This window comes from Sprattus sprattus (genome assembly GCF_963457725.1).
Source record: "Sprattus sprattus genome assembly, chromosome: 18".
Lineage (NCBI taxonomy): Eukaryota > Metazoa > Chordata > Actinopteri > Clupeiformes > Clupeidae > Sprattus > Sprattus sprattus.
In genome coordinates, this window is record NC_137916.1 from 10,171,065 (window position 1) to 10,238,935 (window position 67,871).

At 41.1% G+C, this 67,871-nt stretch overlaps 10 protein-coding genes across 16 annotated transcripts in view; 3 read left to right on the plus strand and 7 right to left on the minus strand.

Annotated features, from left to right (window-relative positions):
* The window catches only part of uqcrc2a (ubiquinol-cytochrome c reductase core protein 2a), an 8,008-nt gene extending 4,649 nt beyond the window's left edge, over window positions 1–3,359 (minus strand). Inside the window, exons 1-6 of the mRNA XM_080856684.1 lie at window positions 3,223–3,359; window positions 1,771–1,875; window positions 1,444–1,593; window positions 1,304–1,368; window positions 1,139–1,195; window positions 1–43 (exon numbers count right to left, since the gene is read on the minus strand). The exon at window positions 1–43 is cut by the window's left edge and continues 82 nt beyond it. Coding sequence (XP_080712810.1) covers window positions 1–43; window positions 1,139–1,195; window positions 1,304–1,368; window positions 1,444–1,593; window positions 1,771–1,875; window positions 3,223–3,255 — 453 coding nt within the window. The 5' untranslated portion in view covers window positions 3,256–3,359. The remainder of the gene's footprint in view (window positions 44–1,138; window positions 1,196–1,303; window positions 1,369–1,443; window positions 1,594–1,770; window positions 1,876–3,222) is intronic.
* A 1,771-nt stretch (window positions 3,360–5,130) lies between these two features.
* Window positions 5,131–6,634, plus strand: LOC308379511 (NHP2-like protein 1). Its single transcript, XM_080856685.1, has 3 exons — window positions 5,131–5,305; window positions 5,686–5,806; window positions 5,912–6,634. Exons 1-3 carry the CDS (start codon window positions 5,303–5,305, stop codon window positions 6,172–6,174), a joined length of 387 nt encoding a protein of 128 aa, XP_080712811.1. The 5' UTR covers window positions 5,131–5,302; the 3' UTR covers window positions 6,175–6,634.
* Window positions 6,635–6,782: 148 nt separating this feature from the next.
* On the minus strand, window positions 6,783–18,685 carry LOC308378791 (kelch-like protein 24; the record flags this gene model as incomplete). 2 transcript variants are annotated; one of them, XM_080855789.1, is made up of 11 exons in its annotated part: window positions 6,783–7,595; window positions 7,933–8,098; window positions 8,287–8,433; window positions 8,629–8,805; window positions 9,445–9,573; window positions 11,476–11,622; window positions 14,204–14,390; window positions 15,023–15,166; window positions 15,278–15,604; window positions 17,806–18,096; window positions 18,587–18,685. In XM_080855789.1, 10 exons carry the CDS (start codon window positions 18,073–18,075, stop codon window positions 7,421–7,423), a joined length of 1,869 nt encoding a protein of 622 aa, XP_080711915.1. In that variant the 3' UTR covers window positions 6,783–7,420. The 2 variants fall into 2 exon arrangements, with proteins under 2 accessions (XP_080711915.1, XP_080711914.1); XM_080855788.1 differs by lacking the exon at window positions 18,587–18,685 and having other exon boundaries at window positions 17,806–18,126.
* A 2,510-nt stretch (window positions 18,686–21,195) lies between these two features.
* anks4b (ankyrin repeat and sterile alpha motif domain containing 4B) lies at window positions 21,196–23,862 on the minus strand (the record flags this gene model as incomplete). The annotated part of the gene is made up of 2 exons (XM_080856061.1): window positions 21,196–22,318; window positions 23,702–23,862. The coding sequence occupies 2 exons, from the start codon at window positions 23,860–23,862 to the stop codon at window positions 21,196–21,198; spliced, it is 1,284 nt and encodes a 427-aa protein (XP_080712187.1).
* A 3,898-nt stretch (window positions 23,863–27,760) lies between these two features.
* slc25a17l (solute carrier family 25 member 17-like) lies at window positions 27,761–34,751 on the plus strand. The gene is made up of 9 exons (XM_080855874.1): window positions 27,761–27,965; window positions 28,189–28,249; window positions 28,476–28,542; window positions 28,801–28,949; window positions 29,150–29,266; window positions 29,445–29,590; window positions 31,717–31,812; window positions 31,919–32,001; window positions 32,217–34,751. The coding sequence occupies exons 1-9, from the start codon at window positions 27,891–27,893 to the stop codon at window positions 32,362–32,364; spliced, it is 942 nt and encodes a 313-aa protein (XP_080712000.1). The 5' UTR covers window positions 27,761–27,890; the 3' UTR covers window positions 32,365–34,751.
* Window positions 34,752–34,823: 72 nt separating this feature from the next.
* Window positions 34,824–37,949, minus strand: dxo (decapping exoribonuclease). The gene is made up of 6 exons (XM_080855873.1): window positions 37,153–37,949; window positions 36,780–37,006; window positions 36,477–36,696; window positions 36,214–36,349; window positions 35,966–36,060; window positions 34,824–35,879 (listed from the first exon to the last, which is right to left on the minus strand). Exons 1-6 carry the CDS (start codon window positions 37,593–37,595, stop codon window positions 35,735–35,737), a joined length of 1,266 nt encoding a protein of 421 aa, XP_080711999.1. The 5' UTR covers window positions 37,596–37,949; the 3' UTR covers window positions 34,824–35,734.
* Window positions 37,950–38,555: 606 nt separating this feature from the next.
* Window positions 38,556–40,575, plus strand: LOC308379014 (inactive serine/threonine-protein kinase 19-like). The gene is made up of 7 exons (XM_080856055.1): window positions 38,556–38,668; window positions 38,915–39,019; window positions 39,157–39,302; window positions 39,492–39,727; window positions 39,822–39,919; window positions 40,154–40,301; window positions 40,379–40,575. Exons 2-7 carry the CDS (start codon window positions 38,917–38,919, stop codon window positions 40,422–40,424), a joined length of 777 nt encoding a protein of 258 aa, XP_080712181.1. The 5' UTR covers window positions 38,556–38,668; window positions 38,915–38,916; the 3' UTR covers window positions 40,425–40,575.
* Window positions 40,576–40,604: 29 nt separating this feature from the next.
* Window positions 40,605–44,632, minus strand: LOC308379368 (ras-related C3 botulinum toxin substrate 1-like). Its single transcript, XM_080856482.1, has 6 exons — window positions 44,278–44,632; window positions 43,279–43,350; window positions 42,915–43,032; window positions 42,570–42,632; window positions 42,299–42,458; window positions 40,605–41,932 (listed from the first exon to the last, which is right to left on the minus strand). The coding sequence occupies exons 1-6, from the start codon at window positions 44,310–44,312 to the stop codon at window positions 41,802–41,804; spliced, it is 579 nt and encodes a 192-aa protein (XP_080712608.1). The 5' UTR covers window positions 44,313–44,632; the 3' UTR covers window positions 40,605–41,801.
* Window positions 44,633–45,265: 633 nt separating this feature from the next.
* Window positions 45,266–56,948, minus strand: LOC308378898 (ral guanine nucleotide dissociation stimulator-like 1). Of its 2 annotated transcripts, none has more exons than XM_080855915.1 (17): window positions 56,548–56,948; window positions 53,914–54,203; window positions 53,470–53,514; window positions 53,170–53,339; window positions 52,829–52,974; window positions 52,441–52,686; window positions 52,205–52,308; window positions 51,846–51,930; window positions 50,605–50,676; window positions 50,111–50,197; window positions 49,735–49,767; window positions 49,429–49,550; window positions 49,142–49,237; window positions 48,855–48,972; window positions 46,697–46,990; window positions 46,075–46,189; window positions 45,266–45,866 (listed from the first exon to the last, which is right to left on the minus strand). In XM_080855915.1, the coding sequence occupies exons 1-17, from the start codon at window positions 56,569–56,571 to the stop codon at window positions 45,718–45,720; spliced, it is 2,196 nt and encodes a 731-aa protein (XP_080712041.1). In that variant the 5' UTR covers window positions 56,572–56,948; the 3' UTR covers window positions 45,266–45,717. The 2 variants fall into 2 exon arrangements, with proteins under 2 accessions (XP_080712041.1, XP_080712040.1); XM_080855914.1 differs by having other exon boundaries at window positions 53,170–53,342.
* A 4,718-nt stretch (window positions 56,949–61,666) lies between these two features.
* The window catches only part of LOC308378924 (choline transporter-like protein 2), an 18,846-nt gene continuing 12,641 nt past the window's right edge, over window positions 61,667–67,871 (minus strand). For 2 of the 5 annotated variants that reach the window (XM_080855950.1, XM_080855947.1), the window contains exons 12-22: window positions 67,859–67,871; window positions 67,574–67,666; window positions 67,062–67,146; window positions 66,508–66,770; window positions 66,260–66,354; window positions 65,947–66,050; window positions 65,667–65,740; window positions 65,487–65,557; window positions 65,232–65,320; window positions 64,762–64,846; window positions 61,667–63,504 (exon numbers count right to left, since the gene is read on the minus strand). The exon at window positions 67,859–67,871 is cut by the window's right edge and continues 87 nt beyond it. In XM_080855950.1, coding sequence (XP_080712076.1) covers window positions 63,350–63,504; window positions 64,762–64,846; window positions 65,232–65,320; window positions 65,487–65,557; window positions 65,667–65,740; window positions 65,947–66,050; window positions 66,260–66,354; window positions 66,508–66,770; window positions 67,062–67,146; window positions 67,574–67,666; window positions 67,859–67,871 — 1,127 coding nt within the window. In that variant the 3' untranslated portion in view covers window positions 61,667–63,349. The remainder of the gene's footprint in view (window positions 63,505–64,761; window positions 64,847–65,231; window positions 65,321–65,486; window positions 65,558–65,666; window positions 65,741–65,946; window positions 66,051–66,259; window positions 66,355–66,507; window positions 66,771–67,061; window positions 67,147–67,573; window positions 67,667–67,858) is intronic. The other 3 variants (XM_080855948.1, XM_080855949.1, XM_080855951.1) reach the window with 3 other exon arrangements.

Below are 67,871 nucleotides of genomic sequence, written 5' to 3' on the forward strand. Positions count from 1 at the left end.
AGGGCCAGCAATCACGTGGAACAGGAACTCCGAGACTGTGTCACTGCCAGAAATATCAGGTCAACAGATGAGAACAAATCCAAACATTTCTTGCTGTAACATTAATGCAGGCTCAGGAATATTTTGCAAACTTTTACTGTGTTGGTACATTTTCACCTTGTGACCACTAGGGATGCAAGGGTACAGTGGGCCCATGGTTCGCTATGCATCACGGTTTTGGGCAACGGTTTCAGTATCTTTATATTCAAGATTTTTTTTCAAAACTATTTAAACTATTTATTTTGGCCCAAGAGAAATGGAAGAAAAATGGCAGCATGACTGATTAGGGTTTGGTTCCTGGTTTCTGTCTACTACAGTGAGGTAGCCTTCACTTGGTCTGAAGGTCCAACCATAAGTGGAGAGCTAGATAGGGTGTCTGAGTCAATTCATTTTTGTTTTCTCTCTGTGATGTTCCATAGAGCTTGACTACTTAAATATGTGCAGGAGGGGACATTGTAATATGTCTAATTTTTCCATCAGGTGAAATAATTAGTCAGTAGCCACCGAATAAGGATGCAAATCTCTGGCTTTAAGTTCTCCACTGCTTTCGTTACTACCGCCGCAAAGGTTTTCTCTACTTATCCTTGTCATTGTATTGAATGCTGAAATCCAAGATTTTCCCACACAGTGGATTTGAAAGATGCGGTACCTCTTCAAATTAGCTTCTCTGTCTAGCTAGTGTTCGCCATTATCCCCTCTTCTCCAGCTCCTATTTTCATACAGAGTGTTGAGATGTTCTGTTGACCTGGAGGTACAATGTTCGTGTAAGTAAGTTCTGAAAATGATAGGACACTGGCAGGCGTACCGTAATACCATGGTTCACATTTGTGTATTGAACCGTGGGGGGCATACCGAACGGTTCAACAATATACTGTGTACCATTGCATTTCTAGTGTCCACGCGGATTAAAGTGGATTCTTCTCACAACATGAATAAAAACTAGTGAAACATAACAAAGATTACCCATTTGCAATCAAAATATCCATCCAGGACTAACTTTAAATACTTCCACAAAAGCCTAAAAAGTGCTGTAAACCAGTTTAGAGTTTCTTTCCCTTTCCTCACACCCAGAAAATGAAAATAATTGAACGAGACTCACAGGTTATCTCTCAGGCATTCTGCAGAGTAAACCATGTGCTCCCTTGATGACGTCACACTGCAACATAAAAAAATAGATTTAGTTTAAGAACTGACGTATAACTCAATAGTCAGCACAAGCCCAGTGGCAAAAGGTCATATGAGGACAGTGACGGAGCACACTAACCAGAGAGAGCCTCCCACAGCCTCTACACCCCGACATATCCTGAATGCAGATGCCCCTTTTGTAGTCTGCACAACAAGAACAACAGTCAATCCATGCTTTTTGAGAAAATGAAAGATGGTGTATATGTCTGCAGATCTTACCAGGTTTGCAGCTAATCGCAGCACATGCGTAAGCCCAACGTTGTCTGGTGTCTCATAGCGGCTGCCAGCTTTTACAAACACCCCGATCTTGGAAACGGGAGAATAGTTTTCTAAGGAGGCAATGAGCAGGCCACTGGGAAGTTTGGACACCTGAGGAAAGGATGCCAAGAAGACAGTATAAAGATGCTATGGAACAGTGCTGGGCACAATCTGATATTGTTCCATGACAAATCACATTCAGTTTGAAATCCAGCGTAACTACCACTCTAGTGCTAGGAATGATTCAGCCTTGCAATGGAAAAGGATTTCTGGTGACCAGAAGCCTACCTGGATATCCTGTGGCTGGAAGACTGGCTTGGAAGGAGCATTGCGGGGGTTCACAGACAAAGGTTCAGTCAGCGAGCTCCTTCTGGCAGCTACATAACATCGTCTCTGTGAGGATGGGAAAACAATAAGCTAACCACAGAGATCGTGAGGGAATACTTTCAGTGCAAAGGAGGTCTCTTAGAGACAGGGATTGTCTAACTTAGCTCTTAAGGTTTAGGCACAGGGGCAACACTAAGTGGAACAGGACACCAGACACAGTGTGGCTATCTATAGCTTCAGCAGTGTGAATTAGGAAGACCTAACATGACCCATTACTGTACCTTGTAATTGGCTGTCAAGAGAGAGGAAATGGCAGGGAGGAAAGAGAGTGGCACACATACATAAGGACAGACGTTTGCGGCTTTACAACACAGCTAAGAAGGGCATGTTTTATTTGATTTTTTTTTTTATCACAGTACATTTCTTTCAACATATTATGGTTAACACCAACTGTTTCAACGACAGTTACCACAAATACCTATCGATATGTAACAGATTCCCCTTTGCTTAGAAAAAGTTGGTGACTTACTAATTTCATCTGACAAAAATAACTTTCTCTAGGCTAACAAAAATCGGACACACTTTCCACTTAAAGCAGCTACTGTCCCACATTGGCTTCATAGCTACACCGACGGCAGATGTACATGTAAATCGCATGACACAACATAGAGCATCCCTTCGTGGTGTTATAGGGATAACAGATTTACCAAGCAGCTGGATGGTAACAAACTGCGATTTATGTAAAGGTGCGATTACGAGTTACAGGTTTTAAAAAAAGACGGCAAAACTATTCAGTTTAACCAGTCCAATGTTTTTTTTTTTTAACTTACACTGCGACAATTCACCGAACTACTGTTAATGCTGCCAACTACAGTAGCCAGGAGAGCATTTATCTGTTCTGCTTCCAATAGCTATCGTGAGGTTGTAGCTCTCATGACATACAGCAATAATTTAAAAGGCTGAGAGGCTGCCAAATGTATCTGTAAAACGAAAGAACGTATTATATCAAAACAATGACCTTCACTAGCACTATCACGTTAGCTAGCTATGGTAACGTTGTTGCTAACACGTTTGCTAATGTCAACATTTCGGGAATTAGGGACCTAGCAAGACTCAGTCACACAAAATTGAAACTCATACAGCACTGAAACTAGTAACTTCAGTCATACACATTATAGCCAAATCTAGGATGACTGTCTGAAGTACAGGCCGGTAGCTAGATAGCTATCCTACCTGCGTTAACAACTGCCTGGCTAAGGTTTGCTATCGACTTTCAATTCACTCTTGTTAGCTAGCTGAGTAGCCATACCTGATTAGCTTTTTTATTTCTTATTGAACCAAAAGCTTTCCGGAACAACCAGAAAGAACAGACATGTTCACCTACAAAACATTGGTAATATGAGCTAAACTTACGGAGAGATGATTTAGAGGTCGGATTCCTTTCATGATTGTTTCTCTCCTTCAATCGATGGGAAAAGGCAGTTATGGCTGACCTGGCGTCCTACCCAGACTTCGCGGCAGGCATAACCAATCCGACTGGCCGAGCCAAAGATGGTCACAAGTCACCTCAAAATAAAGTGTTCTTAGAAAAGTGGCTCTAAATGACAGTGCAGTAGGTAAGTGCTTCACAATCTAACCTATTATGTCTATTTCATTGGTTAATATATTTAGAGTAATATATTAAGAAGATACCAGATCATATGGCAGTGAGCCTGAGAGGGCCCCATTTTTTTTGTATGAACTAGACTACCCTACCCTTTCTAATGCCTGTCTCACACTAACTAAGCACCTAACTAAAACATAATACACAGCTTCAAAAATATTTTGCCTACTAACAGCCAAAGCATGCTAAACCAACACATTGCTTCAGATCCAGTCAATCCACTACTGCACTAACTATAGGCTCCTTCACAGTGAAGGGGCCTATAGTAGTAGTGCTCACATACTCATTTAGACTACTATTAGACCCTTTACCTGCACATTTTGAAGATGTAAGAATCAAAAACTTGTGTGTGTCTAAAATGCCATTGCCATTTTCTGGGTGGGGATCATTCCAGTGTAAAAAAAAAAAAATCTCTTAAACACTTTACTGTACCTTTATAAATGATGTCTCTGTCAAGAGAATATCCATTGTTAAAAAACATTATTCGATGACATCATCCTAAAAGCAGATGTGTGTGTAAAGTAAAGATGAATGGATTAAAGGCACCTAGTGCAACTTTCAAGGCTTGAGACTCCAAAAATAAACATTCAATTTCTAGTCTTTTTTACACGTAGTAAGTTTCAATAACTCCATACCATTACATATCGACATTCAAGGAGCAAAGATGAGACGTCGTTGTGTGGTGAGAACTGATAGAAAATCGTAAACAACAACAATCGCCGGTGGGGAGAGGCCATTTTTCCATTGACTGGAATCCTGCTTTATTTATTGGTGGCACCAATAAATAAAGAAAATGGCAGTGATTGTTGTGGTTTACAATTTTCTATCAGTTCTCACGACACAACGACGTCTCATCTTTGCTCCTTGAATGTCGATATGTAATGGTTTGGAGTTATTGAAACTTACTACAGGTAAAAAGGACTAGAAATTGAATGTTTATTTTTAAGCTTCGAAAATTGCACTGGGTGCCTTTAAGAGAAGCTAACTCACCTTAGCTTACTTATTAAGGTGAATTTGAGGAGTCTCCAAAAAAAACCTTCAAGGATTATTTTTCTCATCCAAATACAAAACAAGTCTAAAACGGATCTTGATTATGATTATTTATTTGTTGTATCAAGAGCTAACTTGGATGTTGTTGCACAAACTATGTGTAATGTACAGGCAGTTTAAAGGCTTAGTGTGTAGTTTCTTTCCTCTTTTGTGCTGTAGACCTACTGATGTACATATTTTCTAGTCTAGTGTATCGACACACAATTTGCAGGGACATTTTAAACAACAGTTGTCTTGTTAGATACTTAGCTACAGAGCCATACCTGCAAAATGTAGGCTCAGGAATTGATGAATGACTTCTTCCTTCCCGCGAATGTAAACATGGCCCATATTGAATTCAACCATGTTAATAAAATGTTATCATAAGTTATTATGCTAGGTAGAATGACAGTAATCCTCAAAGACACTCATAATGAAGATACGGAAGATACGGTAACCAGTACATTTCAACCAAGTTTTGTTTATTTGAATCAGTGTCTGGCAACACAGACAACACTGTGAATTGATGACAGTAAAAACAGGACTTTTAATTTGAATTTTCAATGAATCGTCGCGGGATTATGACATGAGTGTTTAGAACACGCCTCTAGACCAATTTCACGATTCTGAAACGTAGCCGGGAACTGTACTGCATGATACCTGTGTGCGCCGAACAGCAGTCAGTGGAGTTATCCCGTTATATCTAGAATATTTTCTACTAATTAAGATCAATTTGTGTCCTCCGTGAAGCACACGCCGAGAGGATCACATAAAGTTAACTTTACCTTCGAATCCGTGAACATGGTGAGCCACGCATAATTTTCTAAGTTAGCCAGCTAACGTTAACTAGCTGAGTCATGTATGTTTGTGGATTTTGTTAAATTTTTGTCAAGTAAGACAAGCTTATATTCATAGCTTAGGCATAAACGGTTATTGATGTAGAGTTAAAGTTGTGTTATGCTGACCTAGCGTTCGCAGTGAAGTAGTCAGGTAGCCCTAGCATGCTAACCTATAGCTACAACACTTTTACTGCAACCCACGTGCTACCAGCATTGCTTAATCATGTTTATGTACCTTCATTGTTTTGACAAGATTGTTGTTAAAAATATTTTTTTCTTCACAAGCTCATGTAGCACTGTTCATTATTATCTGGTCGACGTTTTGACACTTTCATTGCATTATAGACTGAACCAGAGGTGAATCCAAAAGCCTATCCGCTTGCTGACGCAACGTTTAGCAAAACTATACTGGATCTTGTACAGCAAGCGTCCAATTACAAGCAGCTACGAAAGGGGGCTAACGAAGGTACCATTTTTTTCGGTTAATAATGTTTTTACGACTTAGACACAACGTAGGTTTGTTTGACACACTAACTGCATCCTCTGAATTAATCTTCTGCACTCCCCACAGCCACCAAAACCTTGAACCGAGGCATTTCGGAGTTTATTGTGATGGCTGCAGATGCTGAACCACTGGAGATAATCCTTCACCTGCCACTTTTGTGCGAGGACAAGAACGTCCCGTACGTGTTTGTGCGCTCTAAACAGGCTCTGGGACGTGCCTGCGGAGTCTCCCGACCAGTCATCGCCACATCAGTTACAATTAAGGAGGGCTCACAGCTGAAACCCCAGATTCAGTCCGTGCAAATGGCCATTGAGAGACTGCTGGTCTGATTCTATTGTCAATGTTTTGTTTCGAGTGCTAATTTAGGATCCCTCGAAGGACCTACAGAGTGAAATCAAGAGATCAATGTGTCTCCAGTGCGTGGCAGAGAGACTTTTTTTGTACTTTAAGTTGCAAAATGGTTATTTGAATATACTCTTAGTGGTGTTTGTCTACAATAGTTATGATTTTTAAATTTAGTTTCCTTTGAGTGTCTAATTTTGTATGCTTATAAAGCTTGGTTTGTTCCGAGAGGTCGACTCTCATTACACTCTCTCAAGTACAGTGTGTGTGTGTGAGAGAGTACAGCATTGGTGAGTGCAGTTCCATTTAGATTTCAATTATTAAATTGTAATTAAAATAAGCTTTCTCTGCTGCACTTTCTGAAACCTTGATCATGCCCATGCCGCTTTGTTTAGCCTGTGAACTAATTTCTTTGTAAGAGTTTAAAAGTAAACCTTCTGTTCATGACCGTACTTTCAGTGTGATTCTTACCACGTCTCTGGTTATGTGTAATCACAAAGTATTTTGTGTTAAACTAAACAGCATGCTCATGATGTCTTGTATGTTGTTCAGTATTGAATTTATTAGCACACATATTCCAGGTAGATTTCTTGAGGTTTGAACATTAAACAAAACTGATTCATATACACACACCCTTAACTCAAGGGTAATAACCTGACTGTCTTAAAGCACTAATATTCCAGTGATTTTAAGAACCCATTGGCATGGCATCTCCTTTATGCTGATGAATAGCAGGCGTGACCATAAAGAAAAGTTTACCATATATACTAACTGAAGCAACTCATAAATACAAAATTATCACGATAGAAAATACTGTACAAAAACACTACACAAAAGACTACAGAAAAAAAGTCACAATAATACAGAAATGGACGCTACAAATCCAAGCCCCAAGGGCCCATGTTCATATCACGTTGTACTCCAGAGCAGAATGGGATGACTACAACCACAGAAAACAGAATATGCACACATGGGTTGTGTGTGTTCCTCCGACTCACCCTTTGATAATGGAATGGCTCCACCTGAAAAGGCATGTGTGCATGGACTCTTCCAGAAGGGTTCATTTGAGTGTTTCAGCGACCGCCCGTGTATAACAACAGGGAGTGGGTGCCTCTTACTGCGACACACATCGATGGCTGTCACTCCGGTGGAACAGCATGTCGTCATCTTGCTCTTCTCAGCAAGCGAAGTGCTGCCAGAATTTGCCCCTGCATGACCACAAACCCGAGGCCTTCAGTCCACGTCCGGGAACTCCGTCTCAGCAGCAGTCCCAGGACAGCTGCCACCTCGGGTGTCCTTCCTCAGTTGCATGGACACACAGCTTAGCCAGCTACGACTGGTGGGCATCTCCCCTACAATTTCCCAGCAGTCTGTTTCCTCAGAATACCGCTCGATTGTGTCATGGTACCTGCCAGGCAGACAGAGGAGCTCTGATGTCAGCAATGTGCAGCTCAGTTCAGAAGTAAGATGATGCAACAAACGGCTGTTTCTATCAATTGCTGATTCGTGTATCAATATACTTCATTTAAAAATCACGTTGTATTTTTAATCCACACTTAACATTTTATCTTAAATAATGGTGTCATTGGCTACATTTCCAGGCAGCTTATTGTACATGCAAGCATGTTTGTTGAACTGAGAGCAGCTTTGGATTCAAAAATTTGCCCAAAGACCAAACAGGAACCTTGATAAGGTCCAATACTCTGCTGTATAAGAACTCTGGAGTGAGGAATGTGTGGCCATACCTATCCCACCCCTCCTCTCCCCCCAGAACGTAAATCTTCCCGTCAACCACGGCCACACCGGGCCGGTACCGCCGCTCCTTCATGGGAGCACACATGGTCCACTGGTTGGTCTTGGGATCATAACACTCCACCTTGTCTGTGTTCTCAGTGGAAGCATGCCAGCCCCCTGTGTGCAAAGAACAGTACAAGGAGATGAATATGGATTCTACTGCTCTGAGTCTGGTGCCATGTAAACCTACTGGAATTTATGGTATTACTCCAATTTCATCCCAAAAAAAATCCCACAGTGAATGACAAAGTTAGTAAAAGATTTGATTGAAACGTATTAAACAGTTACACAGTTGTCCAATTTACCGATAACAAAGACCTTGCCCTTCAGAGTGCAGGCAGCAGACCCAGAGCGAGCGATTTGCATGGGGGCTACCTCTGTCCACCCGCACGTTTTTGGGTTGTACGCCTGTGCTAGATCTGTGCCATCTCCATCCTCAAGAACAGCTCCACCTGGTTGAAGGAACCCATACAAAATGTTAGGTGCATGGTAATGGTTTGTTTTCAAGGATTTTTGGATAAACAAAATTGTAGGGAGTTGAGATCAGCTACAAAGTCTAAACCTCCTGAAGTATTTATCAGATCAGGCAGTATCTCAGCAAATGAGTCGGGAGTTGCTCAGAGCACATTAGCAAGCAAGGCAATGACCTGTGACATAGAGGAGACCATCTAGTGCTACCACAGCAGGGCTGGTGACCGCCATCTTGACTGACTCCATGAACTGCCAGCTGTTGGTGTGGGGATTGTAGCACTCCACTGTGTCCAGGCGAGAGCGGCCCTCCCAGCCCCCCACAGCAAACACATATCCATCCAACATGACTAGGCCTGTGGGGGAAAGAACGGGACAACGGGTTCAGGAAAAATCAAATCATCACCAGAGCGATACTGTTTCATTCCATATGATATCTGATGTAGATACTCCTATACGATTCCATATGATATCTGATGTAGATACTCCTATACGATTCCATATGATATCTGATGTAGATACTCCTAAACGATTCCATATGATATCTGATGTAGATACTCCTATACGATTCCATATGATATCTGATGTAGATACTCCTAAACGATTCCATATGATATCTGATGTAGATACTCCTATACGATTCCATATGATATCTGATGTAGATACTCCTATACCAACGTATGTATGGCAATAGCTGTATAGTGCCTATATATGAACACTTAATGAAAAACTGATTGATCTTGATGAAGATTAAAACTTAGAGAGACTTCAAAGAGCAAGATTTCCTTCTACGTTACAGATTCACCTGAAGAAGCCAAACTTATTTGTACTATTTTTATGCACCATTTTGTTCACTTTCTGAGGCAACAAAATGTTTCCGAAAGGGTACCCTCGCCTGGAGAACTGATTATTCTGAGCACTGAGCAATTTTTTCAACCAAAGACCAACCATATAAAACGGAGACAAATGAAAGTGTTCCCATCTAATATTCTCACCCAGCTCGGAGCGTGCTACATTCATTGGGGCCATCTCCTGCCAGGAGTCAAAGCAGGGGTCATAGCGCCACATCTCCCGGCTGGCTGAGCCATCTGGGAACTCCCCACCGGCCAGATATAACATGGAACCTGTGGACAAGAGGGCAAGCAAAGACCCACAGACAAAGTCTATAAGTCATCTCCATATAACAGCATACCATAAATATACAGTGCCACTTGAAAGTATGTGAACCCCTTGAGCACTTAAGCGTTTTCTGTTGTTTTACCATGATTTTTCATTTTTTTATCACCAATTTTCCATAGATGAAATGTCAGGTTTATATTTATCATTTGCATGTACTTGTTTAGAGGAAATTGTTTGAGAAGCTGAAAAACTACATGAAACATGGAATTAGTCCATTTCAAAAGTAAGTGAACCCCCAGCTGAATTGATAAAGTCAAGCAGGTCACAGATTCAGTGAAACTTATTTGGGTGAATAATTAGTCAATTGAGCAAACCGATCATCTGAGACATCCTTAGGGAAAGGTTTGGGCAACACAGATTAAAAGAGAGAGGAAACCAACCAAACTACTGTAGTGCCAAGGTGTACCCACACAGATCAACAATGCCGAGAGGAAACGAGATATCCGAGAACATCAGGAAGAAGGTACTGACAGCCCATCAGTCTTGGGAAAGCTATAAGACCATCTCCAAAAGATTCCAGCTCCATCCATCCATCCAAGACAAATAATTTTGAAATGGAGGGCATTCAACATGACCGCATCTCTGCCTAGAAGTGGACGCCCATCAAGACCATCACCAAGAAGCACCAGAAGAAGAATAAATCAGGTAAAAGTCAACCCACACATCACCTCTAAAGAGTTTCGGACCTCTCTGGCAGCATCTGGGGTAAATGTACATGGGTCTACAATCAGACGAAAATTGTTGGTTTTGATCGTGACAAAATTATTCTATCTCGGACTCATCTGTTTAAAGAAGGGACTTCCAGAAGGCCTTTGGTTTATCCAAGTGCTCTCGGGCAAAGTTGAAACGGGCAGTTTTGTTCTTTCTTGAGAGCAGAGGCTTCCTTCTAGCAACCCGATCATGAATGTCATGTCTATTCAATTTTCGTCTGATTGTAGACCCATGTACATTTACCCCAGATGCTGCCAGAGAGGTCTGAAACTCTTTAGAGGTGATGTGTGGTTTGACTTTTACCTGATTTATTCTTCTTCTGGTGCTTCTTGGTGATGGTCTTGATGGGCGTCCACTTCTAGGCAGAGATGCGGTCATGTTGAATGCCCTCCATTTCAAAATGATTTGTCTTGGATGGATGGATGGAGCTGGAATCTTTTGGAGATGGTCTTATAGCTTTCCCAAGACTGATGGGCTGTCAGAACCTTCTCCCTGATGTTCTCGGATATCTCGTTTCCTTTCGGCATTGTTGATCTGTGTGGGTACACCTTGGCACTACAGTAGTTTGGTTGGTTTCCTCCCTCTTTTAATCTGTGTTGCCCAAACCTTTCCCTAAGGATGTCTCAGATGATCGGTTTGCTCAATTGACTAATTAAGCACCCAAATAAGTTTCACTGAATCTGTTACCTGCTTGACTTTATCAATTCAGCTGGGGGTTCACTTACTTTTGAAATGGACTAATTCCATGTTTCATGTAGTCTTTTGGCTACTCAAACAATTCCCTCTAAAAAAAGTACATGCAAATGATAAACATAAACCTGACATTCCTTCTATGGAAAATTGGTGATGAAAAAAATGAAAAATCATGGTAAAACAACAGAAAACTCCTAAGTGGTCAAGGGGTTCACATACTTTAAAGTGGCACTGTACACCCTGAAACAGATGCGCAAATATATTTGTTTTCTGCTGGTATTCAGAAATGTTTAATACCAGCTGCACAGACATAAACAACTAACCCCATCACCATAGAAACAAGTGTCCACCAAGGGCCCAAGACTCAAAACTCTAACTTCAGGGTTAGACATGACCTGGTAAACCTGCTAACATCAATTTTAGAGCTGTTCAAGGTGTCTCACCTGAAACAACTAAACCGTGTTTGCTGACAGCAAATGGAAGACAAGCAAGGCTCTTCCACTGGTTGGTCAGGGGGTCAAAGCTCTCCACACTTCGCAGAACCACCTTGTCATCCTCTCCGCCAACAGTCACGATCACTTCAGCTGTGCCTGTCAGGAACAGTTGAGTGCCAGAGAGATGCTCATTTCTTTTTTTTTCTTTTTTATAAATTTGTTTATTGAAGGAAATTGGTGGTATACAGCGAAAAATGGGAAGCATTAATGGTACATTCTCCATATTTTTTCTTTTTTTTAAAAAACAGCAATAACATCATCCAACGATACCCTGAACTAGAATGATGAATGTACAAATAAAATACAAAATAAAATAAATAAATACAGAATAAAACAATAATACAAATAATAATACAAATAATAAATATACATGTAAACCCCCACAGTAATAAGAGTAATACAAAGAAAAACACACACATACGTATATCTTAGGCCCTATGTATCCCGAATGTGAATAGGCGATTGAGAGCACTGCATGCTCTCAGAGACCGTGTGAAAGGCCAGTGTACACCAACTGGATCATGTCTCCAATTCCTTTAAGTTATTAAAATAATCAAAAATAGGCTGCCATCTCCGGTAGAAATTCTTCATGGACCCTCTAAGAGTAAATTAAATTTTTTCTAGTTTGAGAAAAAGCATGACATCCTCTAGCCAACAAGCACTTGGGGAGTGGTGGATTTCCACATAAGGAGAATTCTACGGCAGGCAAGCAGTGAAGTGAATGCAATAACATCCGAATGGGCTTTAGTGACTGTATCTGTAGGAACACCAAATATTGCGATTAAAGGATTTGGATCAATGGTAATGCTAAGAGCCTCAGATAACATTTTGAATACTCCAGACCAATATGTTTCAAGAGAAGGGCAGGACCAAAACGTATGGGTAAGATTTGCAGGAGAAAAGGAACACCTGCTACAGCTAGCATCAGCCCCCTGATACATTTTCGCAACTTTTGCCTTACTATAATGAGCTCTGTGTAGCACTTTAAACTGAATGAGTGAAAGGCGAGCACAGGATGATGATGAGTTAACTCTTTCCAGTGAATGGTCCCAATAATCTCCCAACTCCATTCCTAACTCCTCCTCCCAAACAGCCCGAATTTTGGCCAAGTTGTGGTCTTCCAAAGAGAGCAATTTCTGATATAACACTGAAATAATTCCTTTTTCTGGTTTTAAAAGAGTGATGTTTTCCCAGAGTCCCTGCTCAGGCAGGGAGGGAAAGGAGGGGAAATTAGCCTTAAGAAAATGCCGAATTTGGAGCTATTGAAAAAACTGTTGTCTTGGGAGGTCATGCAATCTCTGTAGATTATCATAGCTATCCAGTGTTTTAGAGCTATAAAGGTCTTTAAAAACAGTAAATACCCTTCCTCCACCATTCCATAAATGCAAGATCCATAATAGAGGGACGAAAAATATGTTTTTTGTGAATAGGGCCGAGGGTTGAGGCAGTTGTGAATTTGTAATGAGAGCGAAATTGGTTCCACATTTTTAGAGTAGAGAGTACTACAGGATGAGAGGTGAAGCTGGGAGATCTTATAGGTAAGGATGAGTAAATTAAGGCCCTGAGGCTAGATTGTTTGCATGACTGTTCCTCTAGAACACACCAGCTTATATGAGGAGAGTGTAGCCAACAGACTATTTTTTGAATATTTGCAGCCCAGTAGTAGTGGATAAAACTGGGCAAAGCAAGTCCGCCAACACAATGCTGCCTTTGTAAAAGGGTCCTCTTAACTCTGGGTGCCCCATATAAATGAGTTCACAGATTGACTAATTGTTTTAAAAATGATTTAGTAAGAAAAAGAGGCAAACATTGAAATACATATAGAAACTTTGGGAGCACAGTCATCTTCACTACATTTATACGACCCGTCAAAGTAAGTGGTAGAGCAGACCATCTTTTAAAATCATCCTTCATTTGGTTAACTAATGTTGTTAAATTAGATGCATGGAGAGAAGTGAAAGATTTGGTAATATTAATTCCTAAATATTTGAACCCATCTACAGAAAGGCGAAAAGGAAAGGACGGTTCTAAGCTGGAAGGAGCTGGAGAGTTGAGTTTAAAACACTCACTTTTCTGCAGATTGAGCTTATATCCAGAGAACATTCCAAACTCCTCCAGGATAGACACAATAGAGGATGCAACAGTAGTTGGGTGACTAACATAAATCAACAAGTCATCAGCATACAGTGAGACCCTGTGCTCAGTTTCCCCTCTAAATATGCCTTGAAATGCTGATGTGGTTCGTAGAGCTATGGCAAGTGGTTTGATTGCGATGGCAAATAAAAGTGGGGAAAGTGGGCAGCCCTGTCTTGTGCCCCTTTTTAAAGGGAAAAAAGATGACCGCAAGCCATTGGTTTGTACGCAAGCTTGGGGATCCTTATATAAAGAGATGCTCATTTCTACCATATATTTTAAAACATGTTGACCTGGCAGTATGGTAGTCTAATTCATGCTGTATTCTCCTCATTCTCCTCCTAATCATCAACATTTTTATTATAATATCAGTATAACCATATGAACGTGTAAAGGTCCAAGGATCACTCTTCGAAAAAAGGTACGTAACCATAAGATCAAACGAGATTGTGAGTAGTGTGGAATATTTCTGATGTTACGGTTGCCAATTTAACAAGCAGGGATTTGTGTTGACTTCATGAAAGCGGAGGGAGCGGAGCGGTACCTGTAGAGCGGCGTGGCCGAGCTCTGGGGCCGTAGAGCTCTCCCCTCCGGTCCTGCAGCAGCATGTAGTCCTTGGCCTCAGAGATGAGCCGCTGACACTTGAGGGAGTCCTTCACCACGTCCAGAGACTCAATGACATCATGGATGTAGTAAGGGCTTACGAGGGGCAGGCGAATGTGTTCAAGCACCTGTTCCATACAAGGGCAATTTGAATATTTACACATAATTGAATAGTCATTGGTATGTTGAAAAAAAAAGGCATGTTTAATGATAAACAAATAATTTTCTATTCCTAAACATATCAAATGCCTTGCAAACATATACATTTCACGCACTCAAAATGTTTAACAAATAAAAATGAGTCAACATTTTCTCCTCTCTAATTTGAATCTGAGAATTTCATTTCTACATGCCGTTCTAACCAATCTGAAACATGACCCATATTCATAGCAGAGAACAATGTCCGAGTTATCTGCAACAACAATAACTTTGATTGGGCAGCTTGGACAGCTGTGCCCCCCTACGAGAGGACCCACCCTCTCCCCTGATCTGGATGGATTTCAGAGCTTAGCATCTCAATCCCCGACATTTCGAGGTGAATTAGGCATCCCAGCTCTCCTGTGGGCTCAAACCTCTAGCTCAAGCTGCACTCAATGTGAAAAACAAATACATTTTGAAAGGGTCATTTTATCATAATACCAACACATGAAAGCAAACACATTTACCAAACAGAAGAGGTAGAGGTTTCTCAAAGACTGTAAATCTTTCGTCATTTTGAGAAGCAGACTGAAACCCAGCCAAAATCAGTCTGTGCACTCACCTTCTCAAAGCTTTGCCTCCGAGACGTGGTCTTGTTTAGCCAGAGCACTGCTGCCTCAAACACCGTTTCCTCTTTTGGCACGTTCAGGTGGTCGCTAGAGATGATCTCCGTCAGCTTGTCACCACACAGAGACAGGAACTCCTCCTGTTGGTTCGGGTCCATTTACGTAAAGTAAACACACAACGACTACAAACCAAGGAATCGATAAAGAACAAAAAAAACTCTATCAAACTGTGTAGGCCTCCACCATCCCACCTGCTGGCAGACGGTGCTGAAGTGCTGCTGGATGTACTCCATGCTGCGGTGCTCCAGCTCGTGGCAGGAGTGTGCCTCGGCGAAACAGTGAATGCCCACGCAGTTCATCTCGTCCATCTGGCGCTCCATGAAGCGGCAGCAGGCCTCGCGCACTGCCATCACGTCCAGGAGGTTGGCGGCGGCCAGGAGGGCCTGCACGTTAGCCTTGGAGATGACCACCTCTGCCGTGTACGCGTAGCTCACCAGCATGCCAATCATCTGCGGCTCCACACCGTTGATAGCCACGCGCTCCTGACGCGACTCCATCAGATCAGTGGAGAACATGGCCTGATCCGGGTAATAACAATATCATCAGATCTACACGGATATCATGGTGGTAGAATTACTATTTTTACTAGCATGTGATAGCACTTTAAAATGTGACTTTGGTATTATACCAATTCTTAGAATAATTTATGTCTAAAGTATTTTCATTAAGGAATTATATTTATACAGGAAAGCAAGACTTGGACCTTTAGATTTCAGGGATTTTTTGTATTGTGATCTTTACAAGATGTTTGTTGTGATCCTAATTGTGCTTAGCTGGAAAGGCTGTATATTGTTTTACTGATATTAAACATTCCCTAGAAGAAATAAAACGGCATATGGCTGTAAATTACCTATGTATCTGATATACAGTGCCCTCCACAAATATTGGCACCCCTAGTGAATATGAGCTAAACAGGCTATAAAAAAAAATATGTCTTTGCTGTTCATCCTCTCAGTCTTTCACTCGAAATATACACAAAAATCTTACCTCTTCATTGAAGTAAAATTATTAAAAGAAAAAAAAAAACCATTGACATTAAATAAATATTTTTCCCCAAAACATGTGTGCCACAATTATTGGCACCCCTTAATGTAATGTTTTGTGCAGCCTCCATTTGCCAAAATAATAGCTCTGAGACTTCTCCTATAATGCGTGATGAGGTTAGTGAACACATGGCACGGGATCTGAGACCATTCCTTAATGCAGTATCTCTTCAGATCCTTCAGAATCTGAGGTCAACGTTTGTAGACTTGGCTACAACTCATCCCACAGATTTTCTATGGGGTTTAGGTCAGGGGACTGTGATGGCCATGGCAAAACATTTATTCTGTGGTCGGTGAACCATTTTTGTGTTGATTTTGAGGTGTGCCTAGAATCATTGTCCTGCTGGAAAGTCCAACCACGGCCCGTTTTAAGGCTTACTGGAGGGGGCTGTTAGGTTTTCATTTAATATCTGCTGGTATTTGATGGAGTCCATGATACCATGTATCCTAACAAGATGTCCAGGGCCTTTGGAAGAAAAACAGCCCCACAACATCAAAGATCCGCCACCATACTTCACATTGGGTATGGAGTGCTTTTCTATATGGCTATCTTTCTGTCTACGCCAAACCCACCTTTGATGTTTGTTGCCAAAAAGCTTTATTTTGGTCTCATCTGACCATATAACTCAGTCCCATTTAAAGTCTGACTTACATTTGGCAAACTGTAGGCGCTTTAGTATGTTGTTGATTGACAGCAGAGGCTTTTTTCTGGCAACCCTCCAAAACAACTTGTGGTGATGTAGGTGGCGTATAGTTTTGGAGACTTTCTGACCCTAAGACTCAACTAACCTCAACAATTCTCCAGCTGTGATCCTTGGAAATTATTTTGCCAGTAGAACCATCCCCCTCACAATGCGTGGGGTCAATGTACAGACACGTCCTCTTCCAGGCTGAGTCTTAACATCTCCTGTCACTTTAAACTTCTTAATTATTTCCATGATAGTGGAAATGGGTATTTTCAACTGTTTAGAGATTTTCTTGTGTCCATTTCTTGATTTCTGCAGCTCAACAACTTTTCATCGCACATCATCACTGTGTTATTTGGGTCTTTCCCATAGTGATGAATGACTAATGGAATTTGGCCTGTGTCACCTCATATTTGTACGCCAGAGGAACTGGAAGTCATGGTTGACCTCATAAGAGTTCCTTATCAAACAGGTGAACTTAAAAATGTTAAATATGTCTGGCAATATACTTCACTAGTTAGATTTTAATTAAAGATTTATCTTGGGGTGCAAATAATTGTGGCACACATGTTTTTGCGAAAAATATTATAATTTTTTTTTCAATAATTTTACTTCAATGAAAAGGTAAGATTTTTGTGAATATTTTGAGTGAAAAACCAAGAGGATTAACAGCAAAGACATATATTTTTTTATAGCCTGCTTAGCTCATATTCACTAGGGGTGCCAATATTTGTGGAGGGCACTGTATCTTTCAAACAGCTTTCTACTAGTTAGGCACAGCTAGCAAACTCTCTTATGCAGGTTTGAATGTGTGGTACAGCTGTGCTTTGCTGTTTGCATTGCAATGGTGGGATCATCAAGAGATGGATCTCACATTAAATCCATGGAGCAATGCTAAAACTCCATGCATTCACTTATCAAACTTATACATTCAGTGTGCAATTATATTGATGTTGTTTCGTCCTCATAGCGGTGACATGCAGGCCTTACCTGAAAATAGGAGCTGAAAGAGGCCAGCACAATGCGATGGCAGGGGAACTCCTGTCCCCCGCAGCACAGTGTCACATCACAGAAGGCATTGTTCAGACGCAGACTGTTAAGCCCTTCCAGCACCTTGTTGGGATGGCGTGCCTCTACAAACACGTATTCCTCACTGTCCAAAGAGGAGAGGGGGAAACCGGACTCCTCCAGAACGGGAGATGAAGGAAGAGTGGCCATAGCAGGGGAAGTGGCCGACACGTTCACAGCCAATATTTCCATTTTTGTGATCTTTATGTTACACTGGTTATGGAAGAAATAGGCACCAATCATCCTATAATTCACCTGATCATGGAAATAGTAGGCTACAAGTCTGAGATGTTAAACTTTAGGACTATATCCCACCGATAGTTACAAAACCTGCACAGGCAACGTATGCATGGATGTGGTGATAGTATCACCGACTTTGACAGCCAGCGCTGGTGTATCAAATATCACAACTAACTGACTTATACTCTCGCCTTCATATTATGTCCATGGTGAAAAAATAATAATTGAAACACTGCTTATGATGGGACTAAAAGCCCTGCTGTCGATGAATCGATAATCCCCATGATTTCAAAACCTTTACACCTTTGAAAATGTTGATAGGGGTTGGAACTGAATTACCTTACAGATGGTTCATGCGCTTTCAGATCTAGTGTTGCCGTCAACTGAGCGACCGTAAACACACACACATCTAGATAAGAAAACAAAACAGGCACCGTAGCTAAAAACCGGATGGCAAAGTTACCTGTTAAGCATTTTTGTTTAGTAGTCAGATCTTCACATTTCTGCCAGTGTCGACCCCAAATTGTTTATGCGGAGTCGTGACGCCATGTCTTCTTCTCTGAATTTCCGAAGATAGCATCTGAGAAATATAAGAAATGACTGCCACCTAGTGGAGTTTTATAGACCTTCTGTCGCCTTTTAACTTTCTATGAAACGAGAAACTGAGATGACACAAATAGGCTACAAGTAAGAGAGAAAAATGGGAATGAAACAGGTGAACGAACGGAACACAAGAGGGCATCAAGAGAGAAAAATAGGAGGCAGCCTAAACAGGAAATATTAATGGAAATTGAAAAAAGACATGAAAAGAGAAAGTTAACTTGAACACTTTTATAGCCGGAGAAATAAATGCAACAGCAGAGGCCAAAATCGAAAGGATCGAAATTATTACGAAGGAAGAGGTACATCATTAAATATGATGGGTCTGAAATGGGAAGAAATAGGTGATGGTCTGAGCCAAGACAAGATAGTGAAGGATGACTATACTAATCTTACACTGTAATGTAGGCCTATAGATATAATATGCATCCAAGAAACATGGTTAAAACCTATTATGGATTTAGTTTTATTTGACAATTTCGTAATTAGGCAGGGTAGGGCAGAGTGGTACAGGGGGTGCAAGTTTTAAAAGGAAATGAGTTACTAGAAATACAGTACTGGGTGTAGGGAAGGAGCAGGAATATGTGGTAGTAGAGGTATGGGCAGAACAGAGGGAGATACTGGTGGTAAACTTTATAATCCTTGCAAACAGTTAGAGTTAAAGTAATTAGAGAAAGTAGAATAATGTAATATGGTAATATGGTGTGGGGACTTTAATGCACCAAACACACTGTGGGGAGGTGAAAAGACAGATAACAATGGACAGGTAATAGAAGAGATGGTAAATGAAAGAAATGTAGTGTTTAAATGATGGAAAGAAGCCCGGGATAGATATATGAACAGGTTAGGAGTCTGTGTTGGATCTTACATTGGTTACCAGTAGAACGGCCCTAATCCAAATCCAAAAACTATTTTACAAATTAGACTGACTCTAGGCCGGGGTAGAACACAACACTGTAACAACACTTACACACTGTAACCTATTATGATTTGGTAGGGGTGCATTCCATTGCAGGGGCGCTGATCGTGGCAATACACCAGGAAAATACATGAAACAAAGTCATACAAGGCAGGATTTGTTATTGAAATTAAACAGTGATTTTAGAAGAAATGGGAGAATTTTGCAATTTTTGTTTCTCTTTAAACCATTCAGTGGCCTAAAAAAGAATACAATGTTTCAACTAATTTTTAATAAGGGAACTTTATCCCTCAGTGATTGACATTTTCAGTGTTTAAAGATTGAATCTGGTCATTTAATGAGGTGATGTCATTGTGTGATGTCATTGTGTGTCTCTTCTGTCTGGACCTCAATGCCTTGGGTGTTACCAGTCTGTACATCTGCATGTGTATGCTTAAACTAAGCAGGATTACAAAGGTAGTCCAAGTGTGTGATTCAGCCACCCATAAGGATGCTGGTAATAAACAAAACGTTGACATATCCATTCCATTATCTGGGCAATATACCAGGCAAAACTATACCAGGAAAATGCTGAGTGCACTTTGAGGAAATGTCTGACACTAATGTTACAAAATTAAACACTAAGGATGCCCATGGTTGTAACCGCAGTGAACCCGTGTGCAAGAGAATATTTTCTTGATCTGTGGAAGTAGGCCTATGGTATAACCAGACTTTGCAAATGCCAGTGTCCATTGTTAAAATTCTTGATGAGAATATTCAATTATCTGAACACTGTTCAGCAATAACAAATTAGCGTATCAACATTAATGAGTGCAATTGGTATGGTATGCATAGTTGGATCGAGTGTCCTTAAATTGTAACACCAGAGGATAAGCTCTACTTTTGCTTACATGTGTCTCCACCATGTTGTTGTCCCATTGTCCGTAAATTCAAAAGTCTCTGCCTGACTTGTCATTTGACAGTGACTGACTTTGGCGATTGTTTTACTATGAGCTTATTTAAAATCCCATGGGCTCATCCTAAACAAAAATGTATCATTTCATTATGATATTGATCATGATCAGGCAAAAGCTATTTATGATTATTACATACATTTGGTGTTTGGATCTACCCTGTCTGGAACATATGCAAGACAACAATGATGAGCATACAATTTCTTTATTTGCAAGGCTGTTAAAAGATGAAAAATCCACTACTCACAAGAACTTTGTATAAACTCTAATGATATGGAATAGAGATGAAATGTATTTTTGGCTTTCATCCTTTATGGATATACATATACATTTTTTTCGTCATGATTTTTTAGTTTTATTGTTGTTTTGTCATTAAGGCAATCACCCAAGCCACTCTCAAGACAGTTAAAACCCCTCATGGTCCCATAATCACCCCACATGTCCAACCACTTATACATTTAACATCAGAAAACATGAGTAAAAGCTACAGTTCTGTTCAGTTTGTAAAGCGGCTAACAGGTCATGAATGTCTGCCCTTCCTCCTACTGAAGCATGATATTACTATTCAGTTCAGTGCTTTACCTTCTCCCCTATGCCACCTCACAGAAAGGTATCTTTCAGAATGCCAGGGTGCTCCAGAACTTTCTTGTGTCTTGCCGCCGCCTCCAGGATCTTCTTGCGGGGACCCAGCTGGAGGCGGATGCCCCTCAAATCTTCATCTGAACACAGCATGAGGGCGTCCAGGTCGAGTTTCTCACGGGCAAACACGGGGGCAAAGTCCATGAGGCTGACAGAGTAGAGAAATGCATCCAGAGCAGTCGTCTCCTCTTCAAGGTCATCCAGCCCGATCTCATCCTGGTTCCAAGGGACACTTCCCTCTCCCGCGAAACCACCACTATCATCTTCCTCTGTCTCAAACACTTCCTTATGGATCAAAGATGCCATGTCCTCTCCCATGTCTCCAATGGGGAGGTCCTCTTGCTCCACCCCCATCTCCATGGAAAAGTTCTTGCGGAACACCATTTTGCCCAGACCTGGCCTTTGGAAGATGGATTCATGCACTTCATCATCAACCTCGTCCTCGTCAGGATCTCCGATTCCACTCCCATCCACGTTGTCCTCATCCTCCTCGTTGAACATGCCAACGAATTCCGGCTTCTCCGTGGAACCGTTCTGTTTGATGAAGATCACATTGCTGTCCCCCTGCCTCTGCACCATCCCTGAGACCGTGTCTTTCTTCCCAAACTTTCGCTGAAGGGTCCCTTTGACTCTTGCGCTGAGAGAGCCTGACTTATCTTCTGCAATGAGTTTGGAGAATTGATCATTCACACTATTGATGGTGCCCGTGTTGCTAAATGAAGCTGCGCTGGTTTCTGGCACGATGCTGTCACGGTACCGCTTGTCCATCTTGTGTTGGTGCTTCTTCTTCACCTTCTCACATCTCTTCACACGCTCCTGAGCCTCCTTGGTGGCACGTTTCTTCAGAACCACAACCTTTTTGGCATTTTTGCTGGTCTGTTGGGAGGCTGCGCTGTCGAGGAAGCGCACGCACTCCATGTTGTCTCGTGAGGCTGCCACATCCAAGGGCGTGTGCAGGTCATTGTCCATGGCGAAGATGTTAGCGCCGAAGCTCACCAGGAAGCTGACGATTCTCAGGTGACCATTGGAAGCAGCATGGTGGAGTGGAGTGTTACCCCAAATGTCACTTCTGTCGGGATCTCCCCTAAAAACAAAAAAAATGATCAACACTACTGTTAAACACTGCATAATTATTTCCTCATGATCTACCTATCATGACATCACACTGCAATTACCAACACAATGAGATAAATAAATGCCAATGCATTACTTCACTATCACTAATTAAAATATAGAAGTATAAATATAGAAGCCATGAGACATCTTTAATAAGTGGGAGGACTTTGAGTATGTGGGTGAATGTGGATTAGACCAGACAGAGGAGCATATTGTATCTGTCCACTCCTGACAGTGAATTATGGCAGGTGATGAGCCGTCTGTAAGCTTGTTTATTGGTGATCCATTAAAAACTAAAGTCCTTTCGTATGCTGCCACGGGTCCTATAAAACTCCTGATCGCCCTTTCTGTGTGCAGGCTTATCTCAGTTTCCCGTTTACTGCTGCTGACGTCATTCTTTGGTTGCTAGGGCCAACGAAAAACTCCATGATAAAAATAAGATTTGGATCACTCCTACCGTCAAACTTAACACATTATATGTTAACAGAATTGCATTATGATTAAATGTATGCTGTGATGATAATTAGACTCTTGCGGTGTAAAAACAGCTGTCAGTTCCAATCTATTTTGTTTTGCTGCTTTGAGAGCCATGCTCAGTGGAAGACAGAACATAAAGGCTGCTTCTGTTCCTCATTTATATAATACTTTGGCCTGATTCATTTGGACAGATTTTGGCATTTGCTCATGGGAACATCAAAGCAGAAAGTATTCACGCTAAAAAAGATGGAGAAGATATCCCAATGTATTTTTCAAAGAAGAAACAAACTCAGATGGATGACTTGACACTGGGCCTGGAGTAAAGGTTATTTATGTTGGGTGGTGGCTCTCCTAAAAGCTTTAAAAGTATAATATCTGATGGTTTTATAGGCGGACTGGAATGTAGTTCAGAAAGTCCAACAAAGCATCATAAAACTAACCTTTGGTCTAGATGAACGCTTTAACAAACACCTCTGAACAAACTATTCTAAATATAAATATCACTGATGCCCTAGGTACTGACAGTTTGGAAGTTCTACTTTAACCCTTTCTAAACATACATGTTTTCACATGAACAATAGGCCTACTCCTTTCAACATATTAGGATTACTGACTAAACCAAATGCAACAGATACCAGCATCCTTGTCTGTTGAAAATAGTGTCATTTTTTTATTCTTCAACTTAGGTATAACTCTGAATAGAAAAACTGATGTATTTTCCACTGAAAATAACAATCTTCTGTTCTCAAAGAACAGGTTATAGTAATGCAATTCAGAATGAGAGTTACCTCCATTTCTGAAATTATAGCCTACACACCTGTTCAGCCTACTTCACTCTATACTTCAATACATTCTGCAATTTATCTTCGCTTACCTCCTACTGCAAATTAATTGTAAAGCCTCTAAATGTCCATGGTAGGCAGCCCATAATGTTGGTGTCATTCCATCTTCGTCTGGAGTGTTGAGATCTTGCGTGGTTGCTTCTTTCAGAAGTTCGAGATAGCCATCAATGGCTGCTTTGTGATATCTTGACATTTTGTCAAAATCGTTCGAAGACAGAAAATCTGTAAAACTAAATTAAAGAGGACGGTCCTAGCTGAGCATGTTTGGTAGTGCAGCTGTAGCCTACTTATCGGCTTAAAAAAGAAGCTCTGAGAATTGTTTGGGAGGGACATAATCACAAGGCAAGTCATAAACCAAAAGCAAAGTTCGTTGTGGACTGGAAACGTCTCATCATTGGTTGTACGCAAATAGTGGTTATGCTCAATGTGGGAAATAGACAATGCTTGGTTACAAATAAAGAAATAAAGTAGCTTTAGTATAGTAAATATTTTGTTTATTGACAGTGACATTGTTTGCAGTAGAGTTAATTTGTGTAAAAAGCACCGACAGTCTTAGCCATTAGCTACACATTAACTCTGTCCAAGCTATTCTCTCCCGGGTAGTGGATCCTCCGAATCCTCGGACACTATTTAAATACATTATAAAATTACTTCACGTGTAAACTCCTCTACTGCAGGGGGCAGTCGATATATTTAGCAAATTCAAAGCCAATGGTTAAGCGGCAGGCAGAACCGTATACATGTCTATGGGCAGAACTCAGGAAGGAGGGAAGTTCCATAGAGCAAGCGACAATAAGCGACTGTTCGCGACCGCAGGTGGTAATATGGCGCAGAAAAGAGTTAAAATAAAAGTTCCCTTAAAAACGTTGTTTGAAAATCCTGTTTGACATATGTTTCGGATTTTTGCACGGGATATGGCTGTTGTGCTGCTTACTAGTCTAGATAAATACAGGGCATATTGCACCTTGCAAATAACCGCGGAATGAGATGGTAGCCTGTTTAGTTTTGTGTTGCTTATTATCTTATTCCCCCATAAAATGTATTTTACATTACCACATCCAGAAAATAGCATTTCACACTTAAGGATTAACGTTTTATTCAAACTGCCTGTGTGTCATAAAACACCCTATACATTTACAGAGTAAATTGAGCCTGTCGACCGTGTTTAATATGAATAGGTAGTTGTGAGTTGATCTTATTATGTGACCTACTTAATATATATATGTATTATGCAATGCAAATTCTTAACCCACATACAGCAATAAATACAGCACACACTTTTACAACAGTGGTAGCAGGTGAACTAATTAAAGAAACTAAAATTCCTTAAAAAGATAAAAAAAAAAAAAAAACATTTCTTTTTTTCAGGATGCATGTCCACAAGTAGTATTGAAGAGAATCAAACACATGGCAAATACTCTTTGACTTTGTAACCTTTGACTCCATATCAGTTAGGAAGACATAAGGGAGGTCACTCACTGTATATCTGAAGGCAACGACTGCATGTGACTCAGCTGGGGCTTAACACGCCCTGATACCTACAAAAGTGATTCAGAGTCATATACAGGATTATTGCCAAATAGGTTTCCACATACAAGGGATTAGGAAGGAACAAGGAAGTATTCAACACTTTGCATTGACATGAAGGAACACTCTTATTACATAAGGATTATAAAATGTGTACTACACATGGTAGCAATTTCTTAGACCAATGGCAATAATACCAATGACAGACAAACATTACAATGACAACAATATGAAGACTGTTAGTGACAGTCTAACAGGTTAGGAACAGGTTGTAATGAAGATATTTTGCGCTTGAGTTGAGAGTGGGCGTAATCTAATGTCTAATTTACTGGACAGCAGAATAAGGACCCACAAGGGAAGGAAATGTTGTTGTATTTTTCTGTGTGATTCCATCCCCCTAAACTGGCACCCAGGGGCGCTGACTGGCGGGGAAAGGTGGTACTGATTCTAACGGCCCAGCCCAACGCAGCACGGCCCACGGCCCGCGGATGGCAATTAATAATATAATATTAATATTCTTGCCTTTTTTTTTTAAATGTCTCATTACAAAGAAATGGTAATAGGAAATAAACGTATTAAAATCACAACTGTCGATTTCCATAACGTTTTCGTTAGTTATTTAACATATTGTCATTTGCCCTTCCCCCTGAGCGCTTGCGAAATGGTTCGGCCGCAACGCGCGATGCGTTGAATCGAACAGCATCCGAAATGCGAGATGCTGGCACTGGCAGGCAGCAGGTGTACAGAGCGGCTGGCCTGGCTGAGGTCAGGTCTTAACCTAGGGTGACCAGACGTCCCGGCAAAAACCTGTCGGGACGCTAATATGTCCCGGTTTACACCAACCACTATGAAATCGTCCCGGTTGTCAGCGATTACATAGTGTGGTCTTATTATAGCCTGATCATTATCTAAACCCATGTAGAAATACTAATAAAGTGTCCAGCGTATGATTTGAACAATGTGTGCGTGTGTCAGTCAATCAAAGTGGTCTGCGTCTGCATAACCTGTGCAACCAGCGTTACAATGTATTTGTTTCTGCCTAACGTTTCTTCAAGACAGCCAGGATTATAGCCATGGAGTTTAGCTCAAAGTAAACGGTGCAAGGAGTGAAATTGTAAGTACAGGTAGTTACAGAATGTGGCTGTATCTGTTATCTGTAGTTGTTAACGATTGTTACCTGCTCAAATGTAGGTTTACTTGAGGTTAATGAAAGGGAATATTGTAATGTAGTGGGCTATGTTAACACTAAGCTAGCAAGCTAGCTAGCGATTTTGTTAGTGTGAACGAGCAAATTCGAAATACAAGAAATAACTACCGACATCTCTCTATTCTTTGCATTAATATATCTCTCTAGTATTTCGAAACAATAATATCAGTCCCTACCTATAGAATGTTGGTTTTTATAATCAGTTATTAATGCTAGTGAATCTTAATTTGACTTATCTCCCTCTGGAACGAAATACTGTTTTCTGATTGGCTAATGGGGTGTACATTAAGTTCGTATAACCGGACACCTTGGACGTAGTCCCAGTAGAAACGTTAAATCGCCGTTCCATATCAATGCTCATGAATGGTTACCATTGACAACCAACGTAACGGTTTTTTTTTCTTCAAAAAACGCACTACTTTCTCTAACGGGAGCACTAGGCTTCAAATCAAGAATTCATCAGGTTATTATGCATATTAAATTTCCTAAAGATAAAGGAAATTCTAAATAATAATAATAATAATAATAAAAACATTTTTGGATGTTGTAAACGGGAGATAAGCGGGATAACGGCCTCCGAGCTGTCCAGTTCTACGAAGTTAATGGACTTCTGCGGACCAACACCACTCCGCTCCGCGTCGTGGTGTTCTTTGCCCCGCAGCGTCCATTAACTTCGTAGAACTGGACAGCTCGTCGGCCGTTATCCCTTACATAATTAAAGTGAATGCATTGGGTGCCTTCCATTTCAGCCCATTATACAATATATTTATCATTGATAATGAAGATTTATTTCAAATGTGCACCCCAAAAAATTGCCGCGCGCTGTGCGCGCAAACATGCCTCTCCCCTAGAATCTTTCATAGGGCCCAAGATTCCTGGCAGCGCCCCTGCTGGCACCTTCAAAGACGGTTCAGGCCTAAATATCTATACATTTCCTTACAGTACTTGTTATAAGGATTTCATGTCACTCCTATATCAATTATGCAAAATGTGTTGTTTTCTCAGCCACACAATTTGAAGTTTATCAGTAGGTGATTAGAGAAAGCCTAGTGTATGTGCCTCAGCTGACTTTTCTTTTGTGGGTAACATTTTGGATTTGTTATTTTTTCAGATTTTTTAAATAAACAAATAACTTTTTTTCTTTTTTTTTTTTTACGGCATTTTAAGCTTTTTTCTAGTTTGGTTTGTATTTTTCTTCATATTTTGTCATTGTATAATTAGAAACTAATAAACAAGCTTCGACTTTTATTTTTAAAGAAATTACAAGTGGTGGCCATTTTGAAAATGTTGTTATTGTAGCTAGCTACACAATGTCAAGGGAAGACTGTTTGCTTACATGAACCGGGTCGGAAGTCTGTCCATCATGGTCTGAGGTCTACGAAAGTTATCAAGTTATCTAACGTATGACTATAGAGGCCATTTGACAGCGCCGTTGCCCTATTTGCACGAATAATTACATATCAAGTAATCGCTTTGAAAACGTTGGGATGTCAGACAATGGCGGAGTGGCTGTTGGCCTTCTGTCTTATGAGACCCTCGTCCATGCAATGGCAGGTGCAGTGGTGAGTTAGCTACATTTTCATATATATCTGTGTGTGATAAATAGTCTGCCAGAGTTTCTGCATAGAGATGACTTCTGAACTGTTCAGACATTCGCAAGAAGTGGTAAGATTATGTCGGTGTCCGGCTTTCTGCCAGCGGCAGAATCTCAACCGTTGGGATATATTCGTTAACCCTTCCCTCAATCGTGTCTTATTGTTTAGTATAATTGCGTTTGTTTCACAGGGTAGCATGACGGCGATGAGCGTGTTCTTCCCCTTGGATACAGCCAGGATCAGATTGCAAGGTGAGAGAGGGAGAGAATGGGCGATGATGGATTACTTTAATGGACTTTGGACTGGAACAAGGGGTCACAGAAGATAGAGGGAGAATTAATGTATACTCAGGATTATCCAAGATTATGTGTTACATTCTTGTTAATAGTTCTGATTGTGTCTATGAATGTATAAAGAAGTAAGTGTTTGTGTGGTGATGCTTTGACTGACATGTCTTTCCATTCTAAACCGTTTTAGTTGATGAAAATCGAAGGTCAAAATCCACACCTGTGATCCTGGCAGAGATAGCAAAGGAAGAGGGCATGTAAGTGTCTTTTGAAGAGCCACATGTTTGCAAGTGTGTACACTTGGATTGCCACAGAGCACAGTTGTGAACACTTACCCTCTTTATACTTTACATAACCTCCAAGATTTGCAACATTTAGAATCTCTTGTGTGTGTGTAATCTCTTTGTGTCATTGAGTTTCTAAAGCTGAGGCCAGTTGACCTCTTTTGTCACCACTCTGTCTTTGCCTCTTTCAGTCTCTCTCATTTATTATTGGTAGTCTTGTCTTTCTTGCAGACTGTCACTGTATCGTGGATGGTTTCCTGTCATCTCTAGCCTTTGCTGCTCTAACTTTGTGTACTTCTATACCTTTAACACCCTGAAGAGAGCTCTGGTGATGGGCAAACCACGGCCTGCCAAGGACTTGCTCATGGGCATTATCTCTGGTGAGGGAGCCAATATGTCACTCTGCTCCAATCAGTATGTTGATGTTCATGTTTCAATAAGCCTTGGATACAAAGGGTTCACACTTATTTAAAAGGATTGTAATAATGAATGGGATATCACAAATAATCTCAAAATGTGTTTCACACCAAAGGGCTAACATTAAAAATTAGGTATAATGAGAGACATTTTATCTTCACAGGGGCAGTGAATGTGCTCCTCACCACACCCATGTGGGTGGTGAACACTCGCCTTAAGCTTCAAGGAGCCAAATTCAGGAATGAGGATCTCCACCAGACCCACTACAGAGGCATTTTTGGTAAGTGGTGTGTGCTGGAGATAGCCGTCATAGCTATGGTGCATAAAAAACAGGGTCTTTATTTGTGTTTCTCAAGACTTCATGGCAGGTGTGGCATACTGTGTAAACTCTAGCCAAGTGACCGCACTGTGCACTTAACAGTGCGCTTACATCTGCTTTGTCTACATCTCTCATTTAGATGCCTTCTCTCAAATCATTGCTAATGAGGGAGTGGGCACTCTGTGGAACGGGACCCTGCCCTCTCTGATACTGGTGTTTAACCCTGCGGTCCAGTTCATGTTCTACGAGGCCATGAAGAGGAGGGCTGCAGCAGGGGGCAGAAGGGTCAGTGTCTTTATTATTCTGTGCCCGCTGCATAAGAGAGGCATTTACACCTGTCTACTTACGGTGGTACTATCCTCACTTTGGTTGGATTTAGGTGGGGTTGCAACACCATGGATGTAAGTAGGCTGTTTTATGTAAAATCATTGCTAAAAGGAAAAAAAAAAACATACTTTTCAGTGAAGGTACATTTCAGTTTAGAAATTAGAACTGGTGTCATTCCCTTTCAGTTGGTTCACTCGGTACAACACAGATAGTATGGGATATCACGCCCTTGCGTGTCTGGCTTAAGAGACCTATATTCACGCCTGAAAGGCAGATGAAGTGGGGAGGTCACCACCGTCTCCTCAGTTCAAGCTCTCTTCACCTCACTGTGAACACCTCAACCTTGCACCGCCTGGTTAGCTCGCAAGCTGGTTTTAAGTGTTACAAGTTAGCAATTTCTATCGATGCAGTTAAACTGGTCGAAACTGTTTTTTTTTTTCGACAACATCCACTGGTGTGTTATTGGTATATATTGGTGTGTTAATCGCTGTTTTGAAGAGTTGTTTGCAACAGGTTTCAAATGTGGCGTGTCTCCCAACCTAGTCAAGCATGAACTCGCTGTCTGCATGCGCTGCAACTAAACCAACCTTTCAATCCTGTCCTCCTAGTTGCGTTTCTTCTCTCCATGAGAAGGACCAGCACATGCCTGTCTGTTCTGCCGGGGAATCAGGTGCAGCCTGATGCCTGTGCATTTTGTCACCAGCTCAGACGCTCCACTCTCAAACAGCCTGTGAAGATTGTTGAAAAAAATCCTTTGACAAGCTGCCATCGAGCACTACCCCCTCCTCTCCTAATCTGCTGAACCGTCTCAGACTGACTCTGAAGGAGAGGTGGAGCCAGGTGGAGAAGTGAATGCTAGCTAAGCTGGTAAGATGGAGGATCTGTGCAAGTTAGAACTATCGCCTTTCATCTCTCCAGTCTCAGCTCTTACATTTTTCTTCTTCACAACTGGAGAAGATATATCGCAAACAAGCCACCCTTGGTTGGGCTAAGTCGTTGGTTGCTCCCCTCTCTCAGGTTATGTGCCTGGCAGAGCTTGATAGCATGCTGTCAACCAGGAGCCTAGCGACTCGTTCCTTGTAAGTGTTCTGTGGTTGAGGTTTTGACATTCTTGCAAGGACTATTGGAGCAGGACAGCTCTTTTTCAATATTAAGGGTGTACCTAGCGACTATTCCTAGTGGCTATGTCCTAGTGGCATTGATGGGGTGTTGCCAGGGGCCCACCCTCTTATTATCTGCTTTATGAAGGGCGTGTGCTGCCTGTAGCCCATTATCAGATCACCTGTGCCCTCTTGGGACCTACCTCCTGTTCTGGATGCTCTGAGCTTTTCTCCTTTTGGCCCCATTAGTGTCTTTGGACGTAAAGTTTTTATCCTACACGATTGCTGCTCTTCTTACTTTGGCCTCAGCAAAGCGTGTGTCTGATATTCAGGCCTTAACTGGACATCCTTCATGCTCCCAGTTTACACCTGGTGACACTAAGGTCTCTGCACCCTAAGTGCAAGACCGTGCAACCTATGCAGTGGTTTTGGTCAGGTGACCAGCTATTTGTCTTTTTAGCTGGATTGTGGACGCTATCTCCCCGCCATTTAATAGCAAGCCTGGTTCAGGGGTGTATCTGTGGAGTTGGTGTGCTCTGCTGTGTCATGGGCGTCCTCCTGTACCTCTTTGTGTTTATACCCCGGTGGCCCCATCAGTGGCTTCCTTTGTACTCTTTACTGGGCCGGTAGAGTGTTCTGTGTAGCTGCACGAAGCGTGATTATAGGTTCCATACTGAGTGAATCAAGTGCATATATAACCACTGTTCCCTGAAGGAGAAGAACAAGATACAACAGTAGTTTGTCCCACACAGCAGCTAATGCTCGGTGAAGAGCACTGGGTTGAACTGAGGAGTTGCTGGTGACCTGGCTTATGTAGGCAGCCGTGGCCTCCCTACATCACTACGCGCCATCTGCCATTTATCTTTAAAGGTGTCTTCAGCCAAACAGGTGTGATATCCCATACTATCTGTATTGTGCCCTGTTCCTCTCCTTCAGGGAACAGTGGTTGTATGCATAACCTTGATATGGTGTATTTCCTAACAGATTTCTTCTATGGATATATTTCTTATTGGAGCCATTGCCAAGGCAATTGCAACAACGGCTACCTATCCACTTCAGACTGTCCAGGCCATCCTAAGGGTAACCCATCCATTCTCTCAGTTATAGTTAGATTAAAAAACAACAAGAACCTGCAACACTCAATAGGAAGACTTAGAAAGTGAACATAATTGTATCTGTGTCACAGTTTGGCCAGCACAAAGCAGAGGGCAAAGGAGGTTTGCTTGGAAGTCTTCAAAATGTGGTGCATCTGCTGATGGACAGAATCAAGTAAGTATTGCACATTCATCCACAGAAGGCACACTATTCATCACAGTATATAATATAATAATGATCCAATAGTTAACCAGTATATAATATACTGTGCTCCTGGGTTGAAATCATGCCTTTCACTGGATTGTGTAAATGAAAATGTACAGAGGTCCTACGCTGCCACATTTCTTCTCATTGTCTGGGGCCATATTTCTCATCCTTTTTGTTGGCAGGAGGCATGGAGTGTGGGGTCTCTACAAAGGCCTGGAGGCTAAGCTGCTTCAGACGGTGCTAACTGCTGCCCTCATGTTTGTGGTGTACGAGAAGATCATGACTGCCACTTTCAAGGTCATGGGCCTTAACCAGAAACTCAAGCACTAAAGTTCTCCCACCCATGTGCTCTCTGAGAACTAACCACAGGCAGGCTCTTTTCTCCACTACCTCTTTCTTTCAGTAAGATCTCACTCCACCTCGGGAATAGTCTTCATTGCTTCATCTTCACTGGTGACTCTAGTCACGCTGTCCGCTGTTGGCCTGGGTGAGTGAGATGTATGCTTCAGTGTTAGTTCCCAAAGGGCAGAACATTGTTAACACCTTTCATAATTGATGTATGCCTTTAAAAGATTGCCGCATTTGATGAATGTGTGCCAGTAATTTGTGCCTCTTACGAAATAATCCTAATGTGAAAACTGTGATGGTTCAGTGGTTCACAAATTATTGTGTGTAAGGGCATCATTTGAATTAGGTCAGCATGGATCTACGCAGAGTAGATGGGGGTGCTTGTTGTATGTTTGGCACAGGGCTTAAACAAAGAATAAGGAGTTTACAAGAAGTGTGTCAGGGGTCAGGGGACTAATTTGGCCATACCATTGCTTTGTGTTTCTCGTAAACTAGAAATTATACAGATTTTGACATCCATAAAACCACAGTAACCATTTCCTCATTGAACAAAGAATTTATGTTCTAATATAATAATGATCCAATAGTTAAACAGTGATTTTTACAGGGCTTCGTGTTTCTTGTCTAAAGCAAATCAATAATTTGTTGTGATGCCAATAAACAGAAAGTGGTCAATAGAGTTAATGCTAAATAATGTTGCGTCACAATAAGCACTGCCTTAATCCAGTTCTTCTCACAGTTGATATGAGGCTGCAGCTGTACTAAGAAAAATCTGAATGACAATAATTTAATTAGGCAGTTTACATTATAACATAAAGGTGCAGAACTCATCCACCCCAGGATCATACCAACTAGTGCTGGGTTTCAGTGTCTACTGTTATGATTGCCAACACCTTAAACTTCACAAAATTCTTGAAAACCACTTTTGTTTTGTGTTCTCGTGCAAAAAGCAAAAAAGGAGCTTTTTAGATGTGAAACAAGTCATAATGTGTATAGATTGTAGTTGGGTGGAAGGCTGCTGTTCTTTGGTTGAAAATTTAACTGGTTAATACAGTCCCACTTTAACATGCTTTTTTTCGCTCCATATTTTAGCAATTAAAAGAAATGTGTTGTATAAATATGTTAAGAATCAGTTAAAGACAAGCAGTTAAATGTGAGAAATAGTCCACTTGTATAAAGCCTAAAGAACTCTGATTTGAAGGAAATGCATTTAATTGCTGTGAAGTTCTTATATATTATTAGAACGCCCTCTGTCTAAACTGATTGTAGTAGTCATTCACCAGTTTGGCTGGTGGAGATAAATAAGACATCAATTTAAGCAGCCGATTTCAGCGATTTCATTACCATGTTAAAATGAGCTGACATTTTGATTCAAGGCTGACATAAGATTTAACATATTTGCTTCAAACCAATATGTCTGTTAATGTCCTCTTCTGTACTGACAAAGCAAGAAATAATACGATTTTGCCAATAGGGTCTGGAATAGTAAGCCGTGAGATATTCATGAGCTCTGAATAAGATGTTTGGGATTTTACATCTGGATTATAAAAAGTCTACTCTATGCAGCATGTTGATGTTCCATCACTTTTAAAGACACAATAACAACGATAAAGTTCTTACTGTAATTATGATGGGTGACATGAGAAACCATATCACACTCTTGAAAACCAACTAAATGTATCAAGTGCCTCCATACCAGCTGATGGCATGGGTAGAGCACTGGGTTTGCACTGGGGTGATCCATGTACCCAAACTAATGTTTGCTTTTTAGTGTGACTTAATCACTGGAGTTGTTGGTCTTTTTAAACAGTATGTCTTATGCTCTGTGTAAGTGTGAATGTATTATGGGAAGTGTTGAGCCAGTGTGTATACAGGATAGAGGGGTATTTATTACAAGAAGATGAGTGATTGTTAGCGAAATTCGTCTGTCTTGTTACTGTAAAGGAATGACCAAAGGTAGACTCAGGGTGTCATCGTTATACAGCCACATCTGAACTGTAACATATGCATTTAGTCATTCTTCTCAATTTGAAGGCACCTATGTGTTAGCGTGTTGTACTTTTTGCCAATGAAATTAACTTAAACAACAAAGTCTAGCATCTGCTAATTTGAGTGATTATTCCATCTGTCTTTTGGCCTTATGTTGTAATTTCTAACATTTTATTAATTTGATTGTTTACAGTACTGTTTACATACATCCTCTTGGATCAATTCTAATGCAGTTCTGTTTACGGCCCATGCTTTAATTAATTATCTTTATTGTTAGCCACTTGTCTTCTATTTGTAAGCATTTACTCAATGTCATGCTTTTGGGCAGTCTTGCATATAGACCTTCCTGACAAGGGCAATAAATAATAGTTAAAGATAAAACTGGAGTAATGTCATTTATTCTGTTTATTTTGACAGCAAGCCATGACCTGTTAAATGTCAGGGGAAAAGGTTGCACGATAGAGGGAAAGCAGTTACATCAGGTTGTAAACCAACAGATTCTGAAGTATGTATTCTGTGTAGGTATGCTTCAGATTTGTTGACAAAGGATTGACATATGATAGGGCTGCCATTTTGTGTTTTGAAAACTACCAGCATTATATGGACAGTAAAATGAAATATGTCCCTTTTAAAATGATTGCAAAAATGTTAACTTGAGGACTGGTTAAAGCTTATAGTTCAATTTAGACATAACAGCAGCAATGAATGGTATTCTGTGTTTGTTCTTGCACAACTGACATTGTTTTATCTCTGAAAAAAGTACCTAGAGAACATATTTAGTGTGTCAGAACAATTCATTCACACAGGAACGTCTGGGTGTCATCTAGTCATTATATACATTACAGTGCAGCTTGTCATACCTAGCTGACAGTAAAGCCTTGTTGTTTGAAGCAGATCTCTGGTGGGGTTTTATGTGATCTGTGGACATGACATATTTAACACATATAGTAATTACCCTGCTGTATTCACAAACTTCGACAGATAAAAAAAAAAAAAAAAAAGTAGTGTATAATGCTCTGATAAACCACCATTAAAATCCCTGGGCAGGTCACATTTCACCAGATTTTGGGGGAATTTCCGATAACTTGAGCGTTGTACCTCACACCATGCAGTATTTCACACACAAACCAATTGAATCCCTTAAACACAAATCTATTCAGTGTACAAATAAAGAACAATGAAAGGAAATGGAATTTAAAAAATGTAGATATATCCATTGATGTGTTGCATCACAGATTTACATGTAAATGCATTTTCAGTGCACCAACCTTGGCTCTGAGCCTTCAGGCACCGACTTTGCCCTTCAAGCTACAAAAAGTTCAACTTGAAGGTTATGCAGCTGAAGTATTTTGATTTCTTTATCTCAGGCTCGTGGTGGAACATGAGTCTCACAACAAAGCCTTTTTATTTCTTTCACAAACCAGTCCGGCAGGAAGGTGTATTCGGAGTCTCGGTGGATTGTGAATGTGACATCTTTGTGTGGGTCCCACGAGAACAAGTACACCAACCTGGAAGAAAGAAGTGATATTTTTTATAATACAATGTTTTGAGGAATGGCACAGTGTGTACATTGGCAAATTGTAGACATCCTCACCTTGGATCATCTTCTGTGACGGTCCTTCTCACGAAGGACAGAAAGTCACTGCAAAAGTTCATGCAAACTGTTGGCTTCCAACAGTTATATTCCGTCTGCATCAAGTAAGAGACAAACATTGTTACACATGTGTATCTGGGACATGTCTGTTGAAAAGACACCATCATTTCACTCTAGGCAGAACGCCCTGCATCTGGTAAATGTTGATTGATTTCAAGGCGTCTTGAAAAATTTTAATGGAGACAAACCTTTATCAGCTGAGAGATCTGGGACGTTTTGAATGTCTCCATATGAACCACTAGTCCATCATTGTCTCGAAACCCTGCCACAATCTTAGGAACTCCAGGAAGAAAAGACTGTGCCCACCATTTAAGAAGCTTGTACCTGAAAGCAGTTCAGAATTTACACCAAAAACGCAGTGGATAATTAAGTATAACACAGAACACTTTAAGGTAAGATTCGGAGTGATTGTTTTCTAAGTTCAACAAATGAACTGGATGATTGTTCAGACCTATGGAGGTTGCTGCGTTGTTTGGGGGTATGGATCTCAGCAGAGGTCTTCAGCTCAATATAGCAGGCTGGAGCAGGGGGTGCCTGAGGGTTGGCCTCCCGACAATCTACTTCCCCAGAGAAGAGCAGCTTGTGTTCAGCAAGTCGTGTCTGGACAACTGTGCAGAATGCTTCATTGGTATTCACCACCCCTCCAGAGTCAGGAGAAGTCTTTGGTTCATCTGAGGAGAAAACCGGGACATGTTTTCATCAGTAAAGAGGATAAAAAAAATATGAAGTTTCAAATGGACGGGGGAATGGTTACCTGCACAAGTGTACTGTTCAAATTTGTAGCCCCAATACATCATCTCTTCATGTCTTTCTGTCCGGTTCTCGCGGTTTCTGCGGGCATACTCAGTTTCCACTTCGCTTATGTAAAGAGTCCCAGCCAGTTTGGATACAGCAAGCAACCAACCCTCCTGTGTCTCATATGGAGTTGTTAACAGCTTGGTTAGGTGGCCACGCCAAGTAACAAAGTCTACACCTAACGGACTGGGAATGAGAATGGTTCACAAGATCACTTGTTTTGAGCAAATCTGGCAACTACCCCAAACAGGTGGTCACTGTTAGGACTGACAAAATGTGTTAGACTGATAGGCCTAGAATCGTCGGTTAATAATTTGATGTAACGTCCTTACCAGGTGGCATCTTTAGACTGCATTTTGTGGGTATTCGCTAAAATCCATCGAAGAATGTGGTCAAGTTTCTCTTTAATGCCGTCATCCCTTTTCACGAAACGATCACGATAGCCATCCCTCAGGTCAAAGTTGGGACATTTTTCAGGCTCAACGTAATAACGAAGTAGCCTTGCGTCATTCCAAAAATTGCGCTTGGAATCTAATGAAAAGAATCCGACTTCAACAGGCTGTTTATAGATTGGAAAGTCTCTGTCATAGAGTTGGCGCAAAACTCTTAAGGTCTGGGGCGAAGCAGACTCATTGGGTCTCACACGCCTAGCATGAATTTCATTTCCCCGGTCATGTTCACGACCTCTTTTCAGGGATGACCTCTCTTGACTGAAACGATTTTGATCGTTGGGCTGGCCTCTGTTGGGGTGGCCTCTGTTGTGGTGACGGTCCATATTCACAAATAGCTGACAAGGTAATATCTTTTATACGATGGCTAGATGACGTCTATTTCTACACTTTGTCAGCTGTAGCAATAAGCAGCGTCTGACAGTGTACAAGACAGACCTGCTGGTTTTCCCAGCTTGTTTCAGAGAAAATAATACATACTAGGAATCTAGCGCGAAGCCTTAAAAACTCGGAAGACCATTACATTCGCACTGAACACGGAGTAATACAACGATGCATTTCCAGGGCCATCGTCGACGACATACACGTGCAAACAAACGTTTCTTCACATACCTGGCCTACGTTAAATAACAACAGTTTGTGCTTATACCAAGTTGAGTATTCTTACAGGACTTTGCCTACATCCCCAACCATAACAGAGCTCTTAGTATTTCCGGGTCTGTATCCTCTTATTAGCACAGACAGTAAAACGATTAAAAGTCACATTATAACATGTAGAGCAATGATGCTGAAAGGGCATAGACAGAAATACAGTGATATGTCTGTTCCTGTACCTGAGTTTTCACTCTTTACAAAGAATAAGTCCAGCTTGTGGTTTTTGAAAAGCAATAGCATTAAATTTACAGCATTTCAACAATACAAAGCATTTATGAAAGGTATATTAAGTTTGTATTTTGTGTTTGAAGGTCTGGGACTGCTGTGTCTGAGCTGATGCAGTTGTTCACATGATAAATCCATAAATTGATGAATTAATCAATTAACGAATTCCTTAAAACCTTCTGACAGAATCACTCAAGCTAAACATTTGCCCCTTAAAAAGAGGGACATTTACACTGTTTAAATGTTTCAGAAAGCACATTAGAATATGCTACTTTTTGTATGTGTTCTGTTTTCAGTGGAATGGTTGATTAATCTGTTACAAAATATGGTTGTAGTGGTTGATTCACACTGACTTGTACTTTGACAAACATCCGATACTGACCCGGAAGTAGTTCATTGAATTCAGTGTTTTGAATAGGGAGCTGGAAGTCAGGACATAGCCATAGAAAGCAAGCTATTTCTGGATTGTTTATCGCTTGCGAAATTCCACTGGTAAAGTAGGCATGATATCAATGTTCAGGTAAGACATGTCCAAAGACATACCAGACGTTAGTGATAAACTTAATTTTAAAACTTACACTAGTTTTCCCTGATATGTAACCTTTAAATCACGCTGTGTCGTCTGCAGCAGATAAGTTAGCCTGGTATTGTCAAATCTTGAATATTATAGCTTATCCACTAAAAGAACAGTAGTCATTGATAGATTAGTTGAGTTGACTCAGCAGGGGGAAACCTTAATTTTGATCTGCTTGTAATTTCATTACAGGGATGAACAGGAAAAGGACACTGATTTCAGACACGTTCAAAGTTACAAAACGACGATTCACAGAGAACACGTTTGGTAAACCACAATGTGGAGAGGCAGACCAAGGTAAGTCAATCTTTGTATTGTATCTTTTGTACCTCATAAAAACATTGTCTTTGCAAACACGTTATTGCCAAGATTATTTTTTTATTTCAATAAAACGTCTCAATAATTGTGCCTTTCTTTCCTTCCCTACGACCTAGATGGCCCTCTGGACATTAAATCCAGTTTGGAATACCTCATGACACTCTTCCCTCGTAAGGTTTTCAATGACTCTCTGCCACTAATAGTCATGAAACACCAACTCTACAGCATACACAGTGCCAAGACCACGGTGGACAGGCAACTGGTGAGTGGTCTATAGAAGTTGGAGGAGTCTGGTGGCATTGTTTTGGTACCGACTGGTTCTGTGCTCCCAATATAATGCAGATACACTAACAACCATTGAATCATCACTAAAGATGGCTGTGATTTGTCTGTGACTGCATTGTCATGAACTTGCCTATAATGATTGTGACCTTATTTATCTCATGAACAGAATTTGCTCAGGGAGCAGGGAGAGGTAATGATGTTCCAGCTGGGTTTTGATGCAGACACCTTTGGTCTGGTGTTTACTGCAGACTATAAAGAAAAGACCCTGGCAGGGACGGCTGGCACAGGGGGCCAAGGAACAGTAGAGAAGTTTCTGAATAAAGTGGTGCCATCCTGCACAGACCTCAGCTTCAACAAGGACAAAATGCTGAAGGAGTTCCTCTTCACAGATTCAGAGATCACGTAGGAAAACAAAACTAAGTAAAACTAAAATTTAACTTTACAACTGTCACTGATATAGAGGACTGAAGAGTTGTAATTTGCTCTTTTCCTTAAGGCAACTTGTAAAGTGTGGTGTACTGACAGTCAGAGACGCTGGCAGCTGGTGGCTTTCAGTTCCCAACTCGGGCAAATTCACCAAGTACTTTATACAAGGTACATTTCGGTTTGTGCATTAAGAAGATACTTTTGTACAATTCAATGTTCAGAGATTTTATGATCCCCTTGAGAATTTAACATATGATCTTGGTGATAATAGCAACTTGTTCTACCACTTAAGGTACAGGGTGACAGTGGGTGGTGACAGCACTGTTGCTTGTAATGTCTTTGTACACATTACAGACCCCTAAATCATGAATTGGAGTAAGGTAACCTTTGTCTTTGTCTTAGGACGAAAGGCTGTTCTGAATATGATCAAAAAGGCAAGGTATGGGGAGGTCTTGAAGAATGAGTTGGAGGAGAGGCGAACAACCTCCCATGTGAAGTTTCCCATGAAATATCACATTCATGACCTCATGGGCGCAGAGCTGGTGGAAAGGTAAAACTCTCACACTACAGTTATTCATACGATTCATTTTAAAGTATCTTTTTCCTTACGGTCCTTTTCTCCTTCAGCATACCGACCACCTCAGGAACACTGCTTCGGTATGTGGACACATGAACTCCAAAATGATGAACTTTGAAGACTGACAATGCATCGATTTAATTTACTGCCTCAAGTTGAATTTGAAGGTTGGAGAACTGGCATTTCACATTAAAATGTGAAATATTTTGTTAGGGTGTAAAAATTGTAAAGGTTGTATTTGCAAATAACTTCTAAATAAATGCAACCACAAGACAATGATGAGTTACATTTTATTTGCCTTTTTCTCTTAAAAAAGTGGATTTCTTATACAATTACCCATAATAACTGGGTTACGCTGCTGGCTGTAATTGAAATGTATTCACTAACATATTTCCTATTCTTTGCCTTCGTCACTGGTTCAAAGAATGTATATGCTTAGGTATCAGCAGCCTATGTATTGCACATTTCATAATGTCTAATGCCAAAACCTGATTCATGAAATAACATTTAACAGTTAAGTACTACAGTATGCCAGGAAAAGAGTATTTGTGGTACAAGAAGTCATGATCAAGTATGGAGTGAAATGTTTTTTTTTTGTTGTTTTTTTTAAGAATCATTTAATTTTATATGTACTTTATCACACTTCCTTGTACACCAGCAGCACAATGAAGTTAGCTATTTTGGCATCAGTTTTCACCTTATGCACGTTGAAATATGCGGCATGTTTACAAATGGCCTGGCCCCCAACTTCAACATCATAAGGGGTTTCCCCAGTCAAGGTTTAAGTATTTGACTTCGTGCTGATAAAAACATAAAAAATGCTAATAGAGACAGGTGTAGTGATCAGATTTCACCAACATAAGAGGCATGAGAAATACTGCAAGATCCCCCTATTGATCCTCCAGTCAAACTTGTCATAGTTCACCTACTTCTTACCCGCAGATGGTACACAGTCATCCACAGAGACCCATTAAGAGAGAATAACAGTGTGTTGCAAACCTCTTAACTGTTTTCCAGTGATTCATTAAATGCCCCATTCTCTGGTAACTTCACAAGCAGGGGGAAATTAGTGTTTGTAATATAAACTGGGCTTGACACAGTGCCATGTTGGCAAGCTCTTCATACGGTACAAAAAAAGTACTGTAAACAAACTTCTAAATGAAAAAGTACATCATTACATCAACAGAGAAAAAAAAAGAAAAAAAAACTTCTGAGAATATTTAAAACCGAAGTTCAAGAAGGCCGCAGGAATTTCAAATGCTTGGTGCGTCTGCAAAGAGTAGGACTTGGAGTTGATTTGTAGTTTTCATTCAGACAACTAACCAAAAACCTGGTAAAGGTAAAAAAAAAAAATTGCTTCCTCTTGATACACATTTGTAGTGGTAGTTACAATAAGCAGGGATACGGTTGTGAGAACACAGACTTCCCATATAACATCGCACTCACTCCCTCTTCTCTCAGTGATGAGCAGCTCTAGAGCAAAGAGCACTTCCTCTTCCTCCTCTTGACTGGGGGAGGGCAGAGGACAGCCCTGATGGCTTCATCAAACACAGTTTTCAGGCCACGCTGCGTCAGGGCGGAGCACTCCAGGTACTTCACAGCTCCTGAGGGAGGAAACAGCATGTTCAGGTCAAAGGCCGATTCAGTTGTGTTGTGATTGGATGGATACTATTCAATGGCTGTCAGGATTGACAAGGAGTGAACATGGTCTCTTCTCAACAGAGCAAAGAGGTGTGACACAGGCCGAGTCATTTACTGGGCAACATACAGAAATATGACCAGAAACAAATATAGCATAAACACAACTGCACTTCCAACTCTTGATCTTACCCATCATTCACCAATAAGCATCAACTACACCTTGGTTCTCCCAAAGATCCTGAATTAAACTAGTGAAATGACTACCATTTTGGCCACATAAGAATCCCTGTCCAGAACAACCCATGATGAAAACTTTTAAAAACACTTACCTATCTCTTTCGCCATGGCCAGGCCCTGTGGGTATGTGATGGGTGTGAGCTTCTTTTCTTTCAACTTCTCGATTGTGTCCTTGTCATCTCTCAGGTCAAGCTTGGTTCCCACAAGGATGATGGGAGTGTTTGGACAGTGGTGTCTAACCTCTGGGTACCACTGTCAATAAATGGAAAGAGAGTCATTTACATGTAATGTACTCAGTGTCAATGACAAGAAAAAAAAATCAAAGGATGCTTTCCTTTTCCAAAGCCTTTGATATGCCATTACCTTAGCTCGAACGTTTTCAAAGGATGCAGGACTCACAAGGGAGAAACATATCAGGAACACATCCTGAAGATAAGATGAGATGTGCAATATCAGTGTAGTGCTCTCACACACATGGGTCCAGCAGACTTTACTCAAATGAAGGCAACATTGGTTTTGTTTGAATGTGTAAAAAACATCAGCAACTAGAGTCTGGCACTAGAAAATAGATTTTTAGAAAATAGATCTTTTGCTTATCTCATGGCTGAAATTGCTATTAATATTAATACGTTCAACTACGCCAGTATTCACAGCAAATCTTGCTTAAAGTTTTCTTTTTAGTGTAAGTCAGTGGGAAAAGGAACATACTGTCTGTGGATAGGAAAGAGGGCGTAGCCGGTCATAATCCTCCTGTCCTGCAGTATCCCACAGGCCAAGGTTGACAGGCTTACCATCCACCATCACATTGGCAGAGTAGTTATCGAACCTGGAGGACAATAAATAAATAAATCAGGAAATACTGCATCGAGTTTCCTGAACAGCAATATTTTAACAGCATTTATGAAATTGTATCTCTACATTTCCTGTGATGAACACTTTGTCTATGCTGCCATATCAGCATACAGAAGACATGCACACTTATTCTTGTGCAACATGCTGGAACTGACAGCACTGGCTGTTGTCCTTAATGAAACATAACAGTTTATTCATCACTGCATGATTTATAACTTACACTGTGGGAATATACTCCCCAGGGAAGGCATTGGTAGTATAGCTGATCAGGAGACATGTTTTTCCCACAGCCCTGTTGAGGTAAAATCAGAAATCAGAGTTCATATGATATGATTAACTGGGGGGGGGGGTATTCTTGTGCCAAACGCTGTTTACTCCTCCGCTTGCAAAAACAATCATTAGATACGGTTGGCGGAATGCAGGGAGGCGCTAAAACTAGGGAACAAATCTGTGATTAGAACGAACGACGCTAAAACGAGAATGAGTATTATTAATATTTCACTTAGCGAGTCACAAATTATTGCACATTGTAAACAGCACATACCAATACAATACTACTGAAAGCAACAACATTCATTTTTGTTTACATTCGTAGTTCACATTTAACGCACACAAACTAACTCAGGTAAGTAAACGTCTTAATACGCGTAACAACGGACGAATGGCATGACATAAAGATACTGGGTTTAATGTCACGCTGTTCAACAGAGCCGAAAGCGTAGCAAAGGGTGTCTCGCTCTGTTAACAACTGTTGTTAACGTTGACTTATGCTAACCTACCAAGCATTTTAAGGACGCTAACTAAAAAGATACCCCGTTAGTAAAGAGTGAAGCACAGATTGAGTCAACAAGGTGGACTAACATCTAGCATGCTAGCAAGCTAACAAACGTTCACAAGATGTATGAAGATGGCAAATATGTACACTACACACCATAAAGGAAAACGGCTAAGGTATGTTTGCTTCAATTCATCCACGTTTTATAAACTAGCCAAGTTATCTAGCTTTGTTACAACTACAGCCACTTTAGGCTCATGCTAACCTCAGTGTGCTGGCTAGGTAGCTAAATAAGTTGGTGCAATAGCCCACAATTTGACGAAATGCTATTTAAAGTTCGCAAAGTTAAGTGGCGAACAGAATTTTTTTTAATGTGACGTTGATCAAATTATTTAAAAAGATCCATGCAAATTACTGTCGATCCGTTGTTGTTATTGTACTTACCCGTCTCCAACAACTACACACTTTATGGCCTGCATTGGTCCGCAATATCTTAAATGTTTGACTTGACTGTGCTGTTACCAACTATCAAGCTAAACCGCTAACTTGTTAGCCAACTAGCTGGACGTAGCTCAGCTAGCAAACGCCTTAGAAAACAGACAGCTAACAGTTAGCTTAAACTTCCACTTTTGCTGAGGTTACCGTTCACTAATGTTGAGATTTAATGTTGAGATTTAAGATCCCAGTAAAAGACCTGCCGAACACAAAACGGGAAAAAAATATCTTCAAATGAACGCTGACATTCCCACGCTTAACCATAAAATTCTGGAAGTCAATCGTCCACCAACAGCCACCACCCCTGAAAAATTCCCGGTTGTGGATCATGCATCCTGGATCGAACTATAGCAAAAGCCTAGTTGTTCGCAAGGGCGTGTTCGTATGACGATTGGGCGGGTTCAGAGTCAGATGAGAGGAATGCAGACGATGCAAGGAAGCAATGATATGTGTGACAAGGAATTTTGGTTACAACACGTCTGTTTCCTGACGGCAGCCGAAAACTAAGACCATTCCTCCCATTTCATTGAACAGTGATATTAAATTGTGCCATTAAATACTGTCTTTCGGGGTTCACTTGTCCATTGGTCCTAGAGCCGGAGGTCTTCAGCACACTATGAACAAATGGTGACAGCTAGTCTTTCCAGGAAACTGTGCCTTCTTAGCTGTAGTATGGTAACTTACTATGGTAAACAAAATATATATTTCAGGCTGGGGGTAACGGGGCTCATCCAATATCCCAACGTGTCCACAGGGATCCATCCATTTAAATAAGATATGTGTTTCAGATGAAGACAAATTAATTACCCAACTATGTGCTTATCTGACCCAGGCCAAGATGACTTGCCAAATTCATTAGTCCATGAACTTAAACTCATTGTTTGAAACAATTTCAGTAGTTTCTGTTGACAAAAAAGGTCACCATACATAGACTGACTGTATTATAATATCAAATTACACCACTTTTATTAGGACTTGAAACAGCCGCATTGCACTAAACTGTGTGTGTGTGTGTGTGTGTGTGTGTTGGGGGTAGGAGGGTGTGCACAGGCTAGTACAGTTCATAAAGGATAATTTGCTTCTTTAAAGTGGCTGACCGGTCTTTACAGTAACATGTGATACTCATGCTGCCAGTAAAAGACAACAACAACAAAAAACTCTTTGGCCTCTACTTGACATGTGTTCAATCACAGTGTTGATGCAATGATCCATCTCAAAGTGCTTTTGAAGTAAAGATTTTACAAAAAGATCAAGTAACTTACTCATTATAAAGTCCATTTACATTTTTTTTTCTTCATAAAATGTACAATATAAAAAAATATAGCTAACAGTTTGCCAAACAATGAAAAAGCATGAAATGGCATGAAATCCAGCCTCAGGATGGCGCTGTTACTTGTGTCCTCTAGTTAGTGAACCAAGACCAGATGCACTGAGTGGGGGCCTGTGGTATCCTTTTGGGCAGTGGTGTAGAACAAAGTCATAGTTTGCAGATGTGCACATGGCATAGAAGACATTGGCTTTGTCTGGGATGAGAAGCTCTGTGAACAGTGAAAAGATTATTGAGAAATTAGATGGACACTGTTGTTCTTTGACAAACTTTCAGTTTGAATTGTAATATAATGCAGGCCAAGTCCTACAATGTGTTTGAATATGCACTCTTTTAGAGCTACACAGAAAAGTACTGTACTGGTCCAGTCAACAAAAGTGAATTTTATTTAAAAATAGCCTAGTCAATGGAAAGTTTACCTCTGCCTTCTGAAAGAACCTGACACAGGGTGAAATCGTGGCTCCTCATGGTCTCAAGGTTGTGTTTTTCTAAGGCTCTTTGAATCACCTGCCTTGTCTTGTCCTGACTGGTGAGCTGGGAATAAATCATTGAACTCTTCATTTAGAGCATCATAACAATGTAAGTGAATAAGGGAGCACTTACTACCTCAAATTCTAAACAGCTATGAGACTTTTCATCCTTAATTGTATATTTACCAAGATAAATGATTACCAGTGGTGGACCATGGGTTTTATGGTTAGGCATGTTTTGTGGTAGTAAAAATCAAATCAGGGGTGTATGACCCCTGAGGATTTTTTTTTTTAAGTTATAGCCCAACATTTAAACACCCATTTTTCAAGCATTTTGAGACAAAAAGGATCAAGGATACACATGGTTTAAATAACATTGCTGTTGCTAGCTAGGTCGTTTCAAAGTAGCCCTTTACATAACTTCTAATGTTACCCTATTTTACTAAAGTAAGTAACAGGCCACATCCAAATCAATGGCAGTACAAGATGAGAAATCATATTATAAATGTTTTGATCAGACTCATAATAGACTAAGCATATGGCACATTTTTTATGGCATAGAAAGTCTTACCATAATACTTTTGTACATGTTGCCATTGCTGCTCTCGCCGCCTGCAATGCTGACGCGGATTATGCAGGAGTCGGCCACCTGCCGGTTGTACACGGGCAGCGATGTCATAGACACAGATCGTTTGTGTGTGGAGGATAAAGCACTTTTGGGTGGAGCTGGAGAGAATGGGATGGGAGGGAGACCGGAGAGGTCTGGCTGCGAGCTGGAGGTAGAGGAACCAGAGGCACTGCTAGTGTCCAAGGATGCAGTGGATGGGAAGGAGTCAGACATGTTTTGGCAGGACCTGGAGAGTGACTACAGGAGGTAAAGAGGGAAAGAGTAGTTTGTTAAGAGTGTATTTTGTGGAAATCAAGTGATAGCCTTTGATAAGAATCATTGGGGATCATTCTGGTTCTAGCTATTTGAATGTGGAATTTTAATAGAGAAGTGGAGGGAGTATACTACTAAATATCAGCAATATCTGATGTGATAATAATGTCTCTCATAGAGTACTTGCATAAGTCATTTTCAGACTGCACAGCACTTCAGTAAACACTGGATGTATTGCACTCAGAGAAGAATTTCAGTCATGTTGATGTTGAAAACTCAGTTTACCTACTGCACTTAGGGCCAGTCTTTCCTACAGGCAACATAGGCGGTTGCCTCGGGCACCCCTCAGGGGGGCGCCAAAAATGTCGCCCAGCAGTTTTAAAATAATGACACAAAATAAAAATGTTTTGTAATTCTGCTTTTTTGCTGGGCAGAGTTTTTCGCGACCCCTTCTTTATCTCCAACCAATTTTTTTTACATTAAAAAAAAAATCTAACATAAGGGAAAAATGAGCCAAAAATCGGAAGAGGAAGGGGTACGTACCTCATTGGTGTTGTCAGAATATGCTATCACATTGAGGGGTATGGTTTGGGTGTGTGTGTCCAAGCAACGTCAACAAAAGAAACTATGAAGAGGCAAGGAGCCAGGAGTGAAGCTTGCCTAGGGCGCCAAATGTGCTAGGGTCGACCCTGACGGCACTAATGTAGCCATGAGTGGATGTGCCAGGATGTGACTGTGCCATCTAAGTCTAAAGCTGGCACACCCGGCCAGGGGCATCGTGACAGGCCTGAGGCCAAAGCTCAAAGAGGGCCCCCGAGGAAAGCTGATTATGTTAGTCCACAGCAGTGACAATTATGTGAGAACCCCCTTTAAATCTATTTTGTGTAGGTGACTGCAATGACAGAAACCCCCGTCCAGAAGTGTCCAGAAACCCCTGAAGGCATTAGCCTGCCGAAGCTTTGTTATTAGGCTACAGCACTGCTAAAGAGGGAAACGAAACAACCTGTCATATTATTCAAAATGAAAGCACAGGCACTTGGATTGGATGAAGAAAAACAAAACAGTGGTTAGTGAGAATCTGTTGTGTTGTGGTGCAGTGGTTAGCAGTGGTGCCTGGCTTCCTTGGGCAATAGACCTGGGTTCGATTCCTAGTTAAAGCATGTTGCCTTTGTATAAGTGCTTCATGCCGTGACAGGACAGTTTTTTCAGAGTCCATGCATCGAAGAAACGACAACAGCTGTCAGAAAAGAACCGTCTAGGTTTGTGGCCTTGTATAATGGTTGCCTTCTTATGGTTGTATGGTTACCCTTGCTAATTAGACAATCTAACGTGATGTAGTTTCATGTTCAGTGCTGCAGATGTTCAGTAAGTAGACCAATGCAGTCGCCACAACTCCAGGTTTGATACTGATATTATGCAACAGTTGTGCTATAATGTTATCGAGCAAATCACTGGAGCATTAAATGAAGAAATAATGTTTAAATTAGATCTTAAAATGAGTGTCAAAAACTGTTATGGTGGATCTAGTGATCACTTTTTGCTTCTTTTCTTACCAATTTTATACCCCACAGGCCCCACACTACTGATCTACTGGTGCAGCACAGCAAGGACAGAGGTTCCAACAGATTGGTAAACTAGTTGAGGCTTGGGCAGAGCACTATGAGAAGTAAATATAAGTGACCCAACACGTCTCTTGGCTGTGTGTATTGCCCTGTGGGGATGAAAGTCTGGGAATGACCTGGATGTTTGCCTTGCAATGAATACCAATTGAGGAAATGATGCTGGTTCACTAGTTTGAAACATACGCCAGGGTGGGGGGTGCGACGAGTATACGGTAAATCAGCTGTACCTCTAGTTGAAGTGGAGAGGAGTTTGAGAGGTCTTCCATTTCGGAGCCACTGGAACCAGAGGAGGAGACACTGATCTGGTCTGCGTACATCTTTTTGGATCCATCACTCATCAGAAGGCTGAAAAAAACCCCGCCCCAGAAAAAAATATTTTAGTGAACCCTTAAATAAATGCTTCTTTGCTCAGAACTTCAATGTGAGAGGCTTACAGCTGCCCTTAATTGAACTTTTCCAGCGGTGAAGCACAGCAATTTCTAGTTATTTTGAGGAAAAAGGCCCAAACACTTACGAAGACAGTTTCTTGGTGAGGGTCCGGTGACTCCAGGAACTGGAGGTTGGGGTACAAGTATCCACAGGAGGCTCCAACTGACGGGAAAGCTCATAGCTGATCAGACAGAAACATACATGTAAATTACTAATAATATAAGGGTTGATACAAATCAGCAAGGGATCGTCTTTTTTTATGTATACAATGCGTTCACATTAACTTTTTCACTTGACTGCAGCTTGTAATCATAGTTACCTAAGTGATGACAACTGATAATTGACCTAACTGTTTCTTTGACGGACACCCACCTTTCCTGGTCTGCGAGTAGCCTCTGGTCCTGGAGCCAGGCAGCAATTTGGGGGTGATGAGGCAAACTGTATCGAGAGCAGGAAGCCTGCATTTGGCGGATCTGAGAGAGAATCTCGTATTCCTGTAGAGATGGAGTGTGACAAGCACAGTGAGTGATATGGACAGCTACCTATATCAGTTACATGAGATATACAAAATATATGTTAACAAATATTTATTTATTGGTATTTATTTGTTTCATTCTTAAATGTCATGATCTAAATGGAGTAAACTCATGCACTGGTGGAAAGAAAGCAGGAGCTCACCCGTCTCCTCTTCTCAAAGTTTATAAGGCCGCCCTGATGACAGACAAAATAGAGAAAGACAATACAAGTCAGAAGATGAAACCTCCTTGAGGTAGCTATGGACCATGTTTTATAAATGCCTTTAATGTTTTCATGTGTGTTCATCACAATTTAATAATGAAGTACAAAGGAAGTCTATATAATATTAGTGCTGTAAGATTATACATTTGAATAACTGCCAATTTAAACAGCCTTCTTCACACTCAAATTACATTCATATAATTTGCTGCTTCTTGCATTTAAAAAAATGTGATACTTGTAGATTAACCCAGACTGTACAGTTTGAGCACTATACACTATGATGCCATTCTTGTCAGCTATAACACAGGGGCCTCACCTCCAAAGTGTCTGTCAAGGCAGTGTCTAGCATCGTGAGAACAGTTAGATACGTGCCAAGGTATGGAACAACTCCATTAGTGACACTCTATAAAAAGACAAGGAATAACTGTGTCAATTTCAAGGCAAAAGCTTGTAATCAACAAGATTTCAACAAGACGTTGCATTGACATTTATAGACTAAAGATAATGTATAGGGAGATATTGGACACAGTCATGTCTCCTCAGGTAACAATCAAAACAGAAATCTGCCTTTTCTCAGCTGAGATGGAAGATTCTACATGTGATTTTCCAGAAGATAAAACGATCTAAACTAACATCTACAGAATGAACAAACTACAGCCCTCATGTTCCCTTTCCGTACTCCCCAAGTCAGCATTTTCAATGCCAGTTTAGGTTTCCTTTTTCCTCTATTTAAAGTACTTTCTAAAGAAACAGGAAGTAATACCAAAAGTTGAGCATGTGATAAACACTATTAAACAAGGAATTTCTTACCATTTGTCTTGAGATGGTGCATCTTTTCAACATCTTGGGAGAAATGTTCTCCATAGCTTGTTGACTTCCATCCTAATCCAAAACAAGCACGACAGATCATATAACACTTACATACAAAGGTTGTATTCTCTCTCCTGTTATGTAGCTGCTCTGCAGTGGGATATTATGTGATTCACGTGTGGGATGTTTTCTGAGGCTTTCCTATCGGACTTTAGGTTTTCTGTTGTTAAATACTTTTTCAAAAAAGTAGTCTGATCTTCAGTCTCACATGAAGATGTCCTTAGTAACAAAAATGCATTCAGGGATCCTCTCCTCTTGATATTTTAAAAGCAGTGAGAACAATGGTACTTTCATCTAAGGGAACAGGGCTAAAGTTTTGAGCTAAATTAGCGCTCGTATTCAAAGTACTGTTTACACAGACAAAATAAGTCCTTGGGACAAGGAGCACCTGAAACTCATTCTCTCATCATGTGGGTTATAGTTGCTGTGTATCCTGGTTAACAGAAACGCCTCCATGTGGGACAAAAACAGATATCCATTTTAACCTACTCAACCCCCACCACCAAGCCCCCAGAATTCAACTACAAACCTTAAAACACACCTGCCTATTTATTTATGTATATTTCAGATATTCCAGAAGGACTGAATTAGACTCCGTGGTGCCAAGTTAGAATAACAGAAATGCTACTTTGCAATGCAGTAACCAACTTTTCTGATCAGTTTAAGTTGTGTGCTTAAGACTCAGGCAAAGACAAGGCCAAAGCCCAGGTTAATGAACACACAACTGTGAAGCATTTCACAAAACATTAACATGAGAAGAATGGAGACATGAGGTAAACACACCCTATAAGCTACATGCATTATGTAACGGCAATATGCTATACTAGGTGTCATGTTAACAGGACTTTAAGAGACTTTTTTTGTGGACAAGACTCTTGCTCATTCTAATTCAGCTTTTTCTGCCTTTGGCTCTCTGTCTGTCTGTCTGTCTGTCTGTCTGTCTGTCTGTCTGTCTGTCTGTCTGTCTGTCTGTCTGTCTGTCTGTCTGTCTGTCTGTCTGTCTGTCTGTCTGTCTGTCTGTCTGTCTGTCTGTCTGTCTGTCTGTCTGTCTGTCTGTCTGTCTGTCTGTCTGTCTGTCTGTCTGTCTGTCTGTCTGTCTGTCTGTCTGTCTGTCTGTCTGTCTGTCTGTCTGTCTGTCTGTCTGTCTGTCTGTCTGCATGTCCAGTGGGCCTTTCCCTCACCTCTGTGAAGATCTCCCTGCTGGTCAACACACAGTTCTCATCTGGTAGCGTCTCACACAGGCTCTCAAACATGGCCACGTTCTCCCTGTAGTGACAGAGGAGAGAAAAACATTGCTGTCAACATGAAGGGACAATGAGTCATAGGCTCATTATCTCACACAGGTATGGCCACATGGCCTTATGGAAATACGAAAGCACGAAAGTGGGATTGTAAATATATACAGACATACACAAGGGAGGAGGGAGGAGTGCATTTCTCATGTCGGACTTTACATGGATACTTGACAGTGTACAGTGGCACAAGATATGGAATAATTGAAGGACGATTAAGTTTCCCTAAACATTAATGCCACGCTCACCTGCTAACAGCAGACCAGGTCTTTCTTAGTCTGTAGATGGGATTTGACTGTAGGGCTGACAGAATTGCTTTTAAAGAGGAGAAATTCTTCAGCTGCTTACACTCCTGTAACAAGACAAGCAGACCCCAGATGAACTTCTATCACATTTACAGTCATGACACGAAAAAGCTCGACATTGAATGTAGACAGAAACTGCCATCCAGAAATGAGATATGCTGGGGTGCGAGTGACCTCACCTGTGCCACCTTCATCCATTTCTCTATAACCTTTGCCCTCTGGACATGGGGTTGACTGGGGCATCTTGTGGAGGCCGGGCTCGGGCTGGAGCTGGCTGCTTGGCAGAGGATGGAGGAGATGACCTGGTTGGTGACGGCATTGAACTGAGCAATGGTGGCACGGATGGTGGGTGAGAGGTTCTCTTTGTCACGCTGAGACCAGACACAGCCCAAACACTGGAATGGATGCACCTTAACAAACAGCTCCTAACAGGCAAATGAGGCAGATTAGAGGGATGCTGCTTTGGAAACTGCCCCACCCAGAGCCATAGCTCCTAGAGTCCTCACTGTGGGTCAAAGGAGAAAAAAATAAAACAGTCTCTGTGGTGACATGGTATTAAACACTCACAGAGTCTAGCCTGGCCAGTTGCTCAGCGATGCCCAACACAGAGAACTCCATAAAGTTTTGATGAGCCAATGGTCTGTCTGGTTCTAGTTCATCTTCATCCACATCTGGCTCCTCAACTAGACCAGCTTGCCCATTGTTTAGGTTTACTGTGGGCAAAACAAATAAACACAAGAAGGACTAATACAACTGTCATTTGTCAAAAACGATGAAGGCACATTTCAAATATATACTTTTCAAGCAGATTTGTGATCAAGTTATTGAATCTTGACTGTAGAACTGCTTGAACCATATAAGAGTTTTTTTCTGGTAGAATGAAATGTAAAAGGCGAGTTTCACAGTACCTCGACTCTGGAAACTCTTAAGCAGCGCTTCAGAACGCTGAGCTAAAGAGCACAGGGAGGCGTGCTGCCTCAGGTGCAGAGAGAGGAAGCGGAGAGACGGGTGCTGGGGAGGGTCCCAAAGGTCATCACTGTACTCTTCCAACCATGTCTGCACTAAGGCCTCCAGAGGACTGCTGGTAAATATATTCAGCATGTAGACAACTAGTAGCCACCACTATTGCATAAAGGAATGTCTTCCAAATACATTGTGCTCTAGAGTCAGCAGGTCACAAATTAGAGGATTGACTGAGTGGGTCTTACCTCTTCTGACACCGCATGAGGTCAGCTTCGGAGCTGAGGCTGTCTCTGTTGGGCAGAGCAAAAATAGTCTATAATGTGAGGGTAGAGACCAAAACACCATTGTTGTGGGTGGATTCTCCTGTGTTGTGCAAGACTTTGCACAACCTGTAATAGCTGCCCTAGTAGAATGCTTATTATCTCTCACAGCAAGGATGCTGATCTTGTGCCTTGTAAGTTAGGACATAAACAGGTAGATCCTATGTGTCAGAACACCAGCTAGTCTAAAAAGTGCAGATTTTAAAGAAGTAATGACTAAACGCTTTGAAGGCAAAATGCTTTCATCTCTGCCACTACAGATAGGTGAGATCACAGACTGTTGACACAGATTTAGGGTGCTAGACTTTTGTGCTAGACTAGCGAGCATCAAACATGGTCAGAAGCTGACCTATTCTTTAGCCAGCTTACCTACTGATGAGCAGCTCAACGAGTGTGCTGGTGCTGGTGAAGGTACGGTAGGTGGACAGAAAGATACGGCTGTAGTCCTGCTCCTGTGAGCACGGGTCTAGAAGCTGGGACACCAGCCGGTCCAAAGTGGCCGCCTTCAGCCTGCGCACCTTACACGTCCGGTACTGGACAAAGCTATTGGAGGACACTGCCGTGCTGGTGTCTGCTGCAGGCTGAACCGGCTCCCTGCGCAGGGTGATCCCATAGATAGCACCATCCTCAAACTCCTCACCCCACTCCTGAACAGGGTCCTGCAGAAGAGGCCCAAAGAGGGGAGAACAAACACAATGTCACTGTTAATGCAGGCTGCAGAGAAGCCATACTAAAGAGCTAACGGGGGGAAAAGGGTCTGATGAAGTTCAACACGAGGGTAACACCAGATTATTTAGATCTTTTCAGATCTTTGACCTTGCTACCATCACTCCCTGATGTTTTTGAAATAACACTGAGACTGAGGAGGGGTTAAAAGTAGCACTGAGTTGGCTCACAACAAATATGCTGGAAGGTTTATCTTCTACACCCAAGGGTGTAAGGTGTCTCGACCTCATCCCAGGCAGACATGACAAGGCAATACAGGCCCTGGAGGCTGGCTGTTCAATGTAGCATGCATGGTAAGCAGAAGCTTTCAAGCATCAGCAAAACCACTGTCTAGTTGGTGCAAACCTGTCATTATCATTCATGAGGTGATATAACTCAGACAGCCATTTAAAGCACCCCATTGAGTGGACATGCCCAGTGTTTATCCGTCATAAAGCTTGGACACGCTCATGAGATGATGGGCTAGCAAAAGAGTATGGTTGGTCATCTAGAAATAACGAAATAAAAAAACAGAAAGGTTCAGTGTGTGTGTAAAATTAAGATGTGAAATACATGGATTGTGCAGGCTTGCACTAACATCCTCTATATTGTCAGACAGTCTGTCATTTGTTGGATTTTTCTTATTACTGCTTTCACTGCTGCTTCTTCCCCCTCATTTTATATGTACTGCTATTGCTAACAGGCTCATTCCAACTACTCGACCTTGTAAGGAAAATGAAGCCTTATTAAAGAAGAGAGACACTTGATGATGCTCCTCGGGCACACGTGCGGCGCACCGACACAAAAGGACAGATGATCCTACTTATAAAAAGAAAAGCATAATGAAGAACAGCTGCTTGGGAAATTGGGACTAATCAACCTTTAACAAAGCCTGTGAGTGGGTGCTATGACGTAACCCAATTCCTAGCATCAGCATAAATCTGCACTTCAATACTAGGGCCCTCTTCATCTACCATCCCTTCATTCTCTATTCACCCTATTAAAATACAGTTTCACATTGTCTCTCATGTCATCTTACTATCGTCCTTCTTTTCCTTCTCTAAACGGCAGAGCCAAGTTTCTCTTTACTCCTTCTGTTTGCGGTCCTTGACTTCCTTCCAGCTCTCTTTAAAAACTGAACTGTCAGGTTTCTAACAGATGAATTGATACAAGCATTGGAAGACCAGATCACGTCACAAGCTTCTAGTTTCTGTTAAGCAAATCCTGGCCCTGAGTTACAAGCAGCAGACAAAGGCTCCTATCAGTTTTCATATCACTGCGATTTCACATGACAAGAGTGCCAACCAAGGTAGGAGACTGTACATCATGTCCTCGATGCACAATAGAGAGACACTGATCTAATGATTAAGACACCAGCAGCAAAACACATGTCATTGGTTCGGGATGAAATTAAAGAGTCAAGTTAATAATTGAAAAAAGTGAGTTTATAAGAGCCCAGAGCAGAAGCTGTGCTAAAATGTCTCGCTGGAACTCTCTGATACAACTTTCTACAAGAACAGACTGGTCGATTGCCCTCTTTCCTCTCAGAGGCAGAAGAAGGCACATGACCATAATGAAGCTATTAAAGTTAGGTCTGAACTGACCCCTGTTTTCTGGTGCGTCATTACGCTATTATGTCACATTTGATGGCACCATGGCTGTCCCTGATACCAAAAGCTATTCTCTCCACTCCATAACAATCCTGTGGTGTAGGCCCTACCTCTACATGCGGTCACTGAAAAAGTTTGGCGTGCAAAAATGATTGTAATTGTATAATTTGCATCTATACAGAGTGAGCAATGGACATTCAAAGGACACCCATCTAAACACCTAAAAGATTACAGGTGATAGACATAAGCATCATTCCTACAACAAGTTAACCCTAAAAAACTGTCAAGTCAAGTCAAGTGTTTTTACAAAATTCCCAACTTAGCAAAGACAGTGCTGTCCAAAAATCTCACACCACACGCTGTCAAACAGACTGAGGGCTGTAGACCTTCATAGACACCCTTCCCTCCAACTCGACTCACATTACTGACTTATGACTAACAGGTGTTTAAGTGGAACGATGGTCTCCCTTCTAACTGTGTCTGAACTTGATACACGCCACTTTTTCAAGAGCATGAAGTGCACAGAGCTGGTTTGTCAACGAAATGCAGAAAAAAAACATGCACAAACTTAACGACAGTTTTACTTACTCGTTGACAGCATACATTTAATGAAAATCGCCTTTTCCAGGCTAGACATGCGACTATGGAAATCATCGAGAACATGATATGCTATAATATGTCAAATTACCATAGTCAGTTGCCATTTTCCCATCTTCCGCTGCTCTTCGATGGATCTTTCAAGGAGTAATCTCGTCCATTTCAGCGTAGTATTAAAAATATAAGTAGGCTAACCCGCTTCAGAGAGTAACGCCAACGCTTTAAGGCTGCATGTTTATATCTCATCAACTTGTTAGTCACTTGATATAAAATTGCATCTATTTAAAATAACACTTCATTATAAAATAAAAAAAATCGTACAAAATTGGTCACATCTTTTAAGCATATATCGCCGATACCGATTTTACGCTTTAAAACGCGTTTCTTCACAAGTTATTACAGGATAATGTTGAACGCGATCCGAGTCAGAGCTGTTCCTTTACCCAGGGCAGAGCAGATCCTCCTTCACTGAGCAACTTCACCTGTGAATGCACGCTGTCTGTCAGGTGGGTGGTGTCTACAGGGGAAGAGAAGTCCCTATTTGAGAGCTCACATGAGGGCGTGTGGACTGCTGTCAAACCCGCAGGGACACCATACGGGCTCACTACTGGCTTAGGCCTGTGCAAAGCCCGCTCTCTGGGTGCTAGTCAGCTCAGTTTGTATGCGTATCAATACCTGGTCACATAACGTCACGAAGTTGTCCTTGATTTTTTGCTCAAGATGAAATGGAATCAGAAGTCTTCCTTCTGGGAATAGCCACACATCCGCACTTAATTTCCAAACTCTTAGTGCAGGATATGCAACCGGGAAAACAAATAAACTAGGTCAAACAAGATTTTGTTGTCTGAGCCCTGAGCAGTTTTGTCTGCTTATATTTGGCAGATCATCTGAATATAGCTTAGCATTCTTACACTATTTTGTAAGCTGAGTAAGGACTGGTCACAGAGAAAGTGGCACAAACTGAGCATCCCAAGTCCAAGGTAAACGTTATTTATAACCAACCCATCTTTAGTGTGCGCAACCATTCTTCTTATTGGAGAATAAAACCAATTTCCATGGCCACAGAGATGTATTAATTTGATTTACCACAAAACACATGTGGGTAGTTGCAGGTTTTACAAGTGTATGTTAAGCAAAAGTGATGCTCATATAGCTGTGTGTTTCTTGGCTAAAGGCAAAACAATTAATTTGAAAGCTTTGAAATAATTGTGTGTGTGAAATTGTTGTGTATTTAACTATTGGAGTTTAAATGCACTGAAGTCACATGTCCATGCCTCCCTGAACAGGACATTGGATCAAGACACAATTGTCATTCCAGTCTGAATGTATAAGGCAAGGCAAGTTTATTTGTATAGCACATATAGCATATATTTCATAGAGGCAATTGAATGTGCTTTACATAAATAAAAGCAAAAGTAACAGCCAAATGAAACAAATAGACATAGTGCAAATCAATAAAGAGAAGAAAAAGAGAGGGAGAGAGCAATAAGTCATATCATTTAATTTAAAGTAAAGTGCAGTAAGTAAAGAGTGCAAGTTTTAGAGCTGTATCCATAAATTAGAAATGTTTTTTTAACCTGGATTTTAGAAATTGCTACATTTTAGGCACAGGCTAAATTCTTCTGGCAGTTTGTTCCAGTTGCATGTGGCACAGCCAACTGCTGCTGCTTCACCATGTTTGGTTAGGACTCTGGGCTCTAATTGACTGAGTCCATGGATCTTCATAGATGGACCTACTTGGTTTATATTTTTAAAACATATCAGAGATGGATTCTTGGTCCAAATGTATTGTGTTACTAAATAGATGCCAATGTAAAAATTTTAGAACTGGAGAAATGTGCTCTGTTCTTGGTTCTGGATAAAACTCGAGCAGCAGCATTTTGAATGAGATGCAGCTGTTTAATGATCTTTTGGGAAGTCCAGTTAAGAAACCATTACCATTACATGAATGAGCTTCTCTTGTTTTTTTGGGACACAAAATGCTTGATTTTGATCCATGTTATTAGCTATGTGGATGCTCCTCCTCCTTTCTTGCCAGTTCGGCACATATTCAAAAAACTGAGATTTACTGGTTACACTTCTCATTGTTCCTATTACTCCACAAAACTAGCTCTAAATATCTAGCCAACTAATATTTTGTAGTTAATTACATTAATATCCTACAATTTAGATTGTCTGTGTCTTACTGACACCTGAATTCCATTTGGGTATAGAGGGTTTAATCAGGGGTATCAGTAAGTCAAATTCTGATGGTGATAGCAGACGGTGTGATTGAAGTCTAACAGAGGCCTTACAGTTTTTGTCTAAAACTAGCGTTCTAACTAGCTTACAGCCAAAAGACTTGCTTCACAAACAAAAACAACACAACCAGCACTTCAGGATGTATTTAGTGACATCATGCTATTCCCACCTGGAGCACACAGCTATAGCACATAGCTTGTGGAGACGACAGGTGTGGTTATTTCTCTCTTACATGGCCATCAAAATGAATCTAAGGTTATAAAAACTAGCCTGTTTTTTTTTTTTTTTTTTTTTTTATGATTACTTCAAAAGATAAAATTTTCCCTTCTTATGAAACTGTTACATGACAGATATTACATTTACCCGGACCACGGACATCACATTCACCGTGAGGAAATGTTAACCTCTAAGATTTCTATTTTTCTCCCATAGCAAAGATTTTGTCATTGGGTTTCACACCTTCAATGTTGCTTTAAGTATTACAGTAAGGTAAAGCTGAATTTTCTGCTTTCATTTTACCACTAAAACTCAAAGTGAGGTTATGAAGTATCAATACATTTTAAACAGGAAGTTCTTATACATTTGAAGTAGGCTATTTGGAGTAGATTTTAAACCAGAAAGTAAGTGAAAGCAGATATTTATGAATACGTAGAAATCTGTGCTAGTAAAGCACTTAGAGTTCACAAATGATAGAATCATCTCCTTGACGGAATGAGACACATTTCACACATACTTCTATTTCTCTGTCAATGTACCCAAAATATGATGCAAGTCAAGCCAATGTCAACACAATGTCAACATCACTGAAAACTTGGTATGGAAAGAAGTCTGAGTATGCACTAAACCCACCCTTGTTCAAGTGCATGAAAACTGAGCCTGAGAAAAAGAAGGTCACTGACAGTGAAAGAATGAGGTTTGAAACACCTCAAATTCCACTGGACAGAGAATGCAAGGAATTGAAGGCCATTGCCTTGACTCATGGACCTGCTGGCTGATCTAGCTAAATCTGATATATTGATTTTGTCTGTCACGTCCCTGTCTAGGGCTTTAGGACATGACAAATGTTTTAAAAAACGGGCAGACAACAGAGAAAAATAATCTTGAATTTATTTTACAAAGAATAGAATAATTAAGCTAAGGCTCAAAATTAACTAAAAAAATCAAGAACACAAGGCCTATAGAATAGGCCTCAACAGTCTGGCGCTCTCTCCTGGTCTCTGACTCCGGTGAGTAGCGAATAAGATGGTAGTGGTGCGCGCAAGGCCCGAGGCTGGGCCTAGCGGCAACGAGGTGTGGCAGACAACAGAAATCCGCGATCCCCAAAGCAAGCCCTGTGTGATGGAATCCGGCTGCTTTTATAGGGCTGGCACTTCTATAGGCCCAATGGGATTAAAACCCCAATCAGCTACACACCAACCCTGCAAGTCAAGCAAGACTAAACAGAAGCACAGGCAAAAATACATAGACAGACCAACAGGGTCCCAATTTGACACTACTACACACTCCCTTATCTGCATTAGACTCTGACTTTCTTTCTTTACACTCTGATGACAAATGCACATCACCTTATTGTCAAAACACTACACTCAACATTCAGTTGTTGCACACACTTCTAAAGTAAAATCTCAAAGCATCAACCTACAACACACAAATATTCAAATCTCAGGTCTGTTGCCTGTGATGTGGATGAGGCCCTCTGACCAGACAGGAACCGGAGGCTAATACCTAATAAAATGTAGTTTGGGGGGGTGGGGGGTTTGAGCAGGCCGGTTTACAGTACTGTACTGTTTTCTCTGTCCACCGAAATAAAACTTTTTTTGCTGCATATTTGTGTCCTGTTTTATGCTTGACTATGAAAAAAGTAGGCCTACACTGAGGCATTTTACAAAAGGATAAATGGCTCATTCTCCAGAGTCATTGTCATCCATACAGTGTGTTCCATTTCTATGATTGTGTTTTCAATTTTGCACTTCAGTGTGCTGTAAATGCTTGGAAGTGTGCAGCAAATGCTTAGTTGTGTGTACTCAATGAATGGTGTGTGTCATTTGAAAATATGGCTGTGTGTACCAACTGAAAACACAAGTTCTATTTTGTGGACATTTAAGAGATTTGCTGGCAAAGAGTCATCTTGTAAAGGGAGTGTCAGGTTTAGCATTTTGTGTGTGAGGTTTTCAGTTTTGTGCTAGCAGTTTTGAGAAAGCCGTTATTGTTTTGAGAAACGTGTGTTAAGAATAGTGAAAAACTGTAATATCACTGGAACTCTGGTATCTATGCTTAGAGGAGCTGGGTATAGGCATTAAGTCTTGTTTACATGCAGGGGGGAGAGATCAACAGATTGTTACAGTGATTGCATTATGCCCATGTCCCCAAACATGCGTCATCTCAGTACTTTCTGCTCCTCTGCCACGCCCAGCTGGAGTGTTGAGCCAGCCACATGAAAGCATGTAAGCAAGTTGTGCAACCTGTATTAGATTTTGGTCTCCTGATGCACGAATCCACGACAACTGGGGCATTGTAACAAGACACAAACATTCTTATTGGCCAAAGCTGCCACGAGTGAAGACACGACACTGTGAACCTCTACAGACACAAATAATTCCTTTTAAATGCCTCAATAAATATTCACATCAAAATGGACAACTGTGTCACGATTTTAGTTTTTCTTATTATTCCAATTCTTGTTATTTAATTTTTTGTTATTGTACCATGTACCATTTTTTTTTTAAACCTTTTTCCTAAGTTGTAGTATAGCACTCTGCAAGTCATGCTCCAAGAGCTCCCTCTAGTGGAGAGCTAAAAAAATGTAAATTTCCTCAATGAATAAGCCTTGATTAGATCAAATGTAAATACAATGTGAACTAGTTCAAGGATCAATACCATTCTGACATAATATGCAAAAGACAAAACGAAGATTTTTCATCCAAGTCACAAAAAGAGAATATTACAGTACAAATAATTCCATCTTTATTTTGCTTTCAAACTATAAATATAAAATCATAAAATGAAACCTCCATGCAGAAACAAAACTAAAACATATAAAGTATTTATACTGAAGGACATTCTCCGTACTTTACATATGAACCTTCTAAGCATCAACTCCAAATGAAGGCTTAACTTATCTGTATTAAAATTGTGTTGTCTTTTGGCAGATTGTAAAAGCAAACAAGAAATAAAAAACACTGTACACATATGTGGAAAGATGTGAACTTGTGTCCTTAGCTCTTTTGATGGGATAAGGCACATTTGAGATTGGCTTCAACTAATGTTATAACAAAGCAGCAAATCACAAAGCATTACTCCATTTCTACAAATATGATCACTGATTTTCAACATGAGCCAATATTTATGCTTAGTAGAAAACGTTACAAAGTGCCGAAATAATGAATCACATCAGTTTTCTAAACAGCTCACTTTAAGGCTCTGTTGTGTAACATACTTCAGTTACTTTGCCAAAGACACAAAAATCACTGATACATTTTTTTTTTTTAAATAAATATGCTTTGGTGTGATGTCATAATCCAGTTACAAATGGATAGTTTTATGGAACTTATTATGTTATCTAAAACATTTGCAGAAAAGTGTCCAGTCATCCTCGTCTTGCATAGAAATGTATAGATTAGGAAGTACATGTTTTTTCTTCTGATTAAAAAAAAAAAAAGAGACCTTCCGATGTAGGCTACCTTCTGGTCCTGATCAGTTTGCTTTGAGTGTTGTCAAGTATAGTCTTATACTCACTATATACAGTCTATATGGCAGTTATGGAAAGGCCAGCTAAACGGAGATGTACAGTAGGCCTGCTCCAGTCATTCTCCTCTTCCAGGTCACTAGGGGGAGCTCTACTCTGTTGTTTCTGTCTTGTTCTTTTTCTTTAGGATTTTGAGCAGATTGTCAGGCATCAGGTAGGGTCTTTCTGCACTGCCATCATTCCTCTCCAAATCCTCCACTGTGTAAAGAAAAAAAAGAGAGAAATGAAACAAACATAACACAGAAACACAGAGAACTTTCCTTTAGGGGGGCGAACATCTGTCTACTCGGAGCTCGTACTGCTGTTCCTACAGATGTTGGTAAGAGCGAGCTCCGCTTTAAGGGAGCTTATGCTTTGCTATAGGCATGTGAGATGCCATTGACATTGTAGGCATTCAGATAAGAACGGCCACCGGCCACGGTCATTTCATCATAAAATCAACAAGGGACATAAAGACAAAGACACAAGCATGCACAAACACATGGACACACACACACACGTGCACGCACACGCGCACACGGACACACACACACACACACACAGTGATGTGGACTGCATTCATTTGTTCCAAAACAGGAAGCCTCAATCGACCTCAATCAGCTCATAACCAAAAGACCTGCCACTTGACAACACTGCAGAATCACACATAATTCTCAGAATTTGTAATTAGTTTGCTTGGGTTTATTTAAACCAAATTGTCCTACCAAAACACATTTGTTAAGATAGTTAATGGAGAAGTAATCCATCATTAATGCCACATGTCTGAGGACGTTTAATGGCAGTTGAGGTAATGAATATTTAACGCAGCCTTGTGTTTCACTCTCTCTATGTACGTCTAAGTGTCTGAAAAGAGCGATGGTCTGACATGGAGAGCGGCTGAAGAACCTCAGCACTGTCCTCCTGAACTCTACTCATCGCTGGGCTGCAGTGGCTTAAGGTGGACGTCCTTATCCTCCGGCTCCTGAGGTGATGCCTGGTCGCCCTTAAAGAATATCTCATGGATCTCCGCTGACATGTAGTAGGGCCTTGCTGCAGAACCGTCATTCCTCTCCAGATCCTCACCTTCGGGAATGTTATGAGGTGTGTGTATGTGTTTTTATATATATATATATATATATATATATATATATGTGTATGCATGTATGTATGTATGTATGTATGTATGTATGTATGTATGTATGTGTGTGTGTGTGTGTGCGCGCGCGCACGCACGCGCACGTTTGTGTGTGTGAAATACAGTTTCAAATGGATAGGACAGTGAGATGGGCGAGATACAGAAATGTAAAGAAGAAGGGTGTGATTTGATCAAGTGCAGAAAGTGAGTTTGTTTGGAGAGGTCACAGCAGTGCCAGTGTTTAGGATTAAGGAGAAAATGGAGGAAAAGACAAAAGAGAGAGAAAAGAGAAGAAGGAAATGCGTCAGGAGCGAAAATGAAGGAAGAGGCATAGAATGTCAGCAAAAGCATGCATCAGGTACATAGCGACAGATACCGACATGCCTGTCAAGTCAAACGATTTATCAGTGACACTCATGGGTTTTCACACTCAATAGCACAGAATAATAATTACAATCCAGTGCGAGTGAGAGACTGCCGTGTTCGCACTCTGTGGCTTACGGCGGATTATCCATTATACTAGTCAACCACATTTCAATATTCTGTAGGTAAGCACCTTCATCACTGAAGAACTTGTCTATGGGCAAACCTGTCTACTAAATGTTGCGCGAATGTAACAATATGCTTGCGCTTGTTGTCTTTTTGTGTGTGGGTGTGTTTGTGCGGCTCCCGGATTTCAGTCAACTTGACAGGTATGTACTGATGTCATTTGTACGGATGAGCCTTGCATTGTTTGTAGGTTAATATAGCACAGAACAGTAAGAAGAAATGATGTAGAAAGGATGGTCAAATGATCATTGTGTACACAAAAGGTAATGTGCTCCAGCTATTGTACAGTACCCAGAGGCCCATCAGAGCTGAATATACAGGTCTAAAATACAGGGGCCTCAGTATAATCAGAAGAACAGAGCAAGGTGAGGGTGTCCAGTGTTAGTGGTTGAGGAATGAGGTTTGTCAGATAAACTAGCACACAAGACAGGACTTTGCCAGTGCCAACCAGTCTCACATTCACAATATGGCACAGGCAGCACAAAAGACCAAGTGTAACTCTGAGGTTACAGTGAGGCACCAGCACAACCACAGAAAAGGTTTCACTTCTTACTGAATATAACGCAATGGTACACACAAGTCCTTTTTGTAAACGGCTATTCCCAGCTGAAGACCAAGTGCAACGTCTGTTAGACAGCTGTGGTGGTCAGACTTACAGAAGCAGAGGAAGAGCGTGTCGACACACATGGAATAGACACTGAAGAAGCCATGGGCTATGAGGTAAGACCCAACAACAGCCGTCTGTGGAAAGGGACACACACACACACACACACACACACACACACACACACACACACACACACACACACACACACACACACACACACACACACACACACACACATCAATACATACTAAGAACTTGTCAGACACCACTGAGATGAATAGACAAAGAACATACACTCTCATTAAAACAACAATCCACAAATGGCCACAACAGAAAATGTTAGTGTTTAGTTAGATGTACAAATACAGTATTTGAAGATATTTTGAAAATAATAACAAATCAATCTCCAACAACTATGTGGAATAAATTAACTCATAAAAAAAACGTATGAGGTTTTATAAAAATGCTATTTCTATGGCATACTACATGAAGGAAGGAATGAAAATCTGAATGTCTTACCAGGATGGGAACCCAGTAGTAGTTGAGGGTGGGCGCTGTGTCTTCAAAAGCCTTCACTCTTCCAGAGAAGAAAAAGAAGGCAAAGACTCCTGGCAGGCAGAAAGGAGGATAGATCCCATAACTGGGTTAGTTTGTTTAAGGTAAGAAAGTAACTTCTGACTGGCAGGCCACTAAGCCAAGCTCACTGAAATTCACTTTCCAGTGTTCGTCTAGTAATAGGAGTTGAGGCTCCTGGGAAGAGATAGTTTCTCTCACCTACTAGTCCTACAATGAGAAGTTTCCCCAAGAACAACAGGAAATCAGTCACTTTGTCCAAGACCGTGACCCTGTAGAAATGAGATTAACAGGGACACGCGAGTCAGAATGTAAGTGTGGCAAGACCTTGACATTCAATATTACATGGCATTCCCTCTACCTAGAGTCCATCAGTCTCACCTTACGATATTTCTCATCAGAAGGAAGAAAGCATCTTTGGCCGAAGTGCAAAAGTTTTTGCCGTATAGGGCTACCTGAAGAGGGCAAATGATCAAGAGGATTAATAAATAAACTTCTAGACACATCAGTAAGTCACTTTCATATTGATACCAGCAACATTGTAAGACCATGTCAAGTATGGGGCTTGTTCAACGACTGACCCTCGCCCAAGCCCTGAGCCCAAGGGAAGGGCACCTTTAATCGAAATATTCTCCATGGCATGTAGCTCTGTAAGACATACCATGATATATGCATTCCTGTTTAGGAATTTGATGAATTTCTCAAGGCACCAGAAGCAACACTTGAGACAGCACAACAGGAACTTCGTACACTTGTTTTGGGCTCCTAAAAAAAGAAGAACACAGATAGCATCAGATAGAGTGGCAGCAGATATAAAAAGCAACAACAATAATGCAAATGTTAAATTCTAAACTACTACAAATTACTATTCATTTCTGATCGTTTCACACGTAACAGGACTAAAAGGTGTGTTCTTTGATGGCTGACTGGGGACACAGTAAATCAGACATGCAGGTGCAGATCCGCAGCTTCACCTTTGAGCTTGTGATCCACGTACTCCAGCAGCACTCTGATCACCTGGATTATGGAGAGGATCAGAGAACCAAAGGCCAAAGAACCTGTGTGATATCTGTACAGGGAGGGAGGGGTAAGGGTGAGGGAAAAAAGATGAATGTGTGTGCACTGTCATGTACACACACACACACACAAATATAGACAGAAGCATAAACCCACAGACACATACATATACACACAATCCACAATAGAACCCACCACCACATACCTCAGAGCCCTGCCGAAGGAGGAGAAGACCGGACAGGTAGGCATGTCGTCTGGCTTGACAAAGGCCCAGTAGTAGGAGGCAAACGCCCCTGCCAGAGTCATCTGCCCCAGCGCCGTCACAAAGTTGGCACACCAGAAGAACAGGAAGACATTGTAGAACTGCAGGCCGATTAGATACTTGTGGTAAACGGTTTCCCCTCCGTAAAATGCAAACAGGCACTCAGAGTCAGGGCACTTGGTTTTCATGTCAGAGGTGGTGAAGTTCTGCAGAGAGGAGAGAGTGTGTCAGATTTAACTAAAAGCCACAACAAAGGAATGTCAAGACTGGCTGTCTAGGACATGAAAAGTTGCAGAGTTCAGTCAATCAGTGCTGACTATCTCACAAAATTTAATATGAAGAGACAAGACACAAAAATAATTTCTGTTTAAGGAATTTAAAACCTAGGAATTCAAAAGCACTTCTAGAATTAGATTTTCTTCAACTTTTTTAATTGTGTATGTGAGGTGTGTCGGTGTGTATGCATGTGTGAATTCTTGATGTATGTGCACACTTACCTCAGGGTTACACGTCTGTCTGCCGTATTCACAATCTGTCTCATTGAAGACTTTATAAATGGGTTCATTGGAGGTGGAGAGGAACCTGACCAGGGTGGGTCAAGGAATGCAGACAGAGTGTATTGTAAACAGGCAATGTTACCCATTCCCCCCATACTGATGCCAAGGATACATTCTCTGATCATTGATGATTTACACAAGAGAGTAAGTCTGAGGTAGAGATCATGCTCACTGTGTCTGTTTATCAAAATATAATCCTTATAAGGTCCAGTTCACACCCAACTCTGCTGCAGTGAGTCTATGTTTAGTGAGTCTGCAGACAAACCCCAATCTGACACCAGCTCCACCATAAGCTACAATAAGCTATTGGCCCAGCTATTCAAAAGCTTCCTGGTTGAGTTATTATTGTAAACAAAAAAAAAAGTTAGGAAGAAAAAGGAAACAACTGCAGGGTATGAGATAAGGGCTTGATGAACCCATAATGCACTGGGCTTCTCCAGCAGAAAGGATACACAGCGGTTACCGCCCAGTAGGCGATGACAACGGCCAGCAGCACAAAGGTGAGGAGGGGGTAGAACAGGGAGGACATGATGTGACCGATGGCCCTGTGGTGGACAGAAACGTTGCAGTTAGAGCAGCTCACACGCAACACGGGCAGCTAGTGTGAGGTCTTTTGGACACCACCACCCTGCCCCTCGAAAACAAAACACAGAAGTGGAAGTGTTGTTAGTTTCTCTGCCCATGTCAGTGTCAGGAAGTGATTGATTGTGCGTGGATTAGTGAGCACCGCCACTGACTTGCTGGCCTCCT

What these genes read in the sequence shown, in the direction of transcription:
- LOC308379368 (XM_080856482.1), bottom strand. Translation starts at nt 44,312, where the DNA reads ATGCAGGCCATAAAGTGTGTAGTTGTTGGAGACGG. An exon ending in GGGGAGTATATTCCCACAGT is followed by an intron (nt 43,033 to 43,278) that starts GTAAGTTATAAA and finishes ATTGTCCTCCAG; the next exon opens with GTTCGATAACTACTCTGCCA. An exon ending in GGCCATGGCGAAAGAGATAG is followed by an intron (nt 41,933 to 42,298) that starts GTAAGTGTTTTT and finishes TTCCTCCCTCAG; the next exon opens with GAGCTGTGAAGTACCTGGAG.
- LOC308379511 (XM_080856685.1), top strand. An exon ending in ACGAAAGGGGGCTAACGAAG is followed by an intron (nt 5,807 to 5,911) that starts GTACCATTTTTT and finishes CACTCCCCACAG; the next exon opens with CCACCAAAACCTTGAACCGA.
- dxo (XM_080855873.1), bottom strand. Translation starts at nt 37,595, where the DNA reads ATGGACCGTCACCACAACAGAGGCCACCCCAACAGAGGCCAGCCCAAC. An exon ending in TGAACAGTACACTTGTGCAG is followed by an intron (nt 36,697 to 36,779) that starts GTAACCATTCCC and finishes TTTTCTCCTCAG; the next exon opens with ATGAACCAAAGACTTCTCCT. An exon ending in CAACGCAGCAACCTCCATAG is followed by an intron (nt 36,350 to 36,476) that starts GTCTGAACAATC and finishes AACTGCTTTCAG; the next exon opens with GTACAAGCTTCTTAAATGGT.
- LOC308379014 (XM_080856055.1), top strand. Translation starts at nt 38,917, where the DNA reads ATGAACAGGAAAAGGACACTGATTTCAGACACGTTCAAAGTTACAAAA. An exon ending in ATGTGGAGAGGCAGACCAAG is followed by an intron (nt 39,020 to 39,156) that starts GTAAGTCAATCT and finishes CCTACGACCTAG; the next exon opens with ATGGCCCTCTGGACATTAAA. An exon ending in GGCGCAGAGCTGGTGGAAAG is followed by an intron (nt 40,302 to 40,378) that starts GTAAAACTCTCA and finishes TTTCTCCTTCAG; the next exon opens with CATACCGACCACCTCAGGAA.
- slc25a17l (XM_080855874.1), top strand. Translation starts at nt 27,891, where the DNA reads ATGTCAGACAATGGCGGAGTGGCTGTTGGCCTTCTGTCTTATGAGACC. An exon ending in AGCCAGGATCAGATTGCAAG is followed by an intron (nt 28,250 to 28,475) that starts GTGAGAGAGGGA and finishes AAACCGTTTTAG; the next exon opens with TTGATGAAAATCGAAGGTCA. An exon ending in GCTCATGGGCATTATCTCTG is followed by an intron (nt 28,950 to 29,149) that starts GTGAGGGAGCCA and finishes TTATCTTCACAG; the next exon opens with GGGCAGTGAATGTGCTCCTC.
- LOC308378898 (XM_080855914.1), bottom strand. Translation starts at nt 56,571, where the DNA reads ATGGGAAAATGGCAACTGACTATG. An exon ending in TAAGAGTTTCCAGAGTCGAG is followed by an intron (nt 52,975 to 53,169) that starts GTACTGTGAAAC and finishes TTTTGCCCACAG; the next exon opens with TAAACCTAAACAATGGGCAA. An exon ending in AACTGGCCAGGCTAGACTCT is followed by an intron (nt 52,687 to 52,828) that starts GTGAGTGTTTAA and finishes TTTGCCTGTTAG; the next exon opens with GAGCTGTTTGTTAAGGTGCA.